The sequence below is a fragment of the Remersonia thermophila genome, chromosome 4 (genome assembly GCF_042764415.1).
Source record: "Remersonia thermophila strain ATCC 22073 chromosome 4, whole genome shotgun sequence".
In the NCBI taxonomy this organism is placed as follows: Eukaryota; Fungi; Ascomycota; class Sordariomycetes; order Sordariales; family Chaetomiaceae; genus Remersonia; species Remersonia thermophila.
Window position 1 is genome coordinate 2,181,833 of NC_092220.1, and position 65,557 is coordinate 2,247,389.

At 61.2% G+C, this 65,557-nt stretch overlaps 20 protein-coding genes across 20 annotated transcripts in view; 13 read left to right on the top strand and 7 right to left on the bottom strand.

The window, feature by feature from the left end:
- Positions 1-1,515: 1,515 nt before the first annotated feature.
- On the bottom strand, positions 1,516-2,293 carry VTJ83DRAFT_4756 (uncharacterized protein; the record flags this gene model as incomplete). The annotated part of the gene is made up of 2 exons (XM_071011280.1): positions 1,516-2,095; positions 2,166-2,293. The coding sequence occupies 2 exons, from the start codon at positions 2,291-2,293 to the stop codon at positions 1,516-1,518; spliced, it is 708 nt and encodes a 235-aa protein (XP_070866206.1).
- Positions 2,294-4,907: 2,614 nt separating this feature from the next.
- On the top strand, positions 4,908-6,620 carry VTJ83DRAFT_4757 (uncharacterized protein; the record flags this gene model as incomplete). The annotated part of the gene is made up of 1 exon (XM_071011281.1): positions 4,908-6,620. One exon carries the CDS (start codon positions 4,908-4,910, stop codon positions 6,618-6,620), a length of 1,713 nt encoding a protein of 570 aa, XP_070866207.1.
- Positions 6,621-7,166: 546 nt separating this feature from the next.
- Positions 7,167-9,997, top strand: VTJ83DRAFT_4758 (uncharacterized protein; the record flags this gene model as incomplete). Its single annotated transcript, XM_071011282.1, has 2 exons — positions 7,167-7,184; positions 7,310-9,997. The coding sequence occupies 2 exons, from the start codon at positions 7,167-7,169 to the stop codon at positions 9,995-9,997; spliced, it is 2,706 nt and encodes a 901-aa protein (XP_070866208.1).
- A 323-nt stretch (positions 9,998-10,320) lies between these two features.
- VTJ83DRAFT_4759 (uncharacterized protein) lies at positions 10,321-11,703 on the bottom strand (the record flags this gene model as incomplete). Its single annotated transcript, XM_071011283.1, has 1 exon — positions 10,321-11,703. The coding sequence occupies one exon, from the start codon at positions 11,701-11,703 to the stop codon at positions 10,321-10,323; it is 1,383 nt and encodes a 460-aa protein (XP_070866209.1).
- A 1,043-nt stretch (positions 11,704-12,746) lies between these two features.
- VTJ83DRAFT_4760 (uncharacterized protein) lies at positions 12,747-14,120 on the top strand (the record flags this gene model as incomplete). The annotated part of the gene is made up of 2 exons (XM_071011285.1): positions 12,747-13,326; positions 13,441-14,120. 2 exons carry the CDS (start codon positions 12,747-12,749, stop codon positions 14,118-14,120), a joined length of 1,260 nt encoding a protein of 419 aa, XP_070866210.1.
- A 722-nt stretch (positions 14,121-14,842) lies between these two features.
- VTJ83DRAFT_4761 (uncharacterized protein) lies at positions 14,843-15,457 on the bottom strand (the record flags this gene model as incomplete). Its single annotated transcript, XM_071011286.1, has 1 exon — positions 14,843-15,457. The coding sequence occupies one exon, from the start codon at positions 15,455-15,457 to the stop codon at positions 14,843-14,845; it is 615 nt and encodes a 204-aa protein (XP_070866211.1).
- A 638-nt stretch (positions 15,458-16,095) lies between these two features.
- VTJ83DRAFT_4762 (uncharacterized protein) lies at positions 16,096-16,803 on the top strand (the record flags this gene model as incomplete). The annotated part of the gene is made up of 4 exons (XM_071011287.1): positions 16,096-16,111; positions 16,191-16,209; positions 16,300-16,393; positions 16,471-16,803. 4 exons carry the CDS (start codon positions 16,096-16,098, stop codon positions 16,801-16,803), a joined length of 462 nt encoding a protein of 153 aa, XP_070866212.1.
- Positions 16,804-18,302: 1,499 nt separating this feature from the next.
- Positions 18,303-19,932, top strand: VTJ83DRAFT_4763 (uncharacterized protein; the record flags this gene model as incomplete). Its single annotated transcript, XM_071011288.1, has 3 exons — positions 18,303-18,440; positions 18,535-19,001; positions 19,104-19,932. 3 exons carry the CDS (start codon positions 18,303-18,305, stop codon positions 19,930-19,932), a joined length of 1,434 nt encoding a protein of 477 aa, XP_070866213.1.
- A 2,094-nt stretch (positions 19,933-22,026) lies between these two features.
- Positions 22,027-23,473, top strand: VTJ83DRAFT_4764 (uncharacterized protein; the record flags this gene model as incomplete). Its single annotated transcript, XM_071011289.1, has 2 exons — positions 22,027-22,123; positions 22,215-23,473. 2 exons carry the CDS (start codon positions 22,027-22,029, stop codon positions 23,471-23,473), a joined length of 1,356 nt encoding a protein of 451 aa, XP_070866214.1.
- Positions 23,474-24,562: 1,089 nt separating this feature from the next.
- Positions 24,563-26,412, top strand: VTJ83DRAFT_4765 (uncharacterized protein; the record flags this gene model as incomplete). The annotated part of the gene is made up of 4 exons (XM_071011290.1): positions 24,563-25,048; positions 25,107-25,773; positions 25,890-26,272; positions 26,341-26,412. The coding sequence occupies 4 exons, from the start codon at positions 24,563-24,565 to the stop codon at positions 26,410-26,412; spliced, it is 1,608 nt and encodes a 535-aa protein (XP_070866215.1).
- Positions 26,413-27,200: 788 nt separating this feature from the next.
- On the top strand, positions 27,201-30,924 carry VTJ83DRAFT_4766 (uncharacterized protein; the record flags this gene model as incomplete). The annotated part of the gene is made up of 3 exons (XM_071011291.1): positions 27,201-28,875; positions 28,930-29,136; positions 29,201-30,924. 3 exons carry the CDS (start codon positions 27,201-27,203, stop codon positions 30,922-30,924), a joined length of 3,606 nt encoding a protein of 1,201 aa, XP_070866216.1.
- A 1,125-nt stretch (positions 30,925-32,049) lies between these two features.
- Positions 32,050-34,013, top strand: VTJ83DRAFT_4767 (uncharacterized protein; the record flags this gene model as incomplete). Its single annotated transcript, XM_071011292.1, has 3 exons — positions 32,050-32,885; positions 32,987-33,211; positions 33,272-34,013. The coding sequence occupies 3 exons, from the start codon at positions 32,050-32,052 to the stop codon at positions 34,011-34,013; spliced, it is 1,803 nt and encodes a 600-aa protein (XP_070866217.1).
- A 602-nt stretch (positions 34,014-34,615) lies between these two features.
- On the top strand, positions 34,616-35,535 carry VTJ83DRAFT_4768 (uncharacterized protein; the record flags this gene model as incomplete). Its single annotated transcript, XM_071011293.1, has 3 exons — positions 34,616-35,184; positions 35,298-35,402; positions 35,472-35,535. The coding sequence occupies 3 exons, from the start codon at positions 34,616-34,618 to the stop codon at positions 35,533-35,535; spliced, it is 738 nt and encodes a 245-aa protein (XP_070866218.1).
- A 1,765-nt stretch (positions 35,536-37,300) lies between these two features.
- On the top strand, positions 37,301-38,065 carry VTJ83DRAFT_4769 (uncharacterized protein; the record flags this gene model as incomplete). The annotated part of the gene is made up of 1 exon (XM_071011294.1): positions 37,301-38,065. The coding sequence occupies one exon, from the start codon at positions 37,301-37,303 to the stop codon at positions 38,063-38,065; it is 765 nt and encodes a 254-aa protein (XP_070866219.1).
- A 107-nt stretch (positions 38,066-38,172) lies between these two features.
- Positions 38,173-40,382, bottom strand: VTJ83DRAFT_4770 (uncharacterized protein; the record flags this gene model as incomplete). The annotated part of the gene is made up of 10 exons (XM_071011296.1): positions 38,173-39,040; positions 39,095-39,195; positions 39,250-39,309; positions 39,385-39,546; positions 39,620-39,640; positions 39,726-39,848; positions 39,923-40,003; positions 40,075-40,160; positions 40,215-40,251; positions 40,320-40,382. The coding sequence occupies 10 exons, from the start codon at positions 40,380-40,382 to the stop codon at positions 38,173-38,175; spliced, it is 1,602 nt and encodes a 533-aa protein (XP_070866220.1).
- Positions 40,383-47,209: 6,827 nt separating this feature from the next.
- On the top strand, positions 47,210-49,839 carry VTJ83DRAFT_4771 (uncharacterized protein; the record flags this gene model as incomplete). The annotated part of the gene is made up of 4 exons (XM_071011297.1): positions 47,210-47,246; positions 47,350-47,646; positions 47,732-48,601; positions 48,671-49,839. 4 exons carry the CDS (start codon positions 47,210-47,212, stop codon positions 49,837-49,839), a joined length of 2,373 nt encoding a protein of 790 aa, XP_070866221.1.
- Positions 49,840-51,082: 1,243 nt separating this feature from the next.
- On the top strand, positions 51,083-52,306 carry VTJ83DRAFT_4772 (uncharacterized protein; the record flags this gene model as incomplete). Its single annotated transcript, XM_071011298.1, has 3 exons — positions 51,083-51,173; positions 51,271-51,958; positions 52,057-52,306. 3 exons carry the CDS (start codon positions 51,083-51,085, stop codon positions 52,304-52,306), a joined length of 1,029 nt encoding a protein of 342 aa, XP_070866222.1.
- Positions 52,307-53,125: 819 nt separating this feature from the next.
- Positions 53,126-55,831, bottom strand: VTJ83DRAFT_4773 (uncharacterized protein; the record flags this gene model as incomplete). The annotated part of the gene is made up of 7 exons (XM_071011299.1): positions 53,126-53,296; positions 53,341-53,448; positions 53,520-53,822; positions 53,970-55,416; positions 55,489-55,520; positions 55,660-55,721; positions 55,819-55,831. The coding sequence occupies 7 exons, from the start codon at positions 55,829-55,831 to the stop codon at positions 53,126-53,128; spliced, it is 2,136 nt and encodes a 711-aa protein (XP_070866223.1).
- Positions 55,832-57,559: 1,728 nt separating this feature from the next.
- VTJ83DRAFT_4774 (uncharacterized protein) lies at positions 57,560-60,594 on the bottom strand (the record flags this gene model as incomplete). Its single annotated transcript, XM_071011300.1, has 2 exons — positions 57,560-60,469; positions 60,544-60,594. 2 exons carry the CDS (start codon positions 60,592-60,594, stop codon positions 57,560-57,562), a joined length of 2,961 nt encoding a protein of 986 aa, XP_070866224.1.
- Positions 60,595-64,623: 4,029 nt separating this feature from the next.
- VTJ83DRAFT_4775 (uncharacterized protein) overlaps positions 64,624-65,557 on the bottom strand; it is a gene marked incomplete at both ends in the record, with an annotated part of 4,157 nt that continues 3,223 nt past the window's right edge. The window contains 4 exons of the mRNA XM_071011301.1: positions 64,624-64,630; positions 64,893-65,001; positions 65,073-65,211; positions 65,275-65,557. The exon at positions 65,275-65,557 is cut by the window's right edge and continues 469 nt beyond it. Coding sequence (XP_070866225.1) covers positions 64,624-64,630; positions 64,893-65,001; positions 65,073-65,211; positions 65,275-65,557 — 538 coding nt within the window. The remainder of the gene's footprint in view (positions 64,631-64,892; positions 65,002-65,072; positions 65,212-65,274) is intronic.

A 65,557-nucleotide genomic window follows, 5' to 3' on the forward strand; every position in this document is an offset into this window, starting at 1 on the left:
GACCGACCAGAGAAGAAGCCGAAACGAGGAGGAGGCGAGAAAACAGAGCGGGGAAGCCTCTCGAAGCCGACCTTTCACCCTGAGCAGAAGCGTGGTAGACACGGGCTTCCATGGCAGACAGCAGTCCTGAACCAGACCAAACCAGACCGAAGTCCCTAGAGCCGCCACGGCCGAACAGCCAGCTAGCCAGCTGCTCGATGCTGATGCAGAAGCACCAGCCCAAGCGGCCATAAGCCAGTAAGCATTGCTCGGCCGTCGGGGCAACCCCAGGTCGTCGTAGTCGTGGTCATGGCAGGTAGTCGCATCCGCACCGGCGCCCGCATCCATACCCGCTGCTCTCAAGGCCAGATACCATGCATATCGAGACCGCCGTATCACCCGCTTCCAAAAAGCCCCCAGCATCTTTTTCCAGACTCATCAACCTGCGCCGCCCGTCCCTCGTCCCATCGCTCGGAAGCCGATACCTCCGTCTCCAGAGACAGCCTGTTCGCACCAGCCATCCTCCTCGCAAGATTCTCTTGCAACCAACAAATTACCAGAAGCCAAAACCAAAAAAACGAGACAAAGAAACAGCAGAACGCAGCCCATTTTCACACGATATCCAATCGAATGCTCAATCTTGTGTTCGTTCCATGCCGATAAAATGCGCTGAAGACACCACGCAGGCCGTTCGTCCGTTCGTCATGTCGATGTCATCCGCGTTATGTCGAGAGCCGGACAGTCCGTTGACTATCCCATGATCGCGAAGCGCCGCCTCTGGAACCGACCCCTGATAGATGCCGAACGAGGTCAGGAAGCGATGAGGGTGAAAGAGGCTGGCTGTTCGTCGCATGTTTTTCCCCAGCTCCAACGCGAGGACCATCAAATGCCACCGCCGCCGCCGCTCGTCGCTGCCAGTTGGCTTGGTGAGGCGGAGGCAGAAGGACGAAGCTGCTCGCGGTGTGTCGTCGAAGGGTTCCAAAAATGCCCGTCCCGTTTCCCGGTCCCTGTGAGGGAGAGGAGAAAAAGAAGCCTGAACGACAAAGACCCGCTAATAGTGTTCAAAAGAAAAAAAAAAAAGGAGCGTGTGCTGACTGAGGATGCTCCCATCCCAGGACGCCACCGTCTGGAGCCAACTTTGCGTGCAAGAGAAATGAAGATATGAGACGAAACCCAGGAAAGAATCAGCAATGGATAAACGAAAACTCCGAGATGCCACCCAAGACGAGAAGAAACGAAACCAAAAATCCGCAACTGAGGCAATGCAAGCCAAGCCGTGTCGTGAGAGTTGTAACCACAAGGGAGAGTCCGAGACTTTGCATCATGCAGCCATAAAGTCGTGAGCGTGGCGTGTAAGGAGCTGTATTAGAAGCTCGACGGATGTCGGTAAAGTTGGGCCTCGGTGCCGAGCATGCTCTCGCCGAGCGAAGTGATAATGCAAAACACTTTCCTGGCGTGGAGGATGTTGTGTCTTGATTATGCTATTCCGGTTCGATTGAGGCGCGTGCGTTGGACCGGGACCATCCCCCGAGGGCCTTAGTGCCCGTACGGCGGCGGGTAGAAAGAAGGGGGCGGCGGCGGCGGCGGAATGCTACGCTCCATTCCGCGGTGGAAAGACTGGCGGCGCTCCCGATGAGGAGCCGGGGTCCTCCGCTCACGCAGAGGCTCGAGCGGCGGCGGCGGCGGGGTACGGCCGCGGGGCATGGCCAAATCTTGGTTGTGAGTGGAGAAGCTCGGTCCGGAGGCGACGGTAGGCGCAGCGGCGCCGCCGGCGGTGACGCGGCGGGGCTGCTTGCGAGGCCCGCTGAGGGCGCTGAGCGGAGGGTCCTTGACGGCGGGTTCGTTGTCGTCGGGCAGGGTCAGCTCGACAAGGCTGTAAAAGTACTCGAGAACTTCCGGGTAGCGCTGGACCGAGGCCTGCCAGTCCTCATCGATGCCGCGCTTGAGCTGGGCCTGGGCAGCGGCGACTTCGCTCTGATGCGGTGGGGCGTTGTAGTAATGGTAGGCATGGGCGGTGAGGCGCTCCATGTGCTGGGCGTGGGCCGTCTTGCGGCGTTCGGTCAAGAGACGGAAGTACTCGAGGATGTAGTCCTGAGCGTGAGCGCGGACCCAAGATCTGCAAGAATCCGGTCAGCCATCAAGGTCGTGAGAGGAACCCGGGGGAGGGAAAGCCGCGGCGGGCTTACCGGATGTCATTGTAGATGGACTGCATCATACGGCTCTCGGCCTGGCGGACGGCCTGCTCCAGACCCTTGGCCTCGCACTCGCAGGCGTACGAGGCCGGGGCGTGGCAGATGGCGCAGTCCGGATCCATCCTGACGACGCCTTTCGGCGGCTTAGACGGGTTGTATTCTCTGGTAGGCATGATTTTAGTGCTTGTGCTCGTAGCATCAACGAGGTGTCGGATATATATGAAAAAAAAGCAGCAGCACTGAGGTTCAACCTAGTGATACAGAAAAGGCTGACATAGACGGTAGTGTGGTCATGGCCTTGGTCATGACCGGCAGATGCAGGGCCCTGCCCAGGAGAAGAAGAGAGAGAGATATGACGACGACGACGACAACGACGACGACGACGACGACGACGACGAGAAGACGACAGATCGACGTATGTGGTAGATGATGGGAGGAGGAGGTGGAAAGAGGGGAGAGTGCTTGTGAGAGGGTGAGGGTGGCCGGGAAGATAGGGAACACGCAAGCGGTGTCCCTGGGCCCTGGGCAGCAAACAAGTGCAAGAAGAGGATAGGAGAAAGAGGTGGAAGAGGGAGAGAGGAGGAGGAGGAGGAGGAGTAGGGCGTGGACGACAGATGAGAGATGGGCGGACTATGGACTCACCTGTTGTGGTGATAGCACGCGAGTCGTCGAGCAGTAGCGGCAGCGGCGGCGGCGGCAGCAGTAGCAGCAGCAGCAGCAGCAGCGCGACACAACAGCAGCCAGCGGCAGAGGCAATACCAAAACCGCAGAAGTAGGGCGTCGATACAGACACACGTATGCCGCGGGGGGTTGAAAGCCGGGGGGGGTATGAGGGGGAGGGGAGAGGGCGATCGGGGGTGAGGGGATGTCGTGGATGAGACCAGAAGCGGGAATCTAGAACAGCGAGGGCTGCGAAGGGAGAGGGAGAGGGAGAGGTAGGTAGAGAGGTGAGAGACGACGAGAGAGGGTCTCACGGAACCTGAGGAGAGGTGTCGATGAGAGGCGGAACAGCCGATGACGAGCGAGAAGGAGAGTTGAGAGGCTGGTTGGAGGTTGGAGGTTGGAGGGGGGGGGGGGGGGGTGGGGTGGGAGACCAAGGCGCGGCTTAACCACGTTGAGAGTGGAATTCTGTGTCGTGGCTCGAATGCAGGGCCTCTGGCAGCAATTGGTCTGCAGGGTGCAGCGGCCCAATGTCTGGGTCAGCCAGTCCGGCGAGGCGATGGTCTGGGCGGGGGCCCAATCCCGCGACGAGCTGTTTCGTGTGTCGCACTGGGTACGGTTTGGATGCGGTGGAGATGCAGGTTGGGGCTCCAGCGACTGTTGCAGAGGCTGGGTGCAAGTGGACGGGCCTGATTCGTCTTTTGTTGTCGTTGTTGTTCTGGCGGATGCGGGTGGCGAGACGATGGGTGTTGTTCACCGGGGGGGCGTTCAGGTTGTGTCGGGTTCGAGGTTGAGCTTGCGTTGTCCCTAGCCGATAGGTAGGTAACCAAACGTTGAGACGCTGGTCGAGACGACGTTTGTTGCTTGCCAACGGAGGGGTTGGCAGCTGGCAGACGACCGAACGAGGGGTTGGAGCGAACGATCCGGGGCCGCGAGGAGGGGACGAGGCCGGGGGGGTGGATCCAGGTGGGAGGAGAGGGGAAAGAGAGACAGGCAGAGAAAGCAAAGAAAATGGCTCCCGGGAAGCCGAGACGGACGGGAGAGAAGGGGAAGGAAAGCAACACGTGCAGTGCAGATCAATAGGAATGAATGGATGCTTCTTTTGCACGAGTCCTATACGCAGTACGCACCTCACCTCTCCCATGCGGACAGCAAACCAGCCAGATCCTCTGGCCAAATCAAGACTGCACTCCAAACCAGGACGTCCTGGCTTCTGCTTCTTGTTGTTGCGGGTTGGCAAGGCCCACGGCGGGAGAAAAGACGGCTCATCCCACCTACTATACTAGTACGCAGCACATCCACCTGCATCACCTGTTCCAGCAGCGCTGACCGCATCTTCGGCTTGCTGTCCCCCGGAGGGCCAGTCCAGGCCGGGTAACCTACGCAGCCCCGGCAGCCGACGACTGACCGACGATGAAAACTGCAACGCGGCGAGCATGGAACAAGAGGCCCAATGCTCGTTGTCCATGCGGCCAAATGCAGCGTGGAACCCCCGCATGGACAGCACACAAAACCGTCCACGGGACGCCGCCACTCGTGACTGGGCATCAAGCTCACCAAGGCCGTTAGCGAATGCGGCTACTGCAGCCCGAGGGTTCCGATGGGACTGTTGATCCCTTCCCCGGACCCAAGCGCGTGCATGGTGTTCAAACTGGCGGGACAAGACCTGGGGAAATTGGGAGAGGGGGGGGGGAGGGGGACGTTGAGATGGTGGTCTTGATCCATCTTGAAATTGACAATATGAGAACAACAAAAGAACAAAAAAAAGGCCGGGTTGGAGGGTTGGATGGTTGCGATGAAGATCGGCAAGACGGACAAAAAAGGGTCGAGTGGGCACCTCAACTGGGGTTTTCCCGGCTCGGCATCGGTAACTTCCGACCGGGAGGGTTGGGTGGTGCTCGCCCAACAACTGAGGGAATGGACGTCACCTGCGAAAGGCCCGGCCTTGCACGGTCCTTATCTTATCGGGATTCTCACTCACCAAATTTCCCCCAATCCCGTTGGCGCGTCCATGTCGATGGGCGCCCTCGAGAATTATGATAAAAAAAAAAAGAAAAAAAGCCCACAACCCCCGCCATGGCCTGCCGCAGCCCGTGCGGTACACGCAGCCCCCGCGTGTTCCTCCCCTTCCTCTATCCGTCGCTCTTCTTCCAAAATGGCGCTCCCCGGACGAGCGCTGGAGCCCTGGCCGGCGCTCGGCGGCATCGCAGCACCGACGCCGCCCCCTCCGAGTACCCCCCGTCCCGGCTGAACCCGGCTCCCGACGACTACGCCATATCCAGCTTCGCCGACAAGGCCCGCTTGACCCTCTACGCCGGCGACGGCGGCCACGGCTGCATCTCGTTCCACCGTGAGGCCTACCTGCCCGACGGACCCCCCAACGGCGGCGACGGCGGCCACGGCGGCAGCGTTTACATCCAGGCCGTCCACGGAGAGACGTCGCTGCACAAGCTCGCCCGGAGAAAGGTTGTGCGCGCTGGCAAGGGGAAGAGCGGTCGGGGTAGCTCACGCGGCGGCACCCGCGGCGATGATGTTGTCATCCCCGTGCCCGTCGGGACCATCGTGCGCGAGCTTCGCCGTGACGATCCCGAGGCCGAGGCGCGCTTCTTCCTCAGCGCCCGGAAGCGGCGCAGCATGCTGACCGATCAGCCTCCCGACGCCGAGCCCCCAGACGAAGATGCGGAGCGGAGCCGCTGGATTCTCTATCCGGGCGCCTCCACGACCGAGCTCAAGAGCATCCAGCTGCCCCCCCTCCCGCGCCGCGATCGCGTCCTCCAGCAGCCCAAGGCGCCGATCCATCTGGACCTGTCCAAGCCGACGCCGCGGCCCATCCTGCTGGCGGCGGGAGGCCTGGGCGGGCTAGGGAACCCGCACTTTGTCACCAAGGACAACCGCAAGCCCATGTTCGCCACCCGCGGCGAGCGCGCCATCTCGCTGGAGATCGAGCTGGAGCTCCGGCTCCTGGCCGACGTCGGCCTCGTCGGGCTGCCCAACGCAGGCAAGAGCACCCTCCTTCGCTCCATCACCAACAGCCGTACCCGCGTCGGCAACTGGGCCTTCACCACGCTCCAGCCCAACATCGGCACCGTCGTGCTCGACAACAACAAAGGCCGCCCGCTGCTCACGAGCTACCGCAAGGTCAAGGGGCAGCACGACCCCTTCTCCATGGAGCCCGTGCCCGAGCAGGAGCGCCGCACGCGCTTCACCGTCGCCGACATCCCCGGCCTGATCGAGGGCGCCCACCTCGACAAGGGGCTGGGCATGGCGTTTCTCCGGCACGTCGAGCGGGCCGGCGTGCTGGCCTTCGTCGTTGATCTTTCGGCGGGCAACGCCGTGCAGGCGCTCAAGGCCTTGTGGCTCGAGGTCGGCCTGTACGCGCAGATGCGCGACGAGGAGGAGCGCGCCCGTCGCCGGCAGGCCGCCGTCGACTGGAGCCCCTCGGCCGGCACGAACCTGGGCCGCCACGGGGACATCGACCCGGAGGATCCCACCTTCTGGCCGAGCGGGGTGCACAGCCCGGAGGACCTCTCCGTCGCCAGCACCGGCGGCCTCCACATCGCCGGCAAGCCGTGGTTTGTCGTGGCCACCAAGGGGGACCTGCCCGACACGGCCGAAAACTTTGTCGAGCTGCGCGACTATCTCACGGCCATCACGCACGGCGAGGTCCCGCACCCGAGCGGCGTCGAGGGTGCTTGGACCAAGGAATGCGCCGCCATCCCCGTCAGCGCCATTCGCGGGGAGGGGGTTGATCGCGTCGTGCACTGGGCCGTGGGGTTGTTGGACGGGTGAGGAAGCCAAGGCGCATGTAGCATAGGGAGAACGTTACCTGGATGCCGCTGGGACCTTGCGTAAGAACAAGGCACGCCACGCCACCTCGCACCTCGCACCTCGCACCTCGCACCTCGCACCTCGCACCTCTAAACCATTGTCTGAAGCCTCGATCGATGCGTGTTTGAGAGACGACAGCCTCGTAGTGTGTGCTACGCAGGTGGTGGAAAGCACACTCTACCGTGTAGCATGTACCTAATACTACCATGTCACTAGCGTACGAGTACGCCGTAATTACTACACAGTAGACCAGCGGCGCACAGTGTTGATCTCTCCAAAGCCTGCTGCTGACACGGTCTGGACCCACCCACCCACTCCATCCGAGCCCCACATTCCGGGTCCCCGCCCCCACATTTTGCAGCTTCACCTTCGGTCGCTTTTTTTTTTTCATCGGCGTCAATCTCCTCTGCCGTGTTGCGCATGCGATTGACGTGTCTCTCGGCCGTCAATCATCACACCCGACCTTCTCTGATTGCCGCAATTCCGTCTCTATCAAGAGGCTACAACATGGGACGTGGAAAGAAGGTTCGTGACCCCTCCAGCCACAATGGATGGAAGAAGCCTGGCGGTCTCCCCTCGACCTCGACGGGCGCAAGCGACGACAACATGTCCGACGACAGCTCGGTGCTGACATCGCCATTGGCATCCAGGGACGCAGAGGCGGCGGCGGCCGGGGAGGTCGCGACGGCCGCGACGGCCGCGACAACCGTGACAACCGCGCCGACCATCGCCCTTACGCCCGGTTCCCCGAGGTGGTCAAGGAGAACAAGCGCCTCGAGCAGTACTACAATACCCTGCTGGACCTGCCCGAGGAGGAGCGCGCCGACTTTTGGACCGCCCTGCGCCGCGAGCTTCCCAACAGCTTTCGTTTCTGCGGCTCCAAGGGCCATGCGCTCGCCGTCAGGCGCCTGCTCCAGACCCGCTACATCCCCGAGATCACGCGCATCACCCACGAGGGCGTCGCCGTCGAGCCCCCCAAGCCCGTCCCCTGGTACCCCGACTCGCTGGCCTGGTCCATGACGACCCCCAAGAACGTCATCCGCAAGTTCCCGCCCTTTGCCGCCTTCCAGAAGTTCCTCGTCTCCGAAACCAGCGTCGGCAACATCAGCCGCCAGGAGGTCGTCAGCATGATCCCGCCGCTGCTCATGGACGTCCGCCCTGGCATGACCGTCCTCGACCTGTGCGCCGCCCCGGGTAGCAAGGCCGCCCAGCTGCTCGAGATGATCCACCGCGGCGAGGAGGCTCGCATCCGCCGCGTCATTCGCTCGTTCGCGGCCGAGGGTGACCCCGCCGCCGCCGCCGCCGGCGTCGCCGGCGAGGAGGATGCCCACGAGGAGGAGGACGAAGCGGCTCGTCTTGAGACCGATCCCGGCGACGACGGCCGCGCCACCGGCCTGCTCATCGCCAACGACGCCGACTACAAGCGCAGCCACATGCTGATCCACCAGCTCAAGCGCCTGTCGTCTCCCAACATGATCGTCACCAACCACGACGCCACCATGTACCCCGCCCTGAGGATACAGAACCCGGAGAACCCCAACAAGCCCATGTACCTCAAGTTCGACCGCATCCTTGCCGACGTGCCCTGTTCCGGCGACGGCACCCTCCGCAAGAACGTGAACCTCTGGAAGGACTGGGCCCCGGGCAACGCCCTCGGCCTGCACCTGACCCAGGTCCGCATCCTCGTCCGCGCCCTGCAGATGCTCAAGCCCGGCGGCCGCGTCGTCTACTCGACCTGCAGCATGAACCCTGTCGAGAACGAGGCCGTCGTCGCCGCCGCCATTGAGCGCTGCGGCGGGCCCGACAAGATCGAGATCATCGACTGCAGCGACCAGCTGCCCCTGCTCAAGCGCAAGCCCGGCATGCGCAAGTGGAAGATCATGGACAAGTCGGGCCGCATGTGGAACACGTGGGAGGAGGTCGAGGAGTACACCAAGTCGACCGAGGATGGCATCGCCCCCGGCCGCCTCGTCGAGAGCATGTTCCCGCGCCCCGCCACCAGCGACTGCGCCGACCTGCCCCTCGAGCGCTGCATGCGCGTCTACGCCCACCAGCAGGACACGGGCGGCTTCTTCATCACGGCGCTGCGCAAGAAGGCCGAGTTCAAGGCCAAGCCCGAGGAGGCGCGCCGGCAGCCGACCAAGCCCAACGGCCAGGCCGCGGCCGCCCCGAAACGGCCCCTGGACGAGGTTGAGGGCGAAGGCGAGGGCGATGATGCCGGCGCAAAGAAGGTGAGGCTTTCCGAGGAGCCGGCCGCCGACGAGCCCGCAGCCGCAGCCGCAGCCGCGGACGCGGATGCGAACGCGGACGCATCGACGCCGGCCAACGTCGAGACCCCTGCCGCCCAGGGCGAAGCGGTCCCGGCCCAGGAGGCTTCCGCCCAGCCCGAGCCGACCGCGCAGGCCCCCTCCACCACCGCCGCGGCCGCGCCGGCCGACCAAGCCGAGGACGCGTCCCAAAAGAAGCCCAAGGAACCCTACGAAGAGCCCTTCAAGTACCTCCCGCCGGACCACGAGGTCATCAAATCGGTGTGCTCCTTCTACCACATCTCGCCGCGCTTCCCTGCCGACCGCTACATGGTGCGCAACGCGCTCGGCGAGCCGGCCAAGTCGATCTACTACACCTCCGCCCTGGTCCGCGACATCCTGGTCCTCAACGAGGGGCGCGGCGTCAAGTTCGTCCACGGCGGCGTCAAGATGTTCGTCAAGCAGGACGCGCCCTCGGCCGACGTTTGCCGGTGGCGCATCCAGAGCGAGGGCATGCCCATCTTGCACGGCTACGTCGGCCCCGACCGCGTCGTGGTGCTCCGGAAGAAGGAGACGCTGCGCAGGCTGCTGGTGGAGATGTTCCCCAAGATCGCGGGCGACGACTGGAAGAAGATGGACGAGATCGGGGAGCGGGTGAGGGATCTGGGCCTCGGGTGCTGCGTGCTGCGGGTGGAGCCCGAAAAGGTTCCCGAGCCGGCGGCCGACGAGGAGGGCAAGGTGGAGGAGAACTACTTCACGGAGCACATGGCCCTGCCGCTGTGGAAGAGCTTCCAGAGCCTGAACCTCATGCTGCCCAAGGAGGACCGGAGCGCGATGCTGCTGAGGATTTACAACGACACCACGCCGCTCATCAACATGGGCATTCAGCGCGATGGCAAGGATAAGCAGCAGGAACAAAAGGCGGAGGAAAAGGGGGAGGCGGCGGCGGTGGCGGCGGCGGCGGAGGATGCCGAGATGCAGGACGCCTCTGCTGCTCCTGCCGAGGCCGCGGGCGATGCTGATGTCGTGGTGCCGGACGCCGACGCGGCCGCTGCCCCGGCTGCGGCGGCTGCGGAAGAGCCCAAGGCCTAACCGCCTGACCTCATCGGGACGTTGCCTTTTTTTTTTTTTTTTTTTTTTTTTTTTGTTTACATGTATGCATTCGATTGAACGGTCTGTCTGCTTGGGATTGTTTTGTTTCTTTTTTTTTTTTTTTTTTTTGTCTGCGGTCCATGGGGCAACCAAAATAGACCATCTTTGCATCTGTCAGCATCATCGGCCCGGTGGTCGGTAGCGTTGCGCCTGTGATAGCACGTCTCTTTTCCTGCTCCGAGGGCCCGGCCGTCTTTCAACAAGCCGTCTCGGATCAGCTTTCGGTCGAGAATTTTCAACGGCATCCTTGGTTGGCGCTCCCGTCATCCAAACAAAAACTCGACATAGTTGTTCCTCAAGCGAACCACTCCCTCCTCGAGCGGCCAGCCCTTCCCCTCGCACACCCTGCGCGTGATATCCTCGAGGGCGCCGTCCATGGCGTCGCCGGCGCAATGCAGGTCGCTCTCGACCAGCACCCGGTCGTCCGGGCAGGCACGCAGCACGTCGCCGAACCGGCCCGCTCCTCCGGCCGTCGACAGGTTGATGGTGGAGGAGAAAGAGAAAAAGACCTTGGCCGGCACCGCCGGGTGCACGTACTGCTTCAGGGTCTGCGGCGACCCGCTGAACGAGTGCAGGCAAATGCGCGGCGGGAACGGCTTGGACTTGTGCCGCCGACCCGCGACGGCCGCTATCCTGGGCCGGTCCTTTGGCCGACCGAGCTCGCCCTCGCCATCCGACACCTGGAACCCGTCGTCGTGCCCTTCCTCGTCGTCGTCGTCGTCGTAGTCGTCGTCGTCGCTGGATGAAAAGTCCTCGGCCCCCGGCGCGACCAGCTTCTGCTTGCGTCTCGACACCACCTCCTTCTCGTACCCCTTCCACAGCCCCGCCAGCACGTCAAACAGCACCCCGTGCGCCTGCACGCCGTGCACGCTGACAGGCACGCCCAGCTCGCCGGCAAGCCGCAGCTGCGCCTCGAGCACGCGGACCTGGTGCGGCATGCGCACCTGGTGCGGGCTCAGCATGCGGCCCTCGCGCCCGCCAGGCGTGAGCTCGGACGAGGCCTGCTGCCCCCCTTGCCTCCGCTCTTCCTCGCCGGCGCTGCCTTGCGATCCCTGCGCCATGCCCCACGGCCACGGGAGGCGAAACGTCTTGTCCAGCCCGACCTCGCCGATCATGGCCACCCCGGCGTCCAGCACGCGCCGCCGCGTGTCCGCGAGGAACCGGCCCAGCGGGACCGGGTCCGGCAAGCCCGCGACGAACTCGTCGCTGGGCGCCGGCGAGAGCACCGCGCCGTAGAGCTTCGCCTTGAGCTCTTCCGTCGTCAGCCCGCTCTTTTCGGCGGCGTCGTCGTCGTCGCCGTCGTCGTACAGCTGGTACGAGAACCACGGGTGCCACCCAAACGCCGGCACCACGCGATCGGCCGCGTTCGGCGCCGGGCCGGCCTGCAAAGCGGCGCGGCTGCCAACGGCGTGCTTGGACGCGACGGACGCCACGAGGTCCTGGTCCTGGGACCGCGTGGCCATGACGGTGAGGACGCGGGCTTTCATGGAGGGGATGCTGGCGATGGAGGCCATGGTGTCGGTCGGGTGGCAGTGGGCGTCGGCAACCCCTAGGTGCCAGGGGAAGTCTGACGAGGTTGATGATGGTAATGATGAAGGGGCGGCGGGCGTTTGGCCCTCGGGAATACCAGCTCCGCCGCCGCACATGGTTGGTTGCCTGGTTGTATTTCTTGCGTGGTCTGGGCTTTGCCGTAGAGAAATAACACGCAAGATGGAGGAACACCAGAGGTAGGACCAGATGTAGGTTGGTACCTCTTATGTGATTTGAGATGGAGCGAGGCTGTAGTGCCCTGTTGCTCTTGATGGATGCGAGGTTGGCCCGGACGTTGTGACTTGGGTCTTGGGTAGGTAGTGACCCCTCCACCCCGCTCCGGAGAGAAGCGGGGGCAGGGCTGGCGGTGCCAAGCCCGGAGCATCGGCTCGGCCCCGATCCGTGCCGGCTTGGCATTGACGATCTTCAACGGGTGACTCCTGGCCTTCCCGGAGTAGCTCGCCGTTCTATTGACGAGTGCTGCAGCGCGAGAGTGAGTCTCTATCGTTCATGCGCGGACAAGCAAAGTCCTTAGTACCTAGGCACCACATGACGGGGCAAGAAACCGTCTCGCTCTGCTACGTCAAACCCTCTCCGTGGGGCCAGACCGGACCGGGCCGGATCGGATCGGACGTAAGTCAGTGGACGTTGATGAGTAAACGCAAGGTCTCAACTGAATGACTCTCGTCAACTCGGGTGACTGGAATGCTGTTAAGAGCAGCTTTGCTCTGCCTGAGCTACCTCTTAGTCACGACCTCGTCATCCTAGCCAGAGCCTCCTGCCTACGAGGTCCGTGTGCCATTGGGGAGTATATAAGAGTCCGCACCCACCCCCTTTTCCCTACCCACCAACCTTCCATCACCCGACAATCTCCTAGAAGTCACATCAGGACAAGGAAGCCACAGGCGCATAGACCTTGAAGCATTGGCACAGACCACGGAGCACAGCGCGTGGAGATACCAACAACACAACCTCCCAACAGCCTCAGCCCCCGCAGCAGAGATCACATTGCACGCACAGGAAGCAGAACCATACAGCACCGCAAGGCCAACAAGGCAGACCACGCAGTACCAACCACCTCCCAAACACGATCTCCAAAAGCACAGCCCACAGCGACCTCTACCCGTTCAGCCCCTGGCTCATCACAGCAATAGCAGCCATGGCATCACCCGGACGTCAGACGTCGGTCGAGGCTCCGGCAGGACGGGCTCAGACCTGTCTCGAGCAGATGTCCAGGATGATCCTCCAAGCGATCGTCTCCCTCTACGCATTCCTGTTTTGCTTTGGTCTCGGAGGTGCCGCCACGGGGTTTTTGACCACCGGGGTGTGCGCCCTTCGCTTCTTCGTCCGCTCCTTGCTGCTCACTCCCCTCGGCTTCCCCCGGACCGCCGTGGACGAAAGCGCAGGCCCCCGAGCAGGGCGCCGACCGCGTCAGACGCCCATCAAGGTTCTCGCTCCATGGGCTCGGGGACCCGTCGAGCGCGTGGCTGCAGGTCTGGCCGGAGGGGTTGAGATTCTTGCCACGCAGGTCATCGGGGTGACGTTTGGTGCCGTCGCTACCATGTACGTCATCCTGTACAGCTCCGGGGCCCGGAACACGGCCCAGCGGTTCTTCCAACTTGCGGTGTATCCCTTTGACATGGTCGGCTGGTTGGTCAGATCCCGGCGCCGCCGCTCCGGGTCCAATGAAGACGCGGACCATGGCGATAACGACAGCGACCATGATGATGATGATGACGGTGATGGCTGCGTCGTATGCACCGGCGGTTATGGCTGTTCCTGCTGTTTTCCTTGGTCGGACTCTGAAACATTCGTCTCCGGAGAGTCCGGGGACGAACCGAGAACGCCGCCAGGCGCCATCCGTGCCGATCCTAACGGCAGCGCTTCCATCCTTCGCGTTGCCGGTGATGGCTTTCCGGTTCCTTGGTCCGACGCTGAGACCGTGGTCTTTCGAGGAGCGCATCTAGACGACGGGACGCCGGAGCCAGGCGTCAGCAGCCACGACGCCTCGACCGTCACCCACCTGCGTGAAGAGCCCCGCGACGTAAGCCCTTGCTCCACTCCCAGCCCTCGGGGTTCGCCGTTGCCGCTGCCGAACTACATGGTTCACGGCTCTGTTACTCCCCGCCGTCGGCGAAGCACCACGACGGCCACCGCACCCTCCCTGGACAGGCTGATCAACTCGACGCCCAACGTCCAGCGCCGGAGGGCCCAGGCCCAACAGCACATGCAGCAGCGGCAGCAGCACCAGCAGCAGCACGAGGAAGGCTTCGTCCCCCGGGAAGACTCGTTCGCGGAGCTCTATGCCAGCCATGCCGCGACGCTGATGGAGCGGCGCACGCAGCACCTCAAGCGGGAGCGCCGCGAGCGTGAGGGTCGGGAGCGGCTGCGGCAGGCTGCTGACGCTGACGGACCCGTCGGCAGTTGGTGCAGCTGGGTCTCAAGCGAGGAGGCCCAGCGGCACGTACGCGGCTGGCAGGCGGACCTCGAAAAGGCGGCTGGTATCGTCACAGCCAGGCTCTGGGCGGCCTAACCGAGAGCCGGGGTCGTAGGGAAAGGGGTCATCGAGAAGGCAGAGAGGGGCATGGCGTGGATAGGCGTCATGAGGTGACGTCAGGGGAAGGTAGTAAAGAAAAATCGACTGCCAAAAAAATAGTAGATAGCAGACAGAAAAAGCCCCTCCCAAAAATGGGTAAAAAGTCTTCCGTATCAGCGTTTAGTCCTGAGTAAGAGCACGGGGTCGAGTCATAGACAGTTGATAGACATGGAACGAAGAGCAATGTGCAGGTCTATAGACGAACCGTTCGGACCCTTGTGTTTCGTCTACACGTAATCCTCCGAGCCCCATAGATTCCTGCCATCAACCGAACGCTGACCGTGGACATAACCATGTGATGTGTGCGTTTCAGGTACCTCGGTAGTTATGATGTGGTAAGACGTAGTAGATGCTTTTCAGAAGCGTTGTTTGTGACTGTCCGGCTTGGGACTCAGCCGACGTAGTGAAGGTCTTTGACTCACAACTCCTGCCATCCGAGTGACACCCTGGCCCAACATGCGACATACGGCCTAGATAGACACAGAAAAGAACCTAGGAAGCGGCCATAAACGAACAAAGTTCATCCTGTTACAGCCACCAACGCCAAAAAAAAAAAATTGACAGTGTCTGCCCTCTCCCAACCCCAAGACCAACGCCCGAAACGCCGTTCGTTACCCGTCCCAGCCAAGTCCCGTGCTCCATCCCCCATCCCATCCCCCCTAAAGACTGTTCCAAAAGTAGTTGGCGTAAAAGAACCTCGAAAACTTGCGGTCAATGTTGACCACATGCACATCGCCCTTCCGATCGTTGCGCACAATCACCCTGTTGAAGTCGCCATCTTTGCCGTCCCGCTCGATTTCCATCCCCAAGCTCCGATACACCTTCAGCCTCAGCAAGACCTCGTCGTCCACCCCGCCGTTCCCTCCCTCGCCGGCCCCTGCCCCGGCCACCGCACCATCCACCCCCTGCAGCTCCAGCTCCTGCAACCTCGCCTTCAGCTCGTCCAGCTGCGCCTGCAGCCTTTCGGTTTCCATCTCGAGGTCCGACGCGGACTTGGCGACGCGGAACTTGTGCGTGTCCAGCCGGGCCATGTCGGACGCGTGGCGGGCCGAGGAGTGGGACGTGGCCAGCTCGTCGAACTGGGACGCGAGGGTCGTCTGCATGCGCGCGAGCTTGGCGAGCGCTTCTTCCCCCTCGCGCAAGCGCCACTCGCGCGCCTGCTGGAGGGCCGAGAGGGACTCGGAGACCCGCGAGACGGCGGCCTTGTCGGGCGCGATGTTGAAGTTGGCCACGGTATGCCGGATGAGCGTGGCGGGGTCTTCTTCGAGGAGCATCGTGGCGGTTGACGAGACGAAGGTTGGGAGATGGGATTTGCGGGATGCTGTGCAAACGTGCAGAGAGGGGCGAGGACCGGACGTCGCGTTGGTTTTGTCGTCGGGATTTCTTGCGATGCTTGTTCTGTGGAAGCGTGGAAGAGGAGACTCGACGAGACCATGAATGGCTTTGTTTGGTTGTCGGTCGACGTCCAGTAGAAAGTTGATGGCCGATGGACATCGGTTGAATGTTTGGAAAGAAAGCTTGGCGCAGCGCTCCGACGTCTCCACAGCGACCTGGGACTGGCGGGGACGCCCGCTCGCTTTTGGGGGGGGGGGGGGGGGGGGTACCCGAGCAGCAGCAGCAGCAGCAGCAGCCCCGCCTTATCTTATCAACCGCCGGCAGCTCTCGGCTTGCTTTCCAAGGTTCTGGAAACCTTTCGTCATTCCGAGCGGGCCACACTTCCCCAGGCTCACAGCGTCACGGCCCGAGCTTTTGTCCAAACAAACGACACTTTTCCCGCACACAACCGAAGACGCTCTTTCAGCCACCCCGGTTCTCCGCCAATAACGTCTCCGCAAGCGGGAGCTTCGAGAACCCACACCGGCTCATCCTGCTCTGACGACGTTCGTTCGGCCCATAGCTTCTTGCGGCGACCATGACACAACTTCCATGTGAGACTCCCCGCCTTGGGCACCGCGTGCAAGCGGAGACAAAGCCTCGATCGAAGTCCGCTGACCATCATGTTCCCAGATGCCATCGATGCCGAGACGTATGCGCTCTTCCTCCCGCAGAACGACCCGCATCCCTCTCTACGGCGTTTCCCAGCCATGGACTAACCAAACCCCCCCGAAATCCACAGGCCGCTCAACCCCGCCGAGCTGGCGGTGCTAAGGGCGCAGTACGAGAAGGAGGGGGATATGGTGGGCGTGCAGACAAAGTTCAACTACGCATGGGTACGACACCCCCCAGGACCCCTATCGGACGTCTCGGCGAGCAACAAGGATCTAACCACCGGTCGCTCCGTCCCCAGGGCCTCGTAAAATCCAACGTACGACAAGACCAGCACCTCGGCGTGATGCTCCTCTCCGAAATCTTCCGCACGTCCCCCGAGCGCCGCCGCGAGTGCCTGTACTATCTCGCGCTGGGCAACTACAAGCTGGGTAACTACGGTGAGGCGCGCCGGTACAACGACCTGCTGCTCGAGAGGGAGCCCGGGAACCTCCAGGCCAGCAACCTGCGGTCCCTGATCGACGACAAGGTGGCCAAGGAGGGCATGGTGGGCGTCGCCATCGTCAGCGGAGTGGCCGTTGTGGCGGGCATCGTTGGGGGTGTGCTGTTGAGGAATCTGGGGAGAAAGCGGTGACGCAGGGAAGAGGCCGGTCGACAGGGTGGGGAGGAGAGGGAGCGTGGGCCCAGGTATGTTGATTGCATTTCTGGAGACATGCCATCCGCCGTGTACTTTTTGTTTTCATGACAGCCATCGAGATGATTATGTTTCTTAGCTTTTGTTGTATGGCGCGGGGCTCTGGATATCACAGAGGGACGGGCACAGCAATACCACTCTTCACTCGCGAGAGAGTCCCTATTTCCAACAAAACAATTCACGCAAAGGTGTGGGAGTCAAGACAGCCCCCCCCCCCCCCCCTCCCCTGGAGACAGGATAACAGCACCAAAAAGTTTCATGATCCATAAACAGACCATGATGACGAGGGTGATGATGATGAGACGGAGGGAGGAAGAGGAGGTGGTGGCGGTGGTGGTGGTGATGATGATGGTGGAAGTGGTGGCGGCGTGGGGGGGGGGGGGGTTGAAAAGAAAGATGCAGAAAGGAGGTTACAGAAAAGGCGAAAGATGGGACAAAAATGACAATGAAGAACACAAGAGATACAAAAACAGGGGGGGAGAATAGGTGGCATGAAAACCCGAATGGATAGAAAGAGCCGTTGCTCTATATGAAGCCTGAAGTCTCAAGAGTCTGTAGGAGGAGCAGGAGGTGGATGAAGCCGCGGTATGTGGTACGTTTGCAAAATGTACAAAAACAATACGACCTGACTGATACCGACCATGACGTGAAGTTTTGTTACGGTGACGGAAATTCGTCCAAGTCAGCCAGGTCCCTGAAGATTGGCCGAGCGGGTCCATGACGCAGCGTCTCCAGGGTTCCAGGAACTCGGTCGGTCCCCACGACCCTCCAAACTCCCCCACTTCAGGCGTTGACACGCACCCACTGGACACCACCTCAGCACCAACCAGCCCCCCCAGGTACCTGCATGCCATTTCATGCCCAGTTGGACTCCCATGACTGCCAACACCCATCCCTTCTGCCCAGTCAGCCCAGCAAGCCTCGTTCGACAAGCTACTGTCGGTTTCTCCACCTGACCCCTCCACGATTGCCTGGGGTTGGCGATCTTTAAAGCGCTCGGCAGCACGGAACAGAGCCCGACCATTTCACAGCCCGGGGCCCGACTGCCTCAGGTTCTCAGGCTCAGCCGTTCTCTCACGAGTGGAGGTTACTTCTACCCAGTACCACCGTCAGCTGGCTCGCTCCCCTTCGGTTCGGCACCACGGACTACAGGCCAGGTACCGCGTCTTGAAGCGTGCCGCAGACCTGCATGACGAAGGCGGTAGCTGAGCTCGCCACATCTCCCTCGCATCGCACGGCCACTTGGTGACTTGCGCTTCACACCGGCCTCTTCTTTCGCGCCCGAGAGGCATCATATCAAGACGGATTTTCCGCCCGTGCTTTGACCGACCGACATCCTGGCGTCTCGAGGTGGACTTGCATTTGCCGCCGTGACCGGCCTGCTCGGCGCCCTCGCCGCCCTCTACCAGAGCAACCAGGCTGCGCGCTCGAGGCCCGGCATGGCGTCCCGCGCGGGGCATCACCTTCCTTTCATCGTCGGGCGAGAGATCGTTTACTGTTACGGATGCCAGCACGAGTGGTACCGCGAATCCCCTTCGCTGAGCTGCCCGGCCTGCGGAAGCGACTTTGTTGAGATTGTGAGCATGACGGCGACAGCCCTGCCTGCCCTGTTTGGCTGTCTGGCTTCTTTGGAGGAGAGGCCACGGTGATGCTGACCGATGGCACCATCAGGTCGACTTTGAAAATGACCCTCGATCTATGAACGACGGCCCTGCCCCTCGTGGCATGGGCGGCCACGCCAGCCCGCATCCTCACCAGCCTTTCGGCTCCGACTCGGATCCCGAAGAAGGCGATATCGAAGAGCTCGGCTACGGCTTCGGCAGCAGACCGCGGCCGACCCCCGGCGCCCGCTTCCGCGATGCCAGCAGCCACCGCAGGACCCCGATCGACGAGGGCGACGTCATCTTTCGCCGACTTGCCGAGATCCTGGATGAATTTGGTCCCGCGAGACCCATGCGCGAAGCCTCGCCGGGTGGCTTCTTCCCGGCCGACGAGAGCCGCTCCTCACCACCCACGGGAACCCGTATTCATCAGCAGACGACGTTCCAGAACGGCCCGTTCGGCACCACAACGCGCGTCACGGTGACCAGCGGCACGTTCGGGACCACTCCCGACGTGGGGTCTCCCAACATCACCACGTACGTTCCCCCTGGCGGAGGTCAAAACCGGGCTTCGGCACCACGGATACGTGCGTTCGCCGTCCCGCTGGACCATGTGCCTAACGCAAATGAACTTCGTAGCTTGCTCGACCAGCTCTTCGGCAGCCCCTTCCCTGCGGGCGACCCAGCCCGCCGTGTCCGGACCGGGCCGGAGCCGGACATGGCCTTCGCGGGAGGACCCTTCCTCGGCGGACTCAGCGGGCTGCTGCAGTCGCTGTACAACCCCCAGCATGGCGTTCAAGGCGATCACGTCTACACGCAGGAGGACTTTGACCGCATCATCAGCCAGCTGATGGAGCAGTCGGTGCAGACCAACGCCCCGCCGCCCGCGTCGCAGGACGCCATGGACCGCCTCGAAAGGAAGCTCGTCGACGACGAGATTCTCGGGCCCGAGGGCAAGGCCGAGTGCACCATCTGCATCGACGAGCTCAAGCGCGGCCAGGAGGTCATGGTCTTGCCTTGCAAGCACTGGTACCACGAAGAGTGCGTCGTGCTCTGGCTCAGGGAGCATAACACGTGCCCCATGTGTCGGAAGCCGATCGAAGAGGCCGGCGGCGGCCCTGGCCACGGCAACGCCAGCGGCAGCAGCAGCAGCAACAGCAACAACAACAATAACAACAATAACAACAGCAACTTTGGCGGGGGATGGGGCGGAGTCCGGCAGGGCTCCCAGCAGGGCTCTTCGTCGCGCGCCGAGCGCTTGAACGCGGCCCGGCGTCGCAGCATTCAAGCTCCTGCGCCGCCGAGGGAATGGGGCAGCGGAGCAGGATGGGGTTGGGGTATGGATGAAGCACAGCACGAGGCTCATCAGCCCCCGTCCGGGTCGCAGACACGGCGGAGGTCGCAGCATGAAGCGGGCGGTGGGGGTGCGCTGGGATGGTTGAGGGATCATTGGGCGAGGGGTCGTTAGGCGCGGTGGCCGTGGGGGATGGAGAGGAGTCGGCGGGCAGGATTGACCCAAGCCTCCTCCCCCTCCTCCCTTGGGCAGGCTGTGCGAGCCACACCGAAAGATTTGGCGTTGACCTGGGGCAGCGGGAGCCCCTGAAACCTGGAGGATGTGAAGCCTAGTTTGTTCACACTTCTCGCTTGCACCGAACTCGGCTGTTTACTCTCGTTTTGTCTCGGCCATTTTCGAACGGCAACAACTACAACAACTCCTCCTCCTACTACCACTACTGCAACAGCAGCAGCAGCAGCAGCAGCAGCAGCAGCAGCAGCAGCAGCAGCAGCAGCAAGAAGCAGCACAGCATTGCCAGCAAAAGAATCAACAGCATTCGCAGAAGCAAGACCCACGCCTCTCTTTACATGTCGATGGATGTGGCATTTGGTGGCGCCGAGGAGCCGAGCTGGACGGGGATTGACGGTACCTTTCAGGCTTTACGGCAACATGGACGGTTTGATCACCCGGAGAGGCGGGAAAGGGAGCCGGGAGGAGAAAGAAGGAAGATCGGGGATGATGTGAAATTGAATGAACCCTTTTCTGCTTTTTCTTTCTTTTTGATAACTCCTCTACAACAGGTATCTTCCTTGCTTTACGGTACTAAAGGCGGAGTGGAATACGAAGTCCCCCCCCCCCCTCTGAAACATGAATCTTACGAGCATGAACCCCTAAGAGCAGGCTGAGGCGACGGGAAACGGAACCCCAAGGCTGAGGAGTGATCAACGCGATGTTGCGGGAGCTAATGAAAAGAGACGAGCGTTGTGTCTTTTTTTTTCTTGTTTTTTTCTTTTTTTGTTTGTTTTGGGGTGGTTGGCTGCGGTTGCGTTCTTGCTTGTCAGAGGTACCTACTTTACCTACCTACCCCGGTACATACTATTGTCCCTAGCTATCTCGTCGATGCGTCGTTGAGTTAATTAGGTGGAGGACACCCCCTACCTTGATGTCAGTGCCTCGTGTTCTTAACGTGGACTTCATATCTTGCCGTCTTAGGGATTGTTGGCGAGGATATCAGACGGAACCGTCTGATGGTGTCGGCCTTCTGCCTTGCGGAATGCGAGGATGATCCTGGAGTTTGCATTCTATGCTTGTGGCAGACTCAGGTCCTCCTGTCCTCTGTGGTGTGTGTGTGTGTGTGTGTGTGTGTACTGCGTATGTGTATTTGCTCGTTGGGGGTGGCCTGTCACCGTTAGGTCGGGCGGGGTATCAACAGAAGCAAGGGAGGTCGATAAGTCGAGCAGTCCTCCGTAAAGCAATGAAGCTGACCAGCTGCGGCTTAAATGATCGTAGAAAAACCAGCAGTCCCGTTTGTATAGCTTCTCTCCTCAAAAGGTGGAGTGTGGTTCAGGGCCATGCTGCAAGTATTATACCATCGCGGCAGAAACATACATCTCTGCCGTAACTAATAGTAATGCGAACCGTTTCCAGAGCGGCGAACCCCAAGCATCCCGTATCAGCCTTGGGAGGGGGGGGGGGGGGGGGTTCGGAGGCCGCCGTCAGCTCGCTGGCTCCAGGCCACGCTGTGATTGGCCCCGGCCACTTGAATCCGCTCTGGTGCAACATTGTCCTCTTCTGTTCGCATCCCGATCAGGAAGGGTGTTGCGTATGCTTTTCATGCGTTTCCAGACTGTGGATGGAGGCTTAGACGGTGGAGGGGCATGGTCGATGCCCGACAGCTCGGTGACGTTTATGTTGTCCATTTGGCCGTTTTTTTCCCCAGGCCAGGCCCGTGTCCTTTTTGTCATCGGCCTGAGTGTTTCTTGCTCTTGCTCTTGACTTTTCGCTTGGTCCATAAAGGGTGTCTTGACCAGGCTCGCTCTATGCCCGGTTGTGCGAGGGCGTTCAAGTCTACGTGCTCGCCGTCAAGTGGACGGCTTGACGGTTCAACACCAGAGCACCAAGGTGCTTGGTATCGCGCTCCTCCCTCACCTACCCTCTACTAGCGAGCTAGAGTGGGTGATGTCTCGTTCTCCGGGCTGCTCCTTTTTATAATCGAGCACGGCTTTCACCTTGTCGTTGCCTGGGCGAGAACGCATTTGAAACCCCCCAAACCCCCCAAACGACATCATGAGCATGCGTCACCTCGTCGCCGCTAGCGCAGGCCTCTTCCTGCTCCAGGCTCCTGGGCTGGTACAGGGTTTGCCTGTGCCTCACCCGCTACGAGGTACAGCCCTCCCCTCCATGAGAGGCGTCGTCGCGTCTCTCTTAGCAGTTTTTGCTGCTTTTGCCCAGCCATACTAACAACCCGGTCACAGGAGCTAAACAAACCCCCATCCCCCCTTCTCCACAATCCACGTCCACCAACACCACCCTCACCCTCACCATCGCCACGCCGACTCCCGTGCTAGACGACCATGCAATTCCAATTGGATCCGGCGTTACTACCACCGTGACCGCATCCACCTCCTCCTCAATCCCATCCAACCACCCCAAAGCCAACAACAGCAACAACAACAACAACGAAAACGAAGACGACGTCGACGACGATGATGATGAGAATGATGATGATGACGATGGCTACCCCGACGGCGACCTCACCCGAGAACTTGCCGAGCTCGCAACCCTACGCCTCCAACTCGCCGCCCTGGCGCGCGAGATCAGAGAGCGCGAGGCATGGCTGGCGCGCCAATCGGGTGTCGTGAAAGCGGCGGCTCAACTTTCGTCCAGCAGCATGGCGGATTGCGACGGGCTGGGGTGCGTCGGGCGCGTGTTTGTGCGGAGGGTGCGGCATGCTCTGCACGTCGCTGGCGGCGGTGGCCATGGCCCTGATGATCTTGGGGGCGCCGATGGCGAGAGCGCTGCTGCGGAAGAGACAGGTCCGGGGAGGGGGATCCCGCGGCCGCCGTGGCGGGGTGGGAGCGGGGTCGGCGTCGACGAGAGCGATGCTGCCGGGGGGGTGCCGGAGGGGGCCGGCGAGAACGGTGAAGGGTACGATCCGTTGCTGGTTGGCCTCTGCGCCGCGGTGCTCATGTCGGTGGTGGCCCTTCTCGCGACCGGCGGGTACTCCAGCTGCGCGGACGCGGGAAGCATATCGCTCTGCGGCTGTGTCGGCTGCCAGCAGCGCCCGCCGCCGCTACAAGTTGAGGAAGAGCGCCCTGGCTGGGACATGCTGGAGCTGGACGCGCCGGGGCTGGAGCCATGGCCCAGGTATACCGACAGCGATGGGCCGAGCTACGCGGTTGGCGATGAGAAGAGGCGGATCGAGGTGCAAGACGAGGCTCAGCCTGGCGAGGAGCAGCCTGGCGAGGAGCAGGAGGATACGACCTCCTGGGACGAGAAGCGAGCCGAGGAGCAGCAGGCCGAGGAGGCGATGACGTTGAGCGATGAGCTCGATCCGGAGGAGCCGCAGACGGAGGATTCGGCGGTGCCAAGGGAGGGACCTGGGGGTGGTGAGACAGAGGAGCCGACAATGGCGGACGAGATTACAGCCTTCAGGTCGGCCGTGGATTTGGTTGAGGCCTTGATCGCCGGCGAGGAGGCGAGGATGGCGTCAAGGGGGAGGCCCCCATGCTAGCATGTTTCCAAAGACAAACCGCTACGGGTTTGGTACGGGCAACGCTCCGGGTGCCTACTCTCTATTTACATACCTACCTAGGTACCTCAGGTACTGTACCCAAGGTAGGTACCTACCTACCCTGAATAATACTGTGTAATAATCGGCCTTCCAGCGTTCAAGGCTCCGAGGAGCCTGGAAATAGAAACCCAGCAGAGGACGGGATCCGGAAACCTGGGCGACCTACGGGAAACAGACGGCCCGATTCCCCTCTTCACAACGGATACCACAGCACATGACTTTGGTGATGGTTGTATTTTTTTCAGGGCCCTGCTCGACTTTGACTTTCCGTATGCTGAGCGACAGACCATCAAGGGCGGCTTGACATGCGTTGCTGGGTGATTGGTTGCTCGAACTGTGAAACCTCGAGATTGAGGCCCAAACCCCCGCCAGCGTTTTCCCCCCGGTCCCGGTCTTTCTTGTGCTTCTAGGGGCCCCTCTTGGCGTGGTGGTGGGGCTTCCATTTACTGATCTACTGTCCTTACCTGAGGAGGTCCAGCGGGCGCTGTCAGTGGACCCGCTGGCGCGCTGGGGGGGGGGGGGGGGGGGCATTCGACGCTGGACTCCACTGTGCCTCTCTGCAACCACCTGAGCTCGTTGCCCGCTGCGAATTCTGGTTTCGCCAAACCTGGGAAAAGCATCGGTTGGTTGGACCCGACCGTTTTCGATCCATCGCCTTGCTCGGTCTTGACTCAAACCACGGCAAACAGGGCGTTGATCCTTGCCAGCACCTCATACTCGTGCCTAGATATCTTAATTACCTCCCTTGCCTATTCGGGACCGCCGTGCTTTTGCATGGCCGCAGACCCTTCGCTGGCCCAGCCTTTTTTTGTGCGACAGTTTGTTGGCCTGATTCCGTCTTGATCGCCGCCCACGCTCCCTCCTCCATTGCGCCTTGCTCGTCACAGAAGCGACCAACCACCCCCCCCGCTAGCTGGCATCCGACGCCCGGAACCAGAGACCCGTTGAGCGCCTTTCTCCTGTCGTCTGTCGCCTGGCCGAACCCCGACAACCCGGCCCGCCAACGACCTTGAACCGCCGACCGACAGCATGGCCGACGACCCCCACAACACCAGCGACATCTCTGACGTCGCCGAGCCCGCCGCCCCCGCCAAAGAAGATGCCGAGACGACAGCCGCCCGCCGGGAGCTGAAGCAGACCTCCATCTCGGAAAAGACGGCGTCGGGTGCCGTGCGCCGCCCCCAGGACGACGATAAGAGCGGCTCGGATGACGATGCGCCCAAGCGCAAGAAGGTCGCCCGTGGCCTTACCCCGCCGACCGCCCTGAACGCCGGTCGCGACGAGGACCTTAAGGAGCAGGTCTCGTCGCCCAAGAAGAAGCGTGCCCACGACGAGCTCGACGAGACCAAAGACGCAGCCGACGCCCCGGCCGAGGGGTCGGCCGACAAGGCCGCCGGCGATGGCGCCGCTCCCGCGGGCAGCCAGAGCCGGACAGACCGGTCCGAGCCCGAAAAGAAGCGGCCGCGAGATCGCCAGGCGAGCGCATCCGTCGTGCAGAGCGGAAAGGAAGAAGTGGTAAGAATTCAACCCCCCGCCTTTTTCCAGCCGGCGCTTTGGGTAACACAAGGCCCAGGAACCGCTCTCCGCGAGCGCATCCCCGCGCTCAAGCTTGGAGTCGGCTCGCCCCAAGGCGTCTCTCGACAGCAGCACGGTCGCCAACAGCAAACCCAGCGACCAGCAACCCAAGCCGGCTTCCGCCACGGCATTCGCCAACTCTGCCTTCGGAAAGCTCGCTGCCTCGTCCACATCTCCCTTCGGCACCTTTGGCGGGCCGGCGAAACCGGGCAGCCTGTTCGGCTCCAACCCCGGGTCTTCTTCCATCTTTGGCAGCGCCAGCACCTCCCAGCCGGCCGTGACCGCAGGCCCTCCGAAGCTAAGCTTCGGCTCGGCCTCGGGCGCGTCTCCGTTCGCCACCGCGGCAGCTCCGGCCAACGGCCAGGCCGGCGGATCGCTCTTCAAGACGGGCCCGTTTTCCGCGAGCCCCTTCGGAGTTACCAGCGCCCTGCCCGGACCGCGTCTCAACTTTGGCAAGCCGGGCGAGGTCCTTAAGAGCGACAAGCCGGCCAAGCCGTTTGGGGCGCCTGACAGCGATGCTGAAGGGGGATCTGGGGCTGAGGGCAGCGAGGACGGGGACGATGCGAAGGGCGAGGGCTCGTCCGACGAGGCCGAGGCCAAGGACGAGGATAAGGACGAGTCTGCCCGCGCTGCGGAGGATAAGAAGAAGCCCAAGCTGCAGAAGAGTGAGTGACCCACCAACACCAACAACACCCTTCCGCTCTCGGTCCATGACCGCTGCCTCCATGACACCCCCAAGAAACAGAAAAACAAAACTAATCTCGACCCTTCTTCCCCGCAGTCGTTGTCGATGATGGCGAAAGCGAAGAAGTCACCCTCTTCTCCGTCCGCGCCAAGATGTACGTCATGGAGAAGGGCATCGGGTGGAAAGAGCGCGGCGCGGGCATGCTCAAGGTCAACGTTCCCAGGTCGACGGTCGAGCTGGACCCGGAACAGGGCGGGGCGCCCGACCCGACCTCGTTCGACGCCTCGGTGCTCGCCGACGAAAAGGACGAGCGCCGGAAGCACGTTCGTCTGATCATGCGCCAGGACCATACCTTGCGCGTGATTCTGAACACGGTGCTGCTGCCGGCGATGAAGTTTCAGGTCATGAACCGGCTCAAGGCGAGCACGGTTCTATTTACGGCTTTTGAGGAGGGGAGCGCGAAGCAAGTGCAGGTCAAGGTGGGTAACCTCTAATTTTTTTTTCTTTTCTTTTTCTGCGGGTGGCGTACTGACTCCTTTGGATCTAGCTGAGCGAGGCCAACGCCAACGCCTTTTACCAACTCGTCGAGATGCTGAAGAAGCGGTTGGCCGATGTTTAGCACGACGCGGCCGCTGCATGCAGTTCTCTGGCTTGCTTCCTTCGTTCCGGCAAAACGGCTATCCTCGTCGAGGGCAGGGGTCTCGCATGCGTGCGTCCTGGATGGGAGGATGGAGAGATGGCGGTCCCAGCCGCGCAAGAGGTTCTCCCATAGGGCTGATACGGATCGAGACCTGCAAGATGGGAAATTTCTCGGGGCGGCACTTGTCACGTTCTGTATATTATACTCCGCTTGGATGGGCTTTGTCATCCCGCCATCAGGGGCCTAGGAAAGGGTTGGACATGGATTGGGGCGTGTGGAGTGATGTGTCGAACGTGACTGGAAACCTCAACATCGGTGGGGGGAAGCCTGGTGGTTCTGGCTTGGGCTCGTGTTCGATACCAAACAAGTCTTATTGTTCTTCGGGAGGTCATTAACTCCTTATCCCTCGACGCCATCGAGTCCGGCCAGCTTTTCTTTTTCTGTTGTATGTCTGTCTGTCTATTTCCTAATCAGGCCCTGATTTCCCGATGTTGTTGGTGATCATGGTGATAATTACAAATCCATACCCTGCGCTGATGCGAACTCGGGCCGGGCGAGGGGAAGCCGTTGAGGGGTTCTCTTAATGGGTGTCACGTGCTCTCCCGCCATGTTCGCGGATCTCTTGAACACGCCAATCGCGTCTCCAACGACCGCCTCTTTTTCTCCCAAGACACCATTCCACTGGGACGGAACCGCACGCTCCTCTCCTTTTCTCTCCACTCTCACGCACTCCGCATCATCGCATCATCCATCCCCCACATGAAGCCATGTCTCTGGTCAACGACAACAATACCGGCCCAAGGGCTCACCTAGGGAAACGGAAAAGGGGGGCAACCTTGGGCGGAGCATCAAGCCCGGCCGACGGCGATGTGCTTGGCAATGCTGCACCCAGCCCCATTTCCGAGCCTCCTTCGGAGCCCAGCAGTGCGAACTCACCCAGTGCAGAGGCAAAAGAAAGCCCAGCTGTAGACCTCGAAGCTGCCACCGAGACCACCGCCGGCATCAAAAAGAAACGTGCCCCTCCCAAACCCAAAACCAACGACCCGGCCAAAACTCCAAAGCCAAAGACGAAAGGAAAACCATCGGCCCTTAGCACTGAAAAAGCATGCCCGTGGCCGCCCTACCTCACCCATCTCGAAAAGATCCACCGCGCCCTCAGCCTCGTCGCAACCTTCCTCTCGGCCCGCCGCCAGGTCGCTCCGACCCTCGACACCCTGCGTCCGGCCGTCGAAGGCCACACACGCTGCCCGCTCACCGTGGAGGACGTGGCGGCCGTGGTGGCGCTCCTTGCCTCGAGACATCACGGAACCGGCGGGGAGACCCTGGGAGGGCCCGAGGATGACGGACGCGGGAGAGAAAGGGGCCCGGGCAAGCCGGCCTCAGCCTCGGCGGTGACGACGGTCCGGTTCGAATACGTTGACGAGACGGAGCTGGCCATCTCCATGGGCAAAGCCGAGCGGGATCCCGCCTTTCTTCGTGACCCGGTTCTGCCGAGCTCCGAGGAGGCGCGCCAGGTGCTGGTGTTTGAGTTCCTCGATGGTGAGCTCCGTCGGGAGGTTGCCAAACCTGGTGGAGACGGCAGGACAAGAAGCAGCAGCAGCAGCAGCAGCAGCAGCACCCGCGTGCGCGACAGAGAGGAGAGAATGAAGATGCCCGTCTACAGCCCGGCGCAGATGACCAAGCTGATCGACCGGCGGAACGCAAAGTTTGTGCAGGCGGTCAATGGGTTTGTGGAGAGGTGCGTCGCGGAGGGGCTGGATCCGGAGATGGCGTTGAAGGACATGCTCCCCGCGTACGTGCCTCAGCCGAAGGCAGAACCCGCGGAGAAAGGGCCGCTCCTTGGTGGCCTGCCCGCCACCATACCGCGCGAGCGCAAGAGCATCGCCGAGATCGTGCAAGAGCTGAAGGCGAGCCCGTGGTACACAGGCCAGATTGTGCCCGACGGGCATCGCGTGGTCGAGGCGCAGGAGGCCGTCTACGGCGACCTGGACTTCTTGCTGAGCCAGGACCTTGTCAACGCGCTGTACAACGCACGCGGCATCACAAGGTTCTACGCCCACCAGGCCGAAGCCGTCAACGCCCTGCATGCCGGACACCACGTCGTGGTTGCCACCTCGACGAGCTCGGGCAAGAGCCTGATCTACCAGCTGCCGGTGCTGCACGCGCTGGAGAGGGATAGGGACACGCGGGCCATGTACATCTTCCCGACAAAGGCGCTCGCGCAGGATCAGAGACGGAGCCTCAAGGACATGATGGCTTACATGCCGACGATAGCGGATCTGGCCGTTGAGACTTTTGATGGGGATACCCCGATGGCGGACCGCGCCGCCATTCGCGATGAGGCGCGGATCATCTTTACGAACCCGGACATGCTCCATGTCAACATTCTGCCCAACGAGGAGAGGTGGAGGAGCTTTCTCGTCAATTTGAAATACGTCGTCGGTGAGCGCTTCGATGACACGGGCTGCGCATGACAGGCCTGGCTGACCTTGAAAGTCGATGAGCTCCATTATTATAACGGACTCCTGGGTTCGCACGTCGCCTTCATCATGCGCCGGTTCCGGAGGATCTGCGCCGCGCTGGGCAACCGGCATGTCAAGTTCATCTCGTGCTCGGCCACCGTGGCCAACCCGGAGGAACACTTCAAGACCATCTTTGGCGTCGACCATGTGCGGCTGGTTGACCTTGATGGGTCGCCTTCTGGTGAGAGAGGATGCCGCCATGTGCCATCCACCATGGAGGGAGAGCGTCCGCTGACATTGGGCAGGCCGCAAGGAGTTTCTCTGCTGGAACACGCCCTACAAAGACCCCGGCGATCCCGCAAGCGGCCGCGGCAACGCCATGCTGGAGTGCGCGCGTCTCTTCTGCGAGCTGATCCTCCGTGGCGTGCGCGTCATCGCCTTCACTCGGGTACGCGAGCAGTGCGAGAAGCTGGCCGGCGCCATCAAGCAGCAGCTGGAAACGCTCGGCCGTGGCGAGGCGGCCGCCCGCGTCATGGGCTATCGCGGCGGCTACACGGCGCAGGACCGCCGACGCATCGAGACGGAGATGTTCGAGGGCAAGCTGCTGGGCATCGTGGCCACGACGGCCCTCGAGCTGGGCGTCGACATTGGCACCCTGGACTGCGTGCTCACCTGGGGCTTTCCGTACTCCATCGCCAACCTCCGTCAGCAAAGCGGCCGTGCCGGTCGCCGCAGCAAAGACTCGTTGTCGATACTCGTCGGCGACGGCTTTGCCACCGACCAGCATTACATGCAGAATCCGGACGAGCTCTTCACCAAGCCTAACTGCGCCCTGCAGGTTGATCTCGACAACGTGCTCGTCAAAGAAGCCCACCTGCAGTGCGCCGCGCACGAAATGCCCATCCTCCCCGCCTCCGACGCCGTCTACTTCGGCCCCGACCTCGCCCAAATCTGCGCCGAGCGCCTCGTCCCCGATCCCCAGGGCTTCTACCACTGCCACCCGCGTTTCCGGCCGCAACCCTCCCGCTTCGTCTCCGTCCGCGACGCCGAAGACGATCACTTTGCCGTCGTCGACGTCACCAACAACCGCAACGTCGTCCTGGAAGAGCTCGAGGCCTCGAGAGCCATCTTCACCCTGTACGACGGCGCCATTTTTCTTCACCAAGGCGCCACCTACCTGGTCCGCGACTTCGACCCGGACCGCAAGCTTGCCCGTGTCGAGCGCGTCCGCGTCGATTGGATCACCCAGCAGCGCGATTATACCGACGTAGACCCGATCGAGACGGAGGCCGTCAAACGCATCCGCGGCTCTCCCTGCTGCGCTTACTACGGATCCATCCGCATCAAGCAGGTCGTCTTTGGGTACTTCAAAGTCGACGCCCGCCGCGGCCGCGTCCTCGACGCCGTGCAGGTCGACAACCCCCCCGTCATCCGCCACAGCAAAGGCATGTGGCTTGACGTTCCCCAACCCGCGCTGGACATGCTCGCCGCGCGACGCCTGCACGCGGCCGCCGCGATCCACGCCGCGCAGCACGCGCTCATGAGCCTCATACCCAACTTCGTCATGAGCATGCCCGGCGACGTGCGAACCGAGTGCAAGTCCCCCATCAAGGAGTTCTCCGCCACGGCGGCCCGGTCCCAGCGGAAGCGCCCCGCGAGACTGACGTTCTACGACGCCAAGGGGGGTGCGGGAGGCAGCGGCATCAACACCAAGGCGTTTGACTTTGTCGACGATCTCCTGAGGCAGGCGCTAACGAGGGTCGAGGCATGCCCCTGCGAGGGCGGGTGTCCGGAGTGTTGCGCCAGCGAGCTCTGCGCGGAGGGGAACGAGGTGATGAGCAAGGTTGGGTGTAAGGTCGTGCTGAAAACGCTGCTGGGGGAGGAGGTGGATGTCGAGGAGCTGCCTATGGGGCCGGAGCCTGGGCGGGGGGAGGAGGGAGGGATTACCGTTGAGACGGTTGTTTTGCCAGGGAGAGTCCCGGCTCGGGATGGGAGAGGATTGGTGATAGAGGCGGCGGGCGGTAAATGAGCGTGTTGGACAAAGAACCGAAATGGCGATGGATGATGACAGGTAAGACTTGGCCAATCCAACAACAACGATGCTGGGATAGGGCCAGGTTTCATCTCTGAGCGCGCGTGCCGGGCTCCGGCGTCCCCGGAGAAGGGACAAGATGTCGTCCGCGCCGCCCGCGCCGCCCGTGCGCAGTCCTTCCGCCCTGCCGATCGGTCCAGTCGGATTTTGAGCTTGGAGCATGAGAGCGTGTTCAGGCACCGCGAACGACCCAAACTTTACAGGCCACCCTTGTTCCCATGCTTCCTTCACTAGCAGACCCGCGCTCTGTTCGTGGTGGTGATGCTTGCGACAGCGGTGGCAGGGAGCGGGCCAACGCAAACATGTCTCCTGACGGCATCTCCCTCTTGCTTCCGCTGCCACTCTTCACAGGCATGGCATTCCTTCCACAGCCGTCAGGAAAGACGTACGAAACAATGCTAAGCTTTTGCCAAGCGCCGTTGGTGAGATGCGCGATGCCGATGCTTCTCGATCCGCTACCTGGGCCCAACCAGCCAACATGTCAGGCATCCAACGTGCCCCGTCACGGAGCCAAGAGGAGAGGAGCGAGCAACTGACGGGACAGCAGACATAGACACCCATAGACACACTGAAACAAGGGAACAAACAAATCCAGGAAGACCTGGTACCGCATTACCCAGTGTCGGCGTCCGGCGTGCTGGGGCCCGCCGTCTCTCACTGCATCGCCGCACGTCGCGGCGGCGACGCCACATGAAGGCACAAAGCGGACTGCTGTGCCCCAGAAACAAAACACTCGGCCTGTTGGTGCTGTTCAAGATGGCTTGGCTGCTCCCCCAGATGTCCCCCTGCGAGATGTTCACCAAGCAGCCGATTCCTTTTTTTTTTTTTTTTTTTTGGATATTTAATGGGACATGGCGGATGAAGTTGGGCTTCATCGACTTGACTTGGACACCTTCATGCTGCCCGTGATACTCACCCTCGACTCCCAAGCGTAAAGGCTTATAGCCCCGTGAGCGGCATCGTTGATTTGTCATAGGTGCCGTTAGCATCGTTCGTTGGCTCCAGGAGCGGCTCCCGTTCGCAGCACTCACTTAGGTCGGCGTTCTTTGGCGCGCAGCAGCCATGGCGTTGGGTTTGTTCGGGCCGGGGACGGGAGAGCTGCACCACCAACAAGAGGAGCAACAAGGACAGCTGCAAGACCAGCCACCGCCATCTCCGCCGTCGCCGTCGCTGCCACCGCAGCAGATGGAGAAGCACGAGAGCGCAGAACCGCCGGCGACACCGGCGGCGGCGGCGGCGGCTTCTCCAGCGCTGATGGCCTCTCGGCCAGCATCATCCTCTTCGGCCACCACCTTGCCGGCGTCCACGCCGGATTCTCACTGCAACGAGAAGCCTCCGTCCACCGCCGCCTCGCCGCGCTCCCACGAGCCCCACAGCCACGTCTACCTTAGCCCTCTCCTGAGAAGCGTCGCCGATGGCCCCTCCGGCAGCGGCAGCCGCAGCCAACCCGCCAGCCCGCGGCTCCCGCTCAGCGCCCGCCTCCCTCTCCACGCCGGCGACCTTGCCTCCTCTCCGCGCCCGCCGAGCGCGAAATCCGCGCCGGCCAAAAGCCACGGCCCCGGCGCCGCGCCCGGCGCCGTCGCTGCCTCGGGCATGTCGCTGCTCCGCCGCAAGCTCCGCGTGCGCGAGATGGGCGAGTCGGGCCGGTCCGGCGTCCACCCGGCCATCTTCCTGCGCAACGTGTTCCGCTCGGCGTCGTTCGCGTCGCGGGCGGTCAACGTGCTGTGGCCGGTGGTGCCGGCGGCGGTGGCCGTCATGTTTGCGCTGCCGGACCACCACCTGCTCGTCTTCATCCTGAGCTACCTGGCCATGGTGCCGTGCGCGAACCTGATTGGGTTCGCGGGCCAGGAGCTGAGCAGGAAGTTTCCTTATGTGGTTGGGGTGATTGCGGAGACGACGTAAGCCTTTTCTTTTGTGGCTTTTCTCTCTCTCTCTTTTTTTATTCTCTGAAGATGCGAGATGCGAGGAAGGGTTGCTGACGGATGGATGGGACTCGCAGGCTCGGGAGCCTGGTCGAGATCATCATCTTCATCGTGCTCATCACGAGCCCCGAGAAGAGCGGAGTCGACTACATCCAGGTGATCCAGGCGGCCATCCTGGGCTCCATCTTGGCGACCATGCTGCTGTGCTTGGGCCTGTGCTTTGTCGCCGGCGGTCTCAAGCGCGAGGAGTCGTCGTTCAGCGAAGCCGTGAGCGAGGCGGGCAACGGGCTGCTCCTGACAGCGTAAGTGGGCTCCAAGAGGACCAAGAGACGAACACAAGCGGCTAACCCTTCTCTCCCCAGCGGCTTCGGTCTCGCCATCCCCACCGTCTTTGAGCACTCCCTTGTCGGCAAGATCCCTTACGACGAGCTCCTCGACAAGACCATCAACCTCTCCCGCGCCACCGCCGTCCTCCTCATGATCGCCTACATGACGTACCTCTTTTTCCAGGCCCGCACCCACCACGGCATCTACGACGCCGTGTTTGAAACCGACGAGGAGCGCGACCTCAAGAAGAAGGTCCAGCACATCCACCACCGGCTGACGTTTACCGAGTGCTGCGTCGCGCTGGCCATCTCGATCGCGCTCGTCACCATCATCGCCAAGGCGCTCGTCGACCGCATTCACTACCTCGTCGAGGAGCGGCACGTGTCGGATGCGTTTGTCGGGCTGATCCTGGTGCCGCTGGTCGAGAAGGCGGCGGAGCACCTCACGGCCATCGACGACGCGTACAACCAGCAGATGAACTTTGCGCTGTCGGACGTGCTGGGGGCCACGCTGCAGACGGCGCTGTTCAACGGGCCGCTGGTGGTCATCGTCGGCTGGGGGCTGGGCAAGCCCATGGGGTTTCACTTTGAGGTCTTTGACGCCGTGGTGCTCATCCTGTCCATCATCACCGTGGGCAACTTCCTGCGCGACCAGAAGAGCAACTACCTCGAGGGCGCCCTGTGCGTCGTCGTCTACGTTGCCATCGCCGTGGGCGCCTACAACTACCCGAACCCGCACCACATGGCGGGCCCGGGAGGTGTCGACGCGCACCATTGAGCCATGCACAAAAAGCATTCGGTCCCTAGGCATTCATCATGCGTATGCTGCATTCGCTCTTGTAATATTGCCATAAGTAGTTCTAGTAGTAGCTTGATGAGTAGGGTTGGGTTGGGTTGGGTTGGGTCTGGCGTTGAGTATCCCACAGCAAAAAGGCGGGCTTTTCTGGGTTCAAGACAATAGAGGAAGAGTAAGAGAGTTCATGGCGATGAACGGTGGTAGTTATTCACCAATTCCACCTTTTTGTCATGTGAAATCATGAATCAACGCCGCAACGCTTGTCGTCGCGGTATTGTATTAATCGTACCGTGTACCGTGTGACCTGCTAGCGTATCGGTACCGTGTCGGGTCACGTGACCATTCCCGTCCAACGGCCCCCCCTCCCCCGATTGGCGAAACGGCGATTGGGCAATCGCTGGAGCTGCCGAGCGGGCCTCGCCGAGACCTGACCAAACAGCTTCACCAAAGCCAAGCGAAATCCCGCTCCGGCCCCCCCCCCCCAATATCCCCCCCGGCGATAGGAGCCTTTCAAACACGCAAACCTCGACCCGACGAGCGACGCCGCCGCAGACCCTCATCCCCAATCTCCCACACCAGACGCAATGCGCGCGACGTTCCGCCTCTTCGCGGCCGTGCGCCCGGCGGCGGCCCGCTATCTCGAGCCCGGCACCCCGACCGGCCTGACCGGCCTCTACACCCACCCTTCGCCGCGCTCCGCCCTGCTCTACCTCTACAAGACCACCCTCGAGAAGCTCCAGGGCGTCCCCGAGCACTCGGTCTACCGCCAATCCGTCGAGGCCGTCACCAAGCACCGCCTGTCCCTCGTCGAGGGCGTCGTCCCGGCCGGCTACGACGAGTGGGCGGAGCGCGCCCGCAAGCTGCTCGAGCAGCACCCGGACCAGTTCTCGGGCCGGCACGGCGACAGGGTCTCGGGCGCGAGGGCGATCCGGGTCGACCGCGGCGGCGATGCCTTTGTCGTCCGGCACGTGCCCCAGAAGGCGGATATCCGGGACGAGGAGTGGGACGGCGAGGTGGACGAGGGCCCGGAGCTCGAGGGCAGCAGGACGCTCGAGGAGAAGCAGGACCTGGTGCACATCTTTGAGAGGGCCGACATCAACGACGTGGAGCAGGAGATTCCTTGGGAGCCGGAGCCGCAGCTTACCGCGGATCAGTGAGTTCCTCCCAACCCCCCCCCCCCCCCCTCTCTTTTCCCTCCCCCTTCTGAAGGTGTGAGGTTGTACGCACGATGGATGGAAACGGTGCTGACGCGTGCGTGTCTGGCAGGGTCGCGGAGCTGGAGGAGAAGATCGGCGCCGGCCTGATCGAGGAGGTCATCCAGGTTGCCGAGGGCGAGCTCAAGCTGGTGGACGTCATGATCCAGGCCAAGCCGTAAGTCATGCGTTCCCCGCATGTTTCCTGCCTTCTTCGGGGCATGCTTTGCTAACGTCTTACGTGCAGTTGGGAGCCTCTTGAGGAGCAGCCCCGGGAGGGCCAATGGACCTACTTTGAGAGGAAAGAGTAAGGAGGGGGGAGGGATGAGTATCTGGTGTGTCGTCGCAGCAACTGTACATAAAAAATAGACTCGATCCCATTTTCACGAGCCAGCCAAGGTGCGAGAGCAGACATGAGAAGCGGAAAGGGTCTGATGCTGTAGGGAGAGAGAGAGAGAGACGGGGGGAAGGGGGCCTCGGCCATAGCGAAAGCCGAGATGAAACCCCGATGCAAACAAAAAATTGACTTGGACCATTTGCCTATCCCAAGTGCTTTCAGAACTCGCGGCCACCGCATCAATCGGAGATGGTGTTGGTGTGGTGGTGACGTACCACGAGCCAGTACCCCACGGGCCGGTCGATACGCGTCATTACATGTTACAACACCTTGGTTTTCTCACGTTTTACCAGATGTCGACAAACCACATCACCAGCTTCCATAGCTCACATGAAAAGGTCGGCCATCACCCTGCTCTCCTATGCGCTTGTGTGCATCTCTGGCTTTCGGTCAAGAAAGAAAGATAGACACGATACTACATTGATGAGCCCAACCATCTTTCTCTGGCCCGGAGCCACTCGTTTGATCTTCTCTTCGCTGCCAGGCCAACAAACGCCTTCGACCGTAATGACAAGCACCCCTTCACAATTCAACACCTTCTCCTGAACGTAAACAAAAAATAATACAACACCAAAAACGAGGCCAACAAGCATAGCCACCTGCAAGATGGACTCCTCCTCTCACTCCGACTTCCCTCTCCACCGCAAAACCAAAGCCAAGCGCAAGAGAAAGCGCGCCGCCTCCGCCTCGACTTCGGCCACCGACGCCGTCATCAACCCTCTCTCCCACCCGCCCGACACCCTCCGCCAGTTCGCCGTCGCCGGCTATCCCGCCGACCAACCCCTACCGAGCCGGGCCTATCCCGGCTTCCCGCACCGCCCGCCCCGTCTGGCATGGGCCGTCGGCGAAGCAGCGGGAGGCGAAACCCACGAGCTCCTCGGCGGGAGACCATCACCCTCATCAGCAACAGCAGCAGCAGCAGCGGCATCTTCATCATCTCGTCGATCCCGAGCAGGCGGAGAAGGACGACCCGGCGACGGCACGTCCGCCAGCGACGCAGACGTCGACACCAACGCCGACGACGACGACGACGACAACAACAACAACGACGACGACGACGACGACGACGACGACGACGACGGGACGACCACCGGGGGGTGGCAAACCACCGACGCCGAAACCGACGGCCAGACCACGGCCGACGAAGCGGCCGCCCCGCCGAGGAGGACGAAACGCGGCGCCAAGCCCGGCGCCGTCGACCGCCGCGCCCAGGCCTACCGCGCCCGCGTCGGCGCCCTCGTCGCCGTCGTCCGCCGCGCGCTCGCCGAGGGGGACATCCCCACGGCCCGCCGCGCGTTCGGCCTGCTGGCGCGCGCGCGCGTGTACGCGAGGCGCGTGGACCTGCGGTGGGAGAGGATCTGGGAGATGGGAGCGGAGGTGTTGATGCGGGAGGGGGAAGGGAGGGGGGGAGAAGGAGGAGGAGGAGAGGGGAAAGGGGCGGTGCGTTGGGGTTGGGTGTGAAGAACGAAGAAGAAGAAAAGGTTTACGAGGACGAGGATGAGGACGAGAAGGAGGAGGAAGAGGACGAGGAAGAGGACGAGCAGGCAGCCGAGGCCCGTCTCGGTCGTCTCAAGGCTTACTACGAGTACCTGATCCAGCAGTACCCGTACACGAAGCAGCACGCGGCCAGGAGCGGGCCTAGCGCCGTAGACTTCCACGTGGCCTTGTTCAGCACCGAGATGGAGGCGGCGCACGCGGCGCACCGGAGGGGCTTGGAGCGGCTGGAGCGCGGGGACGATGACCTCGGTGAAGACGACAAAGACGACGACGACGACGATGATGATGCTGGCGCGGAGGAGGGGCAGGAGAACGACGAGGCCCATGCATGGGGCTCCCGACGAGACTACGCCATCGACGACGCCATGGACATCGACGCCCCGTCGTCCGACAGCTACTACCGCGACCGTCTCCGAAGCACCCTCTCCTCGCCGCACGACCGCGACCCACCCTATCTTGCACCACCGCCGCCGCTGCTGCTGCCGCCGCCGCCGCCGCCGCCGCCATCGCTCAGCCGTCGCGAGCGCCGCCGTCTCCAGCGCGAGGACGAGCTCCGCCGCACCGCTCTTCAGCGCATGGCCTCGGTGGCCGAGCGCATGGACACGGCCATGGAAGCCGTGCCCTTCTCGCGCGATGCCGAGATGCTGAGGCTGCGCGCCATGGTGGCTCTGTACATTGCAGACTTGAACGTTCCGCCGTCAATCGGGGATGGCGAGGCCCGCGGCAGTCGGAAAGGGCGTGTTAAGGAGCGTCGGAGGGCCCGTGATCTGCTGGCAAAGATCAAAGAGGGAGGGGGGAAGCTACAGGAGCATGATGAGGAGCTGCTCAGGTCGTTGCAGGCGGATGAGGAGGATGAGGAGGAGGAAGAGGATGGGGAGGAACAAGAGAACCCGTCGCATAAAAGCGCGACGGCTGCGCTGCCCCTATTTTCATCCATGGAGTTCTAACAAGAAAACAAGCGCAATGAATCCCAACGGAGTTCATCCGCCCCTCCCGCACGCACAAGGTAGAAACGAACAACATCGCCTTTCATCCCTCATTCAAAGGCGCCCTATCAAGCCGTCGGCGCCGCCGCGCCCTTCTCCTTCCCCCAGCGCTGGTAAACAAGCGCCCGGTTTCCATTCCCCACAACCACGCACCACTCGCCCTCGGGACTCCAGCCGACCTGCCGCCCGACGAACCCGGGCTCGATCTGCAGCGTCCGGTGCGCCTTCACGTACCCTACGGGATTCGACAGGTCGTACATGCTGGCCCAGGCCTGCAGCGTGTCGCGGCCCCAGCCCAGCTGCGTGGCGGCAGCGTTCTCCGGGTCCGGGCTGGCGGATACCATCGAGTCCTTGTCGACGCCTCCGGCGAATGATGACCTGAAGCTGGGCGTAAAGTCCCTCGCCGCAGCCGCCGTCGTGCCTGCGGTTGTCGTCGTCGTCATCGTTGTTGTTGTTGTAGCTGTCGTCATGGCTGTGGGCTTCTTCCCTCTCTTGACCGTCAACCAGCTCGGCTTCTGCACCGCCGCGCCCTCCCCCGTCAACAGCTTCCCGGCGGGCTGCGCCTCGCGCAGGTCGGCCATGTACTCCCGATACGCCCCGAACCGCGCAAAGTCCCAGAAAAAGGTCTTTGACTTTGCGTTGGCAAAGGCCAGGATCGGGTGCTTGCCAGGGGCGTGAAACATGCGGAAGCGCATGAAGAACTGCACGCCGCACTCGGGCGTGTGAAACTGGGCCAGGCGGGTGAACATGGCGGGACGGTCCGGGGAGGGTGCCGGGTTGAAGTAGGAGCGCGTCTGCTTCGACATGTCGGTCGGCGTGGGTGCCTCGAGCGGGCCCGGGATCGGGTCCTTGGAGGAGAATCCCTCGATGCGCCAGAGGACGATCGAGTCTTCGTGGCAGGCGCGGGAGAGGACGAGGTCGCCGTAGAAGGCGACGCTGGCGGTGTTAGCGGAAGGCCGAGCGCGGGAGGGAATGGAAGCGGCTGGTTACCAGTCGACGAGGTTGTTGTGAACCTCGGAGGAGGAGAAGTGAGGATACTGGAAAACAAACGGGACCTCGAGATGTTCATCGGGGAACTCGGGCAGCGCCCACTTCGATAGCGTCAGCCTATCTACTTCCCGCAGAGCCGTTGGACGCCTCCGTACCATGTTGATGACTTGATCATGGCCGGTGGACAAGAGATAGCGGCCGTTGTCATGGAAGGACTGTTGAGGGAGGGGGGGGTCAGCAGCTGCGGACAGACGCATGGGCGTGATATATGAGCTTGGAGCAAGACGCACCACGCTCAGGAGGTTGTAGAGATGGCTCTCGCCGCCCAGGATACACAGGCATGGCTGTTTGTCATGTGCCGCCGCTAGGCTCCAGATGCGAATGGTGGTGTCGTCGGATGCTGAAGCGATGATGAGCGGGTTGGCAGGCGATGTGGCGAGGTCATTGATGCCCTACGGTCTGTCAACTGGCTGCGGCAGCATACACACACACGCACACATTCCGCAGGCCGTCCCAGCAACTTACACCTCCATGGCCGACAAGAGTCTGGAGATGGTTAGCTCTCACCCATCACCATACAGAGTGCTCCCTCAGGTAGACGGTGGACTGGGCCAGGGCTCCCGAGGCTCACCTTGACCAGTTTCGCCTGTTGTACGTTGTACACCTTGACATTGGCATCGTTTCCCGCCACGCAGAGCCAGGCGTCGTACGTGACGGGGTCTCTCGACCAGCAACACGCGCAGTTTGCGCTATCCTAGGGCCAGTTAACAGGGCAAGCCTCTCTTGGGAGGTTCTCCAAGAGCCGAGAGACGCGTGTGGATTGCGTACCGAGTCATCACGGATCAGCTGCAATACCTCGCAAGGGTTGGCATCCTTGTCTGCCGTCTGCGTCAAACGGCAAACCACGGCCTGTTTGCGGCATGCTGTGTGAGCGTTACACCAGAGAGGATGGGTCCCATGGGAATCGGGTTGAAACTTACGTGCTTCTTACTCGTGGCGGCGAATATTGGCGGCGCTCCGGGAGGGTTGTAGGGGTAGAACTTGACATCAAAGAACTCGGCGAGGTCTGGCGGACTGTGGTCAGCGGGTTACCATCGAATGTATAAAACAAACGCCGTACCCTGATTCGCCGCGTCCTCAGGAGATGAGAAGTCGTCCTGTCACAAAAGGTCAGCATCCTGACCCCAAACGATGCTTTCATGGGGCATGCATGTCATGGGCTCACCTGGAAGATGAACGATGAGCGCAGACGCGGGAGCTCCCACTCTGCCGAATCCGCGGGCGCCATGGTCCAGGAGGCGATGAGGTCAAGGCTGGCGGGTGACGGACAATGTTCTCAGGCATCAGCCTACACTTCTTGAAAGCTCAAGCTCTCTTTTTTTCATCTAGATATCCCCCCGATGCCGACTCCGGGAGGGGATGACGCCGGGAAATCGCTGTGTGGGGCCGGGCCGGCCTCCGGTGAGCTCGGGGAGCTCTCTGATGTGCGATTGGATAAACGAAGGAGAAAAGCTCTGCAGGATGCGATGGCAATCCGGGTAAGCGTCTAAAATCAAAGATGCAACCGCTGCAGAGAGATCCACGACCGAGCGGAACTTGGACGGTTTGAATGGAGATTCATCCTTTTTCTGTTGATGCCCGGCGAAGGAGGCAGGAGGGAGGAGTGGGTCTTGCCGAAGAGCGCGTCGCCCATTTCATTACATGGTAAGCGTCACGCGACGCGCTTTCCGGGGATGCGGTCTATCTACTGCTGGCATTTACACGGCTTTGTCGAAACCCGAAATGGGGGGCTCTTCAACACCACGGAAGAAGGGGGAGCTTTGGAAATGGGCCCGGCAAGGCCACCCAAGGTATCGAGCATCTCCTCGGTCTACTCCCTATGTAGGTCGGGTGCGGATGGTGTATGCTGGGCTGTGGAAGCATCGCCAAGACATGTTTGCATACCCGCTAGTTATGTAAAAGTACGGCTGAGGAGCCTACACCGTAAGGTATCCGATGCAATGCCTTCAACCTCCTCCTGTCTATAGTAACTACCCAAAGGTAGCAGCAGGCTGTTGTGTTTCCTGCCTGCCGCCCCCCTTGTTTTCGATTCCTTGTTTTTTTTTTTTTTTTTTTTTCTGCCGAGATGCCCATCATATCGACGGGAGGCGGTCTCGCAGCGTACTTCGGCCTTCGCCGTGAGGCCATCCATTCATTAATTAGTTTGTTATACGACACCATCTAAGTAGGCCGTCCGAATCCGGAAATCATGTCCCGGGGCTGAAGCCTCTCTCGCCTGCGCCGCTGCCTCCGGCATGGGTGGCAAAGCCTGCCGGATACAAGGTCTCGCAAACCTCTCTCTCTCTCTCGCCAACGAGCTTCGTGCAGATGGTCGGAGTTTGTCGTGAGAGGGGTCCTGAGGGACGGAACCCCGGGATAGACGCCTCGGGCTCAGCAGCGATGCCGCATGGACAAGCTGGCATGGCACCGGCGACTCCTTCTTTAGCCGAGCGCGAAGATCCTGCGCATTCATTCATGATCGGGGCGGCCATGGAATGGTGGGAAGCCGAAGGACGTGACCCGATTCGCTTCGGCGCGGCGGTCAGGATGCAGCAACCAAGCTTTCATACCCACCTACCCCCACCATGGCCGCCAACATGCCATGCGCAAACTAACCCTCATCTATCTCTTTTTCTCCTTAGTGCCTCCTCCTACTGCAGCATCTCGCATAGTCTAGCAGGGCTGTGGCGCTTGCACACCAACAAGTACCCCCCCCCCCCCCCCTCATCCCATGCCCCTCATCCCAACGTAACACGGGGGTTCTTCTCGAGCAGTAGCGCTGTCTTGCTGCAGCATAGCGCAGCTCGTCATTTGGGGTGAATGGCTGCCGAATCACGCCACGGGCAAGCAGCGGTCGCAGGTTTAGTGGCACCACAAAGGAGGAGCTTCGGGAGGGAACAAGCGCTGGTTGCCGCCAGTTCAACATGCTTGGGAAAGATGGCTCGGCGGTTAGCGCGTGTAAGCACGGCCTCTGGAGCACAGCGAGCAGGAAAGCATCGCCAGTCGGGTGACCGCGGGCCTACTATACATACATGCATGGCCCGTCAAGCTGTCGGGCTCAAAATATGCCAACTCTGAGGACCCCCTCCCTCCCCGGGGCGTCTTGGCTCGTACGGTGCCTGGTTTCCCTGGTTGGCAAACCGCGCTCTGAAGAACCGTTCAAATAGATGCCTCCCCTCCCTTCTTTCCTTTCAGGATGGCCGAGAGGCGCAAAAGGCACACACGAGGGCGCGCACAGAAAAGTCCCCAGCGATGCCCACCGGAGAGCCTTACCAGCGCTATCTTGCCAAGGTACCGGTACCTTAGGTAGGTAGGTACTATGTTTGCTAGGAAGCTGAAACCCTCCCCCCCCCCTCCCCCCTCCCCTTCTCCCCCGCCACCTCCAACTGAGAAACCGAGAACGTATCCCCGATGACGGCGGCGCTATCTGCAAGCCCGGCGCCGATCTCGCGAAGCTTACGAACCAGGAACCTCGCGCTCCTCGGTTCCCTGGGCTGGAGGGTTACCGCATGACACACATCACCCGCCGCGCGGCAAATACATACGCTATGTACGCATGCGCATATATCTATATCCGTTTTGGGGTTTCCAGAGCCACGGTGTTGGTGAAGGGGAAGCACGCGACAGTCGTCGCTGCCGAACCCGCGCCGCAGACACGCAGAGGAAGATCTTGGAAAGCCAAAGCAAAAGTGATTGGGCGTACCCACCCGGCCATAAGCGCGGGCTCATATCCTGCGTTCCAAGTCGCCGGTAGCTTCCCAGCCGCTCCCGGACCCCTGGGTCAGGATCTCCGGTCATGCCTAAAATAGCCGGGCGAGGGAGGGGTTGGAGCATGGCTACTTCTGTGGTATGTGTGGTGAGAGGGTTTGTGGGGGGGGGAGTTTGGTGAGTACGTGTGTGTGTGCGTATGTGTGTGCGTGTGTATGTGTGTGTGTAAGTGAGCGAGTGAGAGAGGGAAAGAGGGAGGAGTGTGCGTTTGTGTACGTTCATGTGGCCTACCACGGTCCTGGGTACGGTATGTGTTGTGGGTTGTGTGTGTGTACACCGTCGGTGGATGTACACCACTAACTACTGTCTAAGTAAGTACCTACTGTACGCAGTAGTACACAGTAGGTATGCACATGTGTCTGGGGATGCATGTGCCGCGCCTGGTCCTGGCGAATCGGGAGGCAACGCGCCCGTCAAGGGAATCTGCACCGAAGAACAAGAAGGAAATTCCATTGTCGATCATTTGATGCCGATATTTCTTTCGACTTGTCGATTTCACGCGAGGCCAATGGGAATGCGGCCAATGGGCGGTCGTGAGCAAGGTGGCGCGGGAAATGCCGTTCTCACCTTGGAGGTCCGAAACATTTCGGGGGGGTTTGCCCGCCGGAGCATCCTGGTCTCGAACCCCACGCCAAGCAGCATGGGCCCAAGGCCCGGGGGATGGATGGTTGAGCTTTGGCAGAGATGGTTGGCCCCATGTACTGCGTATGTACGCAGTAGGTGCAGTGTATAACTAGTACATGCTGGAAGACACTTGAGAAAGTATCGGTGAGGGGGGATATGCCGCTCACGTGAGCAGGCGTACACCGTAGGTATGTATGTATGCATGTATAGTATGTATGTATGTATGTATGTAGCCGGAGACGGGCCCTGCCATCTGTGATCCTCCGCCTGAGTGACGGCTGCCGTCTCGCAAGCCGAAGTCCTCGGAGGGTTGAACATTCGAAGCCGCACGATTCTCCTTCGGGATTCCTGTCCAGCGGCCTGTGGTGGCGTTTTTGTGGCGGGCGAGCACGGTGGGGCTGCGGCAGTCGCAGGGATGGGCGGCGGGCCTGTCAGACCCTGACGATCATGCAGGCGAGCGGATACGGCAATTCGGGATGCGGCCGCGCTCTCGGTGGTCACAGCCAGAGGGGTTCCGTGAGGATCGGACGGAGGCGCGGCTTAGTGTCGCTTAGCGCCAAATTAAGGTTGTGCTGGAATTTCCGGGCGGTCTTGGGCATGGAGAACGTCGGGGTCGGATGGGTTTGGTTGTCAACACAAAGTGCCGGGGGGATGAATGCGCATCAAGGTTCCCCTCGGCCAACATTGCCCGTTTCTTCCCTGACAGCCCAGGCCTGCCGCGGGATGCCCGGGGGTTTCGGGCCCCTGCGAGCCATAACCACCACACAACATCCATGCCAGGGCGATGACGGCGAAAGGCCGCGCGCTGGATGGTAGCCATGGAAACTGATCCTCACCACCAGGGCACGCCACCTCCCGCTGTGTTGTTGAGCACCTACGCAGTAAGGCATTCATTTCCTTGGCGGGCCTGTCGTCTGCGGTTACCCGGATGAGGTTCGTGCTTGTGCGCGCGGCAGGCCCTCCGACGGGGTCGTCACGTCGTGCCAGGGTTTGGCTCAAGGGCAGGATTCCAGGTTGAGCCCTGGATCGAGCTGAAGAAGAGGGGGGCCATGGGGGATGGTTGGCAGTGCAAGTGACAGCGGTCTCCCGGCGACAGAATCAACAGGAAACATGCCCGGATGCCCGGTAAGGCACAGCGCCGACACCGTAATTGATGCCGTACCTTAGTGTAGACGACACGCCAGGTGCAAAGGGGAGCCTACGTCCATACAACACTGGAGGTGGTATACAATACCTACCTAGGTACCCAAGGCACCTTGCCTACGTACCTACCTAGGTATTGCGTAAATCGGTTTTGATGGACCTTAACTACCTAGGTACCTACCGTACCTACCTACTGTGTATAGTATTGTACACACGGTCCCTCCGAGGTGAGGTAAAGCTCCATGACCCGGTGAATAGGCACTTCCCATTTTTGGATTGTGTTCCAGGTCCCTCTTTCCCTTTCGAAAGCTCACTTCGGTTTTGGGGCCGTCCGGTGCCACCCAGTGCCGCCCAGTGCCGCCCAGCGCCGCCCAGTGTTACCCCCGGCAGTGCCATCCCATCCCAGTGCCATCCCGCCCGCCAAGAGGGTCCCGTCCAGCCCACCACCCCCAACCCACAAAAGCACCCGTGGACCCTGGCACCTTGCCGGTGCGCTTGTCTCGAACAAGGCGAGGAGCCCTCCCCACCCCAAGGTACCTTTTGGTGGTCCCGTCTCCACTCCATCAGCCGTGCCGGGTCCGGGTAGGGGTTGTGGGGAGCAAAAATTGGAACCCATTTCTTCCCCTGTCCCGTCACCACGGGATGGACATCCGGGTGTGGCTTCCAGCGATCCATCAGCCCAAAAGTGTCCCTCCCCGTTTCGACCCCCTTCGCCCAGCTCTCTCCACCAAACGGACGGCGCGGTGGCGCAACGGGCACTTGGGAACGTTGGACGGGCCGGCCTTGCAAGCTCCATCGGGGCCTGGTTGCTCTACCTACTGCGTACTGTGTATGTAGGTATACAGTACTACTTGCTCCGTGCCCAGGGGTCTGCACCTCATCTACGGAGTAACGTTCGTGTACTGTGTGTGTGCATGTGTGTATGTGTATGTGTGTGTGTGTGTGTGTGTGTATGTGTGTGTGTGTGTGCATGTGTGTGTGGATGGATCTACAGACATACACAGTACAGGCAGTCCAACGTGCTCCTCTCCCTCCCTTCGGGCAGGTTGACAAGGTCCGCGTTGTGTGACGACGCTACACCTACGCAGTAAGGACGCAGGGCTTAGCTGGCAGGGTACCTGACCTTAGAGAAACTTAGCGAGTCAAGGGAGCTAGCTACCTACAGTGTATCCGTATCCCTCCCCCCCCCTCCCCAAAAAACACGTGGGGCTGTCAGCAGCCCAAAAGAGCTGGAGAACCATGTCTGTTTCTTCTGTCCTGAGCTGGGCTTGCCGGGTCGCTCTTTGGTCATAATGAGGTTGTTTGGCCTCGCGGCTTGCCGGCCTGCTGTGTACTGTGTATGTCCTTCTCCAGCTTTGAGACACGTTGATCTGACCAACGGTTGAGGACCGCTGGCTTCCAACTCGACGCTGCAAACACGACGGCTTTTCCGACGCCATCGCCGGACCACCACAGCTCGCTGGCTGCTTTACGGTCCAGACTCGGCCTTGTTTGTGTGGCTGTCTCATCTCCACGCCACCTCTCCCAGCCGAACCTACACAGGACTCAGTCATCATTCAAAGTCACCCCTCCCGAAATCAAAGAACGGCGGTCCGGTGCCCGCCTCCACTCCGTGTCTCAGCGGCCTTCTCTCCACGCGAACCAGTCGTTCGCCGGCCGCCAAACCGTTGAGACGAGGGAGAATCCTCCATGAACAAACCAGGCTTCAGTTTGCTTGTCGAGGTGCCGTGACGGTCTCGTCCCCCAATTCCCGTCCCTTTCCGTGGCGGCCGCTCAACCCCGACCTCTCTCTCCCTGGGTGCTCCAACCGGACGCACAAACCCGAACAGCATTGCCCGCCGTGCAACTTTGGTGGCCTGCGTTTTGGTGGCCGTTTGGCTTGTTGCTCGGACCAACCTCGACCGCTCCTCTTCAGTTGCGTCCTGCGTCCTGCGTCCTGCACCCTCCCGCCTTCGGCCTGTCTTTTTTTTTTTTTTTTCGCTTCCCCTTTCCTTCCTTCCTCTCTCCCTTCTCGCTCTCTCCCTCCCCGTCGATTCTCGCCACCATTCTCCACACCGGAACGTATCCCTTTCTCCCCGCCGGCCCAACGTGTGGCCTTGACGCATCTGGGGCCAGGTGACGGCGGGATCTGTGTACCACCACCACCACCACCACCACCATCACTACTACCACCACCACAACGATTGTCAAAACACAAGACGCAGCGGGCGAGGCCACTACACCAGCATCCGCTAGGTCGCGCCAAGGAGAACAGTCCATCCGCTTCCACCTCGCGGGTGACGCCTGATTCTTCTGGCCCTCCTCCATCTTCTAGGAGGCCTTTCTACGACGCCGGGTTTTGGAACCCTTGCATCTTGACCGCACACGGCGCCGTGCTGCTCTGCTGGACTCCTCGGCGCTTCCTTCAACGCCACCGCCGTCCTGCTTCCCGATCTCTTGACCTTTCGATCAACGCATGGACAGGAGCAACCCGTTCTCACACCGCTCTTCTCACCACACATGAGGCTGGCTCTCTTCTGAGGCAGTCCATCTCCGTCAGCCATGGACCCCCGTGATCAGACGTTTATGACGATACACAGTAGGTTTACGGGACATCTCAGGGCGGATTGGTCGATCTTCAGGCTCAGGCTCCCCAGGCGCGGACTGACATGGAGTTTTTCCCCCCCTTTTCCCCCTTGCAGATCTCACAGCAAATGCCAACATACTCTTCGCCTCCGACTCCATCTACGACATTCTGGGGTACCAGCCGGATGAGGTGAAGGGTAAGTCGGCCTTCGAATATTTCCACCCAGAGGAAGTACCGTTCGCACGCAGCATCCACAGCCGGGGCGTCTTGCTGGACAAGGCCGCCGTGCTTCACTACGCCCGCATCCTGTCCAAGTCTGGTCAGTGGATCAGCTGCGAGTGCTGCTTCACCGTCGTGCACGATGTTTTGGTGGCATCGACGAGCATCTACTACAAGGGAGAGAGGAGTGAGAGTAAGAACCGGTGCCTCCAGTTTCGCTTTTTTCTTTTCGCTCTCTGTCTCCTATGGTGCATGCTGACGCTGGCTCGGTTGTCTAGGGAGGGCAAGGGACGCACCGCACATCAGGCGCATCTTTTCGAGCTCGCCACGCGACCCACGGTATCAGATGCTCGAACACCTGTCGCCCAAGTTCAGGATGCTCCCCATGGAGCGGGAACCGCGGGCGGCCTTGATTCTCAACCGTTTCACTCGGAGCCTCAGCATCATGTACGCTACGGATGCTGTTTCTCAGATCCTCGGCGTACGGCCCGACGAGCTCCTCGACAAGCCTTTCTATGAGTGCATCCAGCCGAATTGCCTTGACGAGGCCGAGAGGTGCCTGGAGAGCGCCAAGGCGAACGAGTCGATTGCGTACCTGCGCTTTTGGTACAAGGACCCGCGCGTGGATCCGAACGAGACGCCCGAGGACGATGAAGAGGACGACGAAGATGACGACGAAGATGACGACGACGACGCCGCCATGGATGACGCCGTCGGCGATGACGAGAGCAGCGTCGGCAAAAGCGAGGGGGGTGTCGAGGACCCGATGATCAAGAAAGAGAAAGGCATGGGGCTCGACAAAGGCGGCGACAAAGCCGCGCCTCGAGAGGATTCTGGGGCGTCCGAGCGCGGGCGGCCCCGATGCAACAGCCCCCAGACCTTCGAGCTCGAGGCCGTCGTGTCCTGCACGTCGGATGGCCTCGTGGTGGTCCTTCGGAGAGCGCGGCCCCCGATCCCCGACCCGCAACCTCCGGTCATGCCGGCGCCCTTCAACTACGAGAACGGCCTCTTTGCGGCACCCTGGGGGCTCCAGCCGATCGAGCCTTACATCCCTCCCAACCTGCTCTACACGTTCCGCCCTCCCTTCCTGCCCCAGTACATGCCTCTGCGAGAATGCGTCAAGGCAGCCGGCGGCCTTCCCATCGACCGTAGGTTGTCCCAACTCAGTCCTCGTCCCATCCGCTGCGCGACGTATGGTTTCTAACCGCCACGCTCAGAACTGATGCGTTCGATCCGTGACGTGGCCGTGTTCGCCTGGGCAGTGACGGGTATCAACCCGTCCCTAGCCCACTACATGCACGGCCGGCCGCGCATGGGCTCCGAACCCGTTGATGGACTCCCAGCGTGGAAGTCCGACTTTTCCCCGTCGCCCTATTCGCCGTCCGAAGACATGTCATCGACGGCAGCAGATTGCCACGAGCTCCCAAAGGATGGCGCACCCCGCCCATCCTTCTCCCGCACCGACTCGCCTTCCCATCCCTATCACACGCGCCACGTCTCGCTGGACGAAACCATGTATGACGACCCTGGTGGTAGCAGCAGCAGCAGCAGCAGGCGGGCGGGATGGCCAGCAACGGGGGATTTTTCACCATCATGCAACAGTCACAGAAATAGCTGCTGCTGCCGGGAGGATAGACGGGGAGACGACGAGAGTCTCTGTCGCCATCACCGCGATCACTGCCGCGCGGTCCCTTGCAGTACACGCCGCCGCAGCCGTCATCAATGCGACGGCAGCAGACAAATCGATCAGCACCGCCGCCCCTCGCTACGGCCTGCCTACTCATACGATGCGCTGCGCGACCACACGCGTACGCAGCGGCAACAAGAACAACAAGAACAACAACAACAGCAACAACAACAACAAAACTTACAACAAGCACAACAATCACCACCACCACCACCACCACCACTAGCAGCGGCGGCGGCGGCGGCGGCACCACCATGCCCGTCAGAACCGGGGCCGTCGAGGAAACGGCGGCGTGGGTACTCGGACGAGTTCTGGGGTGGTTCAGACCTGTGCCCATCGGCATCAGCGTCAGGGTCGGGTTTTGAATCAGAAGGATCAGGATTGGGTTCTTCATCCGGCTGGAGGACCTGCGCAAGTCATGGTAGTGCCAGCACCAGCAGGTTACAAGGAGGGTGCATGTCCGCCACGAACACGAGTTCGGGGCACGTATCACTTGGGGGTGCGATGAAAGCAACGGCGTTATCGTCGCGGAGCATGCTGGACGGCATAGTTGGGGGAGATAGCACTGGATACGGTGGGAGCGGAGGGCTTGGGGTTGCACTTGGCGTTGGCGTTGGCGTTCGGGAGCCAATCGTGTCTGAATCGGCAGTAGCGTCGTCTTCTTCGTCATGGGGAGGAGGAAGGGGGACATATTTCTGATAGCAAGGAGAAGAGAGGTCGGTAATCGGCGGCGATACACCAACTAATTGATATCTCGCATCCGCACGTGTTTACCTACCGACCCAGTACCTACCAGGCACGCAGCTACTTATTTCGCCCCGCATCTTACCTGCTTATCTTTTATGTGCTGTGTACTATACACTGCGGATTGCGCCGTCGGCGGGTTTGGTCAAGACATGTGTGGATCAGGTTACACCCCCAGCGTCTGCCTCTCTCGGAGATTGCGCGGGAGGACAACGTCGTAGAGAACCGGGCGACGAGGAGAAAAAAAGTGCGGCGATCCAAGTACCTGACCTGTCTTCCAGCACCCACAGTGGTGTGATTCATGGGAGAGAGAAATTGGATCAGGCATGAATTGCTGCATCACTACCATGTCCAGCCAGATAAAGCCAGTGGGTTGTGTTACTGCTGCCCAGCTGGATTGAATTTTGCCTTTTTCCACGATCTGGCCTGCCCTGCTTGCCCGACAAACAAGCCCATCCTCAAGGACGGCGGTAGCCAGTGCGCGCCTGGGGTCAGCGAGGAACTCGACAGGAGTGACTCTGAACGCTCTTTGATCAGCGCCCAGGGATCCTCACATTGGCGTTTGACTCGACTCGTGGGTTCCAGGTTGCACGGCTTCCGAAGGGGAACGGATTCGATGAGAAGCAAATGGCCTGGTATCGTTTTTGTTTGGTTTGGGAGAGCCACTGGTGCATCCAACCGTGTATGATACAGAACCGATGATTTCATCAGGGTATTGATGCATGGTTCGGTGGAGGGAGAGGGGAACCACCCAGTGGTGTTGCTGCGTGGTAGGTAGGGCTGTCTACTGTCTACTATAGCAAGGTAGCTGGTCCACTATTATGGGGACAATACTGTAGTTACAAGTGCTACTAGCTACACAGTACTAAGTAGTTACTCCGTACACAGTTACAATAAAGAGCTCGGGCCAACTGCCAAGACCCCGGCTCCACGTGTAACAAAACGTCACGCAACGCAATGCCCATCCAATGTGGGCAGGCGCCTTGTGGCAACCGTGGAGCTTGGATTGCGATTACAAGATAAGAACAAACAACCAACAACCAACAACAACAACAACAGCAGCAGCAGCAGCAGCGTAGCCGACAGCGCCATCGCTTCAGCCACACAGCCAGACGGCGGCAACATCATCCCCGGCGACTCGACGTACAACGCAACACACCCTCACCTCCAAGTCCTCCGGTACTTCCGGCCTGCCACCATGTCCGCTCCAAGCCGTCGCGACTACACCAACGTCCCTGCCGTCGAGATCGACGATGACGATGACGCCGACCTGATCGACCCCGATGACGGTATATTCACTTCTTCCTCCTCTCTCTCTTTCTTCCAGCCCTGTAGCCCTGTAACTAACCTCTCACTTCCCTCCCTCTCCCCGCCATCGCTTCCCAGCCGACCTCAACACCTTTGACGACCCCCTCGCCCCCGCCAACCACCCGTCCTCCTCCTCCTCCCCCTCCTCCCGCACCCGCCAGCTACAAGGCACCATCGGCTCTTCGTCCTCTTCCGCCGCCGCCGCCGCCGCCGCCGCCTCCGGCCAGCCGGCCGCGTCGTCATCCTCGTCCTGGACCAGCCGCCTCACCTCGGGCGGCGAGCACCGCGCCGCCCCGCGCTCCACGATCGACGAGTCCGTCTGGGCCACCCTGCGCCGCGACCTGCTGGCCATCTGGCGCAAGCTGCTGGCCGTGCTGTACCCGCGCCACCTCTTCGCCGCGCTCGGCCCCGGCGGCGCCTTTGGCGGCGGCGGCGGCGAGGGCGGGCTGCGCGGCGCCTACGCCTCCCTCCGCGCCGGCGGCCTGCAGGGCGCGCGGGAGCTGGCGGGCCGGGTGCTCGACGCCGAGAGCCTGCTCCACGGGGACCGGGAGGGCTCGGCCGAGGAGGGAGGCGCCGGCAGCGCGGCGGGCCAGCTGCGGGATTGGGATCTGTGGGGTCCGCTGGTGTTTTGCCTGCTGCTGAGCACCTTTTTGTGCCTCAAGAGCAGGGATGAGCAGAGGGAGGTGGTGTTTAGCGGCGTGTTTGCCATGGTGTGGGTGGGCATGGCGGTTGTGACGGTGCAGATCAAGCTGTTGGGAGGGAATATGTGGGTTTCTTTTTTTTTTTTTTTTCTTTTCCCTCCCCTCACCCCCGAGCTGCTCGGAGGTGTCATGCTGACCGGCTTGGCTTTTTCTTGTTCGACAGATCCTTTGCCCAGAGCATCTGCGTCATCGGCTACACGCTCTTCCCCATCGTCATCGCCGCCCTTCTCTCGGCCCTGAGCCTGCATTGGATCGCTCGCATCCCCGTCTACGTTGTCTTGGTCCTGTGGTCGCTCGCCGCCGGCGTGAGCATCCTGAGCGGCAGCGGCGTTGTAAAGAACCGGGTCGGGTTGGCCGTGTACCCGCTGTTTATCTTTTACATGGGCCTGGGGTGTCTATGCTTCATCAGCTAGGCGGGAGGCTGTTGAGTGCAGTGAGAAGGAACCCCGGAAACCCCCCTCCCCCCCCAAAAAAAAGAAAAAAAACAAAGAAAAGAAAATCGGTGGCGGGTTCTCTTTGTCATCCACAGTTGGTTGGACAGGGGCCGGCAGGGCGCTCTAGGGACTGGACCGATTCAAGAGTTGCTAGCCGGCGACGGGTTTGTAAGCACAATGGGAGGCTCAATTGTTTCTTGGGGAATGGCCGATGACGAATGCATTCCGCCCTTGATATCGCGGGGACTCGTGTGACCAATCTGGCATCATGGCTCTCTAGCTTCCTGCCGCGTCAGAGTAGGACAGCACCGTTTGTGGAGGCAAAGGCTGCATATGCAATCTAGGATCCCCAGCTCAAGTCGTTGGATGTCAGATCACCGTTCCGTCCGTCGCGCCCTCTCGACCATCTGTCTGTCATGGGTATTCTACGCCTCGCAAGGTAATACCGCAGCTTACCGAACCCATCGAAACATGATGAGGTAGGTATTCAAGGACGCAAGAGAAGAAGGTTCACACAACCCAATACATGCCTTTTGCGTCATATTCCTATGAGAGGGACCCTTTCTATCAAAAGACCGCCAACCCCGCGAGGGAGGGGGCTCTGCTACGCGCCCCCACGATTCCACGTTCCGTAGGTAAGGAAAGAAAAAGAAACAAGAAAAACGCGAGAACAGGTTTGTGTGTGTGTCATGGACAAGACCGAGATAATTGCCTCCTCTTTTGTTTTTTTTTTGGTTCCGTATTCATCATCATCATCATCCCATCTCTAGCCGTCATCTGGTATGGACGTCCTCCTCCTTACGGGTCGCCAGCAGCCTCCTCCTTGCCCTCCTTGGACGGGGCATCGGCGTCTGTCATCTCCTCATCCTTCGCTTCGGAGTTGCTAGCCGCCGCGTCGCCGCCCTGTTGCGCCTTCTCGGCCTCGGCCGCCTTGCGCGCCGCCTCGGCCGCGGCCGCCTTCCTGGCGCGCTCGGCTCCAGGCGGGCCTGCACGGCCTGGCGCTCAGCCTCGACCTTCTCGAAGTGGCGCTGGACGACCGGGCCGGCGAGGGCGCGGATCTCCTCCAGTTTCGCAATGTAAACGGACTTGGTGGTGTCGTCGCCCTCATCGTACAGCCAGTCCTATAGGCGGTGGTTGTTAGCCTCGGGAATAGCCCGAAAGCTCGGGGTGGCGAAGCGAATCAGGCACATACCTCGGTGGCGGTAAGCTTCTCGCGGATCTTCTCCTTCTCCTCCTCGCTGGCAAGGTCGGCGTATTGGTCGTCGAGCTTGTTGCGCATGTCGTAAATGTACGTCTCGAGCTCGTTCTTCTTCTCCTCGGTCTCGGCGACAAGCTTGTCATCGGCGACCATGGTGGCCTCCTTTTCGATGAGGAGGTTCTTGCTGCTGGCATCAAGCGACTGGGTGGCGCTGACGATGGGCAGCTCGCCCTTGCGGACCTGCTTCTTGACCTTCCGGGTCTTGGGCTTATCGTCCTTCGAGTCGGTGTCCATGGCCTTTTAGGGGGGGGGGGGGGGGGAGGATCGGTGGTTAGCTCGGTTCTCCTTGGACGCTTCGGGTTCTTGTCGGCCACGGTGTCTTCGTCCGACCCACGGTCTACGGACGAAAACCCCTCCGGAACAGGGAGGCATGAAGATACTCACATCACCGTCCTTCTTGTCGTCCTCCTTGATCTCCTCCTCCACCTCCTGGTCCTCGACGTAATACCCGCTCTCGACGTTGAGGATGCCGTGGATGTTGACGCGGGCCTTCAGCTTGCAGATCATGAAGTCGTCCGGACCATCGGTGGCCTTGACGCCCTTGACGGAGAAGCGGCCGATGAACGGAGGGATCTTGCCGGGCAGGTCTTGGGGGTTCGCGTAGCGGGCCTCGAGGTCGAACGGCTGCTTGCGGTAGAAGGTGAGGATCTTGGTCGAGGGCAGCACGTTGCCCTTGTTGAAGACGACGAGGCTGGTGTCCTCGTCGGGGATGTCGGCATCCTTTTCCCACGCGAACTCGATGGGGTACGAGATGACGTCCTGGACGGCGAAGTCGCGGACCTTGAAGATGGGGGAGAGGATGGCGCAGCTGAAGGCGCAGCCGCGGGCAATGGCCTCGTCCTGGTTGAGGGTGAAGGAGAGGGGCTTGTTGAAGAAGTTGCCGACGCGCTCCTTGATGGCGGGGACGCGGCTGCCGCCGCCGACGATCTCGATGATGTCCATGTCCTCCTTGGCGAGCTTGGCGTCGGCGAGGGCCTGCTCAATGACGCCGGTGACGCGGTTGAGCAGGGGCTCCACCATGGCCTCGAACTCCTGGCGCGTGATCATGGCGCGCACGTCGATGTCGTTCATGAGGGACTCGATGGTGAGGGGGGCCTGCTGGTTGGCCGACAGCACCTTCTTGGTCTTTTCGGCGGCGGCGAAGACGCGGGCGGTGGCCTTGGGGTTGCTGAAGATGTCGATCTTGTACTTGGCCAGGAACTCCTTGTGCAGGTGCTCGACGAGGGCGCGATCAAAGTCGCGGCCGCCAAAGTGGCGGTCGTAGGCCTGGCCCTTGACGGCGAGCTCGCCCTTGCGGAACTCGACGACGGCGACGGCGTAGTCGCTGTAGCCGACATCGACGAAGCAGACGCGGCGGGGCTTCTCGTCGGCGCTGGGGAGGTCCAGCTTCGTGATGCCGTAGCCGAGGGCGGCGGCGGTGGTGTCGTTGATGAGCCGGAGGAGCTTGAGGCCGGCGATCTCGGTGGCATCGACGAGGGCGCGGCGCTGGGAATCCGTGTACCAGGCGGGGACGCTCATGACGATGTCGGAGACGGGCAGCTTGATCTCGGCCTGGGTGAACTGCTTGACCTTGCTGAGGAACATGGCGACGAGCTGGGTGGCGGTGAACTTCTCCTTCTTGCCCAGGTACGACACCTCGGCGCCGACCTGGCCGTTGACATCGACGAGGGGCGCCGAGATGTACTTTTGCTCGATCTGGACATCGGGGTCGTTGAAGGAGCGGCCGACAAGGCGCTTCAAGCAGCCGACCGTGTTCTTGAGGTTGGAAACCTCCTGCGTCTTTGCGGCCTCACCGAGGTAGCGGCACTTGGGGCCGAAGCCGACGAGGGACCTAGTTGCCATGGTAAGCCAGGGAGGGAGGCTTCCAGGAAGGGGCGCCTAGGCGCGACAGATGAGAACTTACGGAGTTGCCCGGTTGGAGACCTCATTGGTGATCTGCGGACAGGGTGCGTGTCAGTCTGTGTGCGCAGGATTGCCTACGGCTTCAACCCTGGTTCCGTTTTCTTCCTCCTCCCCGTTTCACTTCCTTCCCCTTCTCTGTCCTCCTCTCCACGGAAACGGGACTCGAACGTACCACATCGACACCCCGATTCCTCGCGACGGCGACAATGGTGTTGAGTGAGCCGAAATCAATGCCTGGAATGGCGCGTGCAGGGTTAGCGACCGCGTCTTTGTGGGAAAGGGGCCGACCGGAACAGGAGACCGCGACGGCAGCAGGGAGGCGTGGACTTACCGACGACACTCATGATGGGCGGACTGGTGATGAAGCAGGGGGGAGAGGGGACTAGATGGTTGGGCGCAGCGTGGTGTAAACAAACCGGATCGCAAAGCGGGAGGGGGGGGGGGGAGGTTTGTTTTTTGCCGAAGATGGAATGGAAGACGCAAATGCTCACCAGGTGGATGAAGAAAGGAGATGGAGGTGGTCTGGACCGCGCAGATGCAGAATCTGGCAGTTCGTGGTTACGGCGTGGCAAGAAGAAAAAAAGAGACCGGAGGTTCCAGTATCAGGATGAAAACGAAACACCAGCCAAAAAAACAAAAAAAATCAGATTCCAGGTAGATGCCCGACTTCTGTGCTTGCTGTTCTCACTGTGGAGGGGCCAACTTCCCCTCCATGGCTGGCTCTAATAGCCCCGCACCAGGGCGTTGCTTCAGAGGGCCAAGACCTGCCAGAACCTAGGAGAAGGTTCGAGACGGGGTGCGGCCAGGTGCAGCACGCGGGCCATGAGGTGGTTCATCAGGCCCAGGCCAGGTGCACGACGATGCTAGGTAGCATGTCCATTGCCGATGTATCCATCGCTAGAAACACAGCAGAATTCTGGTCTTTTGTCCCGTGGTTTTCTGGCATCCCCAAGGAGGCTTGCGACAAGAGACGGGAACGCTGGGCGCTGAGCGCTGGACGCTGGCCCAGGCCGCCCGCATTGGAAGTCTTGGACCAGAGAGGGGCAGCACGATAAGATAACCGCCCGATAAGGTTATCTGCTGCGCCGCCCGAGGGGTGCATGTATCACCCCACCATGGGCCGAGCGCTCCAGCAACCAACCCGACCTTAGCGCCCCCACTTTGAAGTTGAAGTTTTCATCCATGAATGCGTTTCCCACTGCCCCGCTTCGTCAATGGTCCCGCCCTCGTCTTGTCAGGAACTCTTCGAGGTTGGAAACAGGGCGAAAGGGATTCGACTTTCTGCCGCATTGGGTTGCAGCCATCACTTCGATGGGCAATGCTCTTTCGGCAGCCATTCCTGCACTTTTCGCCCTCCCCCGTCACAGCTCTGCGGACGGCTGGCTCGATAATCGCCGTTCCCTGCGAGCTCGCCTCACCTCAGGCCGTCCCCAGGACCAATGAGCATGGATGCTAGACCTGCTAGGCTGTTGAGCGCGAGCGACAGAGCCCTATCCGTTGATGGCCGAGGCCTCCAACCCCGGCCGTTGACCTCACACCACCCAGGCCACTCCTGACGGTCTCGTTCCTCGTGCCGAACACAACGGCGCTCGTGTCGCATCAGAAGTTTCCCTAGGCTTTGCCACGCCGAGCCTCGCGGACCCACGGCCGGCGCACATCAGTACGTAATAACGGCCCGCTACAAAAGACCCTAGGACTGAAGGACTCCGGGCCCAGCTCCGGGCCAGCTGGAGCGAGCGGGCCATTTGGATGGCTTCACTTGGGAGCCGCTTGGTGTTCGCGGTAATAAGCTTTTGCCCGGCCCTTCTCCTGGGACCGTCTGTTCTTTGAGGCGGCGTGCGTCGATGCAAACACGGGACTGGACTCGCGAGAATGGCAGAGGAAAAGAACAGGGAAAAAAAACCCCAAGAACTTTTGCTGCATGCATAGAAAAGCCAAACCTCTACAACTGTATGTGTGTGTGTGTTTGTGTGTGTGTGTGTGTGTGTGTATACACGACAATGCAAATGCCATCCAAACATTCCCGCCAGGAAACCCCTAATATTACCTCCTTCTCCGAGAAGCAACCCCTATTACCTCCGTCCCCGAGAGGAACCCTGTCCGAGACGTGAACCGCTGCCGCCGCCCAGGGACCGAGACCGCCCCTGGCCCTCGTCCATCTCCATCTCGGCCTCAACCTCCTCCCTCGAAACCGGCCTCGTCCAGCTCGACCTGCCGAGCGGGCTCCTCCCTATCGGCCCCACGGACGACAGCGGCGGAGGCGGCGTCAGGCCACCGGGGCCCGGAGCCGGGCTGGAACCTCGGCTCGGGCTTATGGGGCCGGTGAGCAGATCCACCACCCCTTCTTCGCCCAGCCCGTGGACGCCATGCCGCTGCCTCGATCCAGGCCGAGACCCGGACCCGGATCCGGGGCCGTACTCCCCTTCCTCGGCCTCGCTCTCCCCCGCAGAGCTAAGCTCAAAGATCCTCTGCTGCTGTTGTTGCTGTTGTTGTTGGCGATGGTGGTGGAGGTGATGATGGCGTTGCCGGGTCCGGCCAAACCCGTCATGCCGCTGAGGTAGATGTTGCTGCTGCTCCTGCTCCTGCTGCTGCTGATATTGGTGGAGAGGGTACGGCCGGTAGTGGCCCAGCACGCCGACCTGGCTGACCTGGCTGGCGAGCTGCGCTAGCGCGTACTTGCGCCGGTCCTCTTCGCTCATGTGGCCCTCGACTACCACCACGCCCCGATCGGAACCGTTGGCGTTCCCTCCGCCACCGCTGCCGCCGCCGAACCGCTCGGGCATGTACACCGGCATGGCGCCCGTGCCCGTGCCCGTGCCCGGATCGAAGGCGTTATCTGGCGCGTCGAAGTAGGCGGGCGGAGAAAAGAAATAGCCATCGGGCCCGTGACCGGGCGGTCCAGGCCTGGCGAGGTTGACGACGCTAAAGTGGCTGCCGCTGGCGCCGATGCTGGTTTCGATGGAGTCGTCGGGGTGCTGGTAGAGGAACCGGCCCGAGGGCGAGCGCTCGGGCGCCGCGAACCGGCCGACGAGATTGTCGGGGGGCAAGAGAGGCATGTTACGATGCCGAGAGCGGGAGCTGCTCGCGGCCATGGCCCCGCTGGCGTAGACGTCGCTGGTCGACATGGGAAGGATGGGACCGGCCCCCTTTCGATCCGAAGAGACGTAATCGTTGTCATCCTCCTCTTGCTCGTGACCATCATCGTCCCTGTCGTCGTCGTCGTCGTCGTCGTCGTCGTCGGAAGGAGCCGCCTTCTTAGCCGCCGCCAGAGCCTCTGCCGCGGCCCGTTCCTTGCGCTCCTGCGCCGCTGGGATGAACGACTCGGGCACGATGTTCAGGTCGTCGCCCGTCTTCTCCGCCTGCTCGATGGCCTGCTGCGCCGTGGTTGTCGCGTCGGCGGCCGCCGCGTCGGCTCGCGGCCCGCCCCAGGTGCGCTGCCCTGCCGTGAAGATGCCGTACACCATGTAATACCAGTTGAAGAAGGGGTTGAGCACAAACATGAGCGGGTAGAGAAACAGCTTGTAGCGGTGCAGCTTGGCCCCAAAGTAAATCATGAGCAGCCAGTTGAGCCCGAGGGAGACGGCGATGAAGCCGACGGGCAGGTCGTCGACCTTCTTGCTCGTCGTCACCAGCGCCAGCACCATGATGAAGAAGAGCAGCGCCGTCGTGCGGATCGTGTTCTGCATGAAGCGCACGAGCAGCAGGAGGGGATACTGCCGCCACAGCCGCCAGTCGGTGAGCATGCACACCTCGTTGGTGATGAAGCCGAGGAACCAGCGGCGGCGCTGCTTGACGAGCGAGGGCAGCGTCTGCACGGCTTCCGTCTTGCAAAAGGCCGACGCGCACATCTGGATCTGGTGCCGCTTCTTGGCCCCGATCATGAACAGGTGCGTCAGCCACCGATCCTCGCCCAGGTGGTTCTTTGCGTAGTCAAACAGGTCCTCGCAGTGCTCGGCCCGGTCGGCAAAGTAGTACTTGGCCATGCGCCGGAAGGCCGAGAAGCGCAGCATGGTCAGGGCCCCGGGCAGGCAGGTGACGGCGCCGCACCCGGACTCGACGGTGCGCTCAAACAGCTGCCCGTGGACGTACTCCATGTCTTGCAGCAGCGTGATGAGGCTGTGCTTGCGCGTCGTCGACGTGATGACCCCCGTCATGGCCAGCATGTCGCGCCGGTTGCCGGGGCTCAGCTCCATGTCGTAGACAAAGTTTTGCAGGCACACGCGGTCCAGGATGCAGTCCGAGTCGATGAAGAGGATGAAGAGGTTGTCGTTGCGCCGGAGATACTCTTGGTAGACGCGGTCGATGAGCCGGAACGTCATCTTTTGGCAGTGCCGCTTGCCGCCGTGCGGGAAGCGCGAGACGGTGACGCGGGCCCCCTTGTACGTCACGTCGATGCTCTTGGGGTACGACTCGAGCGTCAGCGGCACGCCGAGCTTCTCGATGGTGTTGAGGTACAGCTCGTCCTCCTGGTCTCCGTCGAACGACAGGAACACGTGGATGCACGACGCCGGATAGTCGCAGTCCACCACCGAGTCGATGGCCGTCATGAGCACCTCGGGCACCTCCTTGTAGCAGGGCATGACGATGACCACCTTGGGCGCCGTCACCTCGTCCAGCACCTGCTTGATGCGCTGCGTGCGGCCCAGCTGGTGCGTCACCAGCTGGTAGACGCAAAAGAGCCACGGGATCGTCAGGAGGCCCGCGAAGCTCCAGAAGGCGAACCATTGAAGGAACGTCACCATGCCCGCCGGCCACACCGCCGACACCTGCCGCGGGAGCGGCAGCGTCACCAGCATGACGGGCAGGAAGATGAAGCGCAGCAGCGTGAAGGCCGCCCCGACCACCACCGCCAGCACCCGCACCGTCCAGTGCTCCGCCTTGACGAACACCTTCCACAGGCAGTAGATGAAGGCCGCGATCCACAGGAACCACTCGAGGAACGCCGCCAGCATGACAACGCCCACGATGGACGTGTACACGATCTTTGGGGTTGGTTGGTTAGCTGGTCACCCACGCGCCCATCATCGCATCCCTGCGTGCGGTGCAGACGGCTCACCTCCTGAACAGGCCATTCGTCCTCGAGGACGTCCTCCGAAAGTCCGTCCATCTTCGTAGGCTGCCGCGAGTGTGAGGCTCAAGAGCGATGGAGATCGGCCGACCCAAGCTGCCAAGTCTGATGATACCAAAAGTACAAGGAGGGTCCGGTCCAGCCTTATAATAAAGTGTCAAGCAGGTGGTGGTGGTGGAGGGGGGGGGGGGGGGGGCGGGCAAGGTGCCTGAAGAAGAATGACAAAGGTCAAAATAGCATTCCCTCCGCAACACCAAGACGAAGCCAAGCACCTTACCGAGACGGACAAGCCTTCGCGCCCAGCATGTACTAACTAGTATGGACTCTTGTGACAGCAAGAAGACCCGCAGGAAAGGAGAGGTCGGCCACTGGGAGCAGGGGGGCGCAAGCGAACACGGCTACCTGCAGAGGAAACCGGCTGGCTAGCTGGCTGGCTAGCTGGCGGGCCGCAAGACTTCCCAGCGCCTGAGGCTTCGCACAGCAGGGCTGGGAATCCTCTTGTCTTTGTCTTGGCTTTTTTTTTTCTCCTCGCCAACGCCGTCCGTCACGGTCGCCGGGCTAGTCGTGGTGCGTGGGACGGCCGAGGTTGCCGGATATGGGCTGGGTCAAGGCACAGCCAAGTGACAAAGACGGCGGCGAGCCGGTCCAAGTATATAATAACATGCGTTCGTTTGCCTGGATGAGCGAGCCACGCCATCCGTGCCGGGGGGACGCGGGCAGCATCCGGAGGTCTGGCTCGCCAGCTGGTCGGCCGACGCCCTGCAAGGAGCAGCCCCGGGGTGGCCTGGATCATGGACGCATCGACCGACCTACGTGCCCTCTGCACACGTACATACGTCCTGAGGGCAGAGTAACACGATTCCTGGGGCCACCGAGATGAGGCGATGCTTCTCGACCTGCTTCTGCTGCCGCGTCCCCCCCTGCAATACCCACCAGACGGCGTGCAGAACCAAACCACCGCGATGCACGAGCGGCAGCTTAGCGGAGAAGTTCCTGTCTTCAAGCTCGCTCGCTCACGATGCGCGAAGAGCGGTATGACAGCGGCGGCGCTCGTTGCACAGGTAGCGTTGTGCATGTCCGTCGCTGGAAGCGGGCGATGGCGACAGCGATAGCAACCCGAGGGTAATTTCTATAAATGAACCAGACACTTTAGCCGGCGTCGTTTTGCTGCTGCTGAGGCTGCACAGCGTTGGCCGATCCCCCAAACTTTAGCGAGGCATTCTCTTCACCCTCTTGCCGTCGTGTTCCACCCACCCTTGCGTTCCTCGCCCGAGCTGGATTCCGCTTTCGCCTGGCAGCCTGCGGTGTAAGTTGGTCGTCAACGGGGCGCTGTTGGACAAGACACCTCGGGTTTGACGCCGCTGACTTGAGAGTCAGTCAGGTAGGTAGGTACCTTGGGGACCTAGACACTGGGGGCTGGGAAGAAGAGCCAATGCCGACATCCCTCGACCCTCGAGGAGCAAAAGGAGAGAGAAAGAGATAATAAACAAAGAGAGAGACCCGGGAAGCCACCACGTTCAACCGTCAAGACTTCAGGAGAGACTTGCACCAACCAACATCGCCCATTCCGTCATCACGTTGTATGTATGTATGTGTATATGTATGCATGTACGTGTACCTCAAGGCTGGAGTGCGCAAAAACAAACCCGGTCTCTTCCGTTCGGCCACCACCCATAACACGCATGCCCGCCCCCCGTCCCATTCATAAACGGGTACCAGATCAGAGAACCAGCCGATCCAGAAAGAGGGAACCCTCCCACACCCGAGATTCATGAAACAGACAAGACTCTTGTCTCCAGGGGCTGCTTCTGCATGCCCAGACCACCGCCGCGGGGGGCATGACCATCGCACCCGTCTCGCTCGCCTGTCCAAGATATCGAATAACGTTACCCTCCCAATCCTCAAGACCTCACCCCCCCCCCCCCCCCCACCATAATTGTTCCCAAGACCGACAAGACGGGAGCCAAGAACACACCAAGCACACACACGCATAGGGACCTGAACCACCGTCACGGTGTCTACCGACGCCACGAGGCGGCAGCATATGAAACCATGAAAAGATGAAACAGATGGGTCTGCCGTCTTGCTGACCCGAGAAAGCTCCTTTCTAGCCCACTAACTATTAGTTAGTTACTATTTCTGTCCTTCTTCATAGCAGACAACCAGCCCCATCCCAATTGTCGGGCCGTGCAATGTTGTTTTGCTTTTTTCCCATCCTGATACCGAACTCCAGGTCTTCCTCGGGCGGCAGGGAACGTTCCCTGCGCAGGTAGACTTTTTTTTCCTCTGCTCTCCTTCACCGTGCCCTAGTTCCGTGCTCTCTCCGTCCCTATCCCAACTGCATACTGCATACAGCCGTACGCAGACAACCAAACACCCGGGGCTCTCGGGCGAAGGAAGCTAGCTCTACGCGCACCAAAGACGGGGCACGGCATAGCTGCATCTTCCATCCCCCCTCCCTGATCTTCCGAGTTCCGAACCGCCTGCGGGCGAGAGAGAGAGAGAGAGAGGGAGAGGGAGGGAAGGAGGGAGCGTGGGAGCGAGCTTGCGTCATCATCTCGCGGAAGAAATGCCACACTCGCAGCTCATTCGTCTCGCGCAATCAACTCATCAAAGTGCAGAGTTAGCCTCACCCAACGTTAATTAGGGAAGAAAAACCACAACAACAACAACAACAACAGCAGCAGCAGCAGCAGCAGCAGCAGCAGCAGCAGCAGCAGCACATCTAGCAGTGTGGCCAATGTGTCTTGGGCCAAAAGATCCGCCTCGAAGGGGACACAACCGGCCCCTGGCCTTTCCTTTCCTACTCTGTTCATCCGTTTCTTGTCGCCAGCCATTCAAGCACCGCCGAACGAGACTCGTGCATGGCGTGTGAATACCGCTTCCTCCCCCGATCACGAGCGTTTTTCGTTTTTTTCTTTTTTTCTTGTATTGGGCGTACACGCAGGAATCACGGTAACACAAACATCCGATTCCCCCCATACGCACCTTCATACGATAGGTGTAGTTGAACACGAGCGTGCACATGGCCCAGAGAGAAAAGACACGGTACACCACACCGCAAAAAAGCTCTTGTCGGAGCAGGCTTGCCCCTTTTTGTTGTGTCACCCTTCCACAGAGAAGGAGGAACAAAAGTCCAACCAGACACCAGCTCGAAGCATGAGCGGCTTGGCTGGGACGGACCGTGGAGAAGCTCGGATGATTTCAACAGCCAACATCCGTCTTGCGCGAGCAGGAACTCCATGTATCGATCAAAAGGTGAAAAGCTCTCCTGTATTTTGGTGGCCAATCTCTGTTGTATCATCAGAAGAACGCAAAGGAATGTACATGTGTGAGAGAAAGCAAGCATTCTCCCAGCAAATGTGGTTGAACGAATGGAAAAGGGGGGGTGTTGCCTCTATTCCCTCCAGACTCTCAAAACATCTCCGCGAGGGAGACCAATGAACCTCATGCTGTGAGATTCTGGGTGGAGGAGATGGTTCCCCCTGCAATGTGTGTCTTGTTGATGCTGCATGCTCTCTTCCCGAGCCCGTTCTGCCCGCCTACTACTGTTGTTCCGCCAGAGCCGGTGCAAGGTCGCAAACCCGCCGAATACGAGCGAGGCTCGTCCGCCACTCGAATATCCGCAACGTCGTGCAAGATTTCTTTTTTTTTTTTTTTTCTTTTTTTGCATTCGTTAGCTGGGTGGTCTCGGGCATGTGCGCGCTGCATCGTGCCGGGGCGGCAACAGCGTCCAACCACGGCCACTTGCAAAGGGTCTTCTTCCCGGCGTTGGCAACTGGGAAGAGCGAGTGCCTTGTGTTCTGCGGCCGCTGCGCAGCACATTGTCAATCGCCATCAGGGATAGCTAGGTGACCATGTACCACGCAAGGTATGCTTTTCCTTTTGCGTGTGGCCACTGGGTAACGCCTCGATGGATGGTTTGCGTTTGCGGTGGTGGCCCGGACGGTTGGCGAGGGCTGGTTAACAGCACGGAGGCGTGGTAACTGGAAAGGCCCGGAGTGAGGAGCGATGGCCAGCTTGGTGAGCATGAGGAGGTTGGATCGAGGACATGCCACCGTATCGTTATCAGGTCCTATCGCGTGCCGAAACAAGGCGTGGTTAGAGTCTCTGGGGAACGATACGCGTCGCCGTTGGCATCCGGGAGGAGGGGAAGATCCCATGGGACGGCGTGTCGCTGCAGTAAACTCCAGCTTCAAGTCCATCCTTCGGAAGGCGGTTCCTTTAAACCACGACGCCGATGGGAGCCACGGCGGTGCCGTTGGGAACATGTTTGGGTAGAAGAACGCGGCACTCGCCCTCGTCCTTCTGGGTCTTTGTGGCGAGGGCTCTCGTACCAATCAACGTCGCTCAGCTGAAGCTTGCGGACACGCTGGCCCCGCTCCTTGCCCGACCGCATGTCGATGCGGTTGTGGTGGTGATGCGAGGGGGGTTTGTCATCGCGTGCTATGCGTTCCCCATTGTTAGTCTTCGGCCCGCCCCCCGGGCGAATGGATTTCCACAGCGCTCTCGCTCACCATCGTAATCTTCGCTTTCGCGGAGGTCGTAATTAAGGACCAGATTCTTGATGCGCTGCTGCTCTTCCTTGGCTGCCTGCCGCTGGTTGATCAGCGCCACCGCGAACTGAGAGTCGGACGGAAGCTCGACCGTCCTCGTCTGGACTTGGAGTTAGCCATCCCGCACCGAACCCAAAACGGACGAGATCCAAAGAAGACATGCCTGCTGGCGGTTCCCGCGCTTCATCAGCAGCGAGAAGGCCATGGTGCCTCCCGGGCTTCCCGCGCCAGCCTCGCCCGTCTCGCTGCCGCCTGTCTGCTCGCGAGCCTTTGGCCGCACGGGAAGCGGGATATCAAACTGCTTCGGCTGGAACTTGCGAGTCTCGAAGCTCTCGGCCATGATCTTGGCATACTCGCGGTCGAACTCGGCTTCGTACTCGGGGTCGATCTGCTCTTCCTCCCTGGTGACCACGATCGCCTCCCCCTCGGACTCGCTGCCGTGGTAC